The 72,089-nt window shown below is 35.7% G+C and overlaps 4 protein-coding genes across 23 annotated transcripts; 1 reads left to right on the top strand and 3 right to left on the bottom strand.

Moving 5' to 3' along the window:
- The first annotated feature begins 31,336 nt into the window (after window positions 1-31,336).
- LOC114459871 (lymphoid enhancer-binding factor 1-like) lies at window positions 31,337-33,769 on the top strand. The gene is made up of 7 exons (XM_028442017.1): window positions 31,337-31,461; window positions 31,914-32,037; window positions 32,780-32,845; window positions 32,920-33,068; window positions 33,206-33,350; window positions 33,433-33,540; window positions 33,631-33,769. Exons 2-7 carry the CDS (start codon window positions 31,927-31,929, stop codon window positions 33,682-33,684), a joined length of 633 nt encoding a protein of 210 aa, XP_028297818.1. The 5' UTR covers window positions 31,337-31,461; window positions 31,914-31,926; the 3' UTR covers window positions 33,685-33,769.
- Window positions 33,770-37,108: 3,339 nt separating this feature from the next.
- LOC114459879 (cilia- and flagella-associated protein 44-like) lies at window positions 37,109-50,372 on the bottom strand. 16 transcript variants are annotated; one of them, XM_028442040.1, is made up of 19 exons: window positions 50,267-50,372; window positions 49,358-49,446; window positions 49,073-49,175; window positions 48,774-48,990; window positions 46,476-46,590; window positions 45,451-45,615; window positions 44,415-44,564; window positions 44,292-44,339; window positions 43,423-43,522; window positions 41,539-41,633; window positions 41,213-41,416; window positions 40,508-40,531; window positions 40,325-40,435; window positions 40,071-40,223; window positions 39,761-39,973; window positions 39,313-39,455; window positions 38,202-38,485; window positions 37,653-37,772; window positions 37,128-37,296 (listed from the first exon to the last, which is right to left on the bottom strand). In XM_028442040.1, exons 4-19 carry the CDS (start codon window positions 48,905-48,907, stop codon window positions 37,259-37,261), a joined length of 2,097 nt encoding a protein of 698 aa, XP_028297841.1. In that variant the 5' UTR covers window positions 48,908-48,990; window positions 49,073-49,175; window positions 49,358-49,446; window positions 50,267-50,372; the 3' UTR covers window positions 37,128-37,258. The 16 variants fall into 16 exon arrangements, 15 of the variants coding, with proteins under 15 accessions (XP_028297835.1, XP_028297836.1, XP_028297841.1 ...); XM_028442029.1 differs by having other exon boundaries at window positions 49,358-49,499; window positions 50,267-50,364; XM_028442041.1 differs by having other exon boundaries at window positions 49,358-49,443; window positions 50,267-50,362.
- A 5,519-nt stretch (window positions 50,373-55,891) lies between these two features.
- LOC114459868 (forkhead box protein E1-like) lies at window positions 55,892-58,424 on the bottom strand. The gene is made up of 5 exons (XM_028442014.1): window positions 58,236-58,424; window positions 58,015-58,116; window positions 57,389-57,429; window positions 56,442-56,646; window positions 55,892-56,322 (listed from the first exon to the last, which is right to left on the bottom strand). The coding sequence occupies exons 1-5, from the start codon at window positions 58,422-58,424 to the stop codon at window positions 56,068-56,070; spliced, it is 792 nt and encodes a 263-aa protein (XP_028297815.1). The 3' UTR covers window positions 55,892-56,067.
- On the bottom strand, window positions 58,009-67,592 carry LOC114459869 (forkhead box protein J1-B-like). 5 transcript variants are annotated; one of them, XR_003673499.1, is made up of 7 exons: window positions 67,419-67,577; window positions 62,936-63,282; window positions 61,996-62,200; window positions 61,415-61,876; window positions 59,468-59,649; window positions 58,236-58,446; window positions 58,009-58,116 (listed from the first exon to the last, which is right to left on the bottom strand). XR_003673499.1 is itself a non-coding variant. In XM_028442015.1 (5 exons), exons 1-4 carry the CDS (start codon window positions 67,452-67,454, stop codon window positions 61,241-61,243), a joined length of 1,224 nt encoding a protein of 407 aa, XP_028297816.1. In that variant the 5' UTR covers window positions 67,455-67,531; the 3' UTR covers window positions 60,123-60,260; window positions 61,233-61,240. The 5 variants fall into 5 exon arrangements, 2 of the variants coding, with proteins under 2 accessions (XP_028297817.1, XP_028297816.1); XR_003673498.1 differs by having other exon boundaries at window positions 58,236-58,440; window positions 67,419-67,530; XR_003673500.1 differs by lacking the exon at window positions 67,419-67,577 and adding an exon at window positions 63,566-63,723 and having other exon boundaries at window positions 58,236-58,440.
- Between the last annotated feature and the right edge of the window lie 4,497 nt (window positions 67,593-72,089).

The raw sequence follows: 72,089 nt of genomic DNA, 5'->3' as shown, positions 1-72,089 counted from the left end.
TGGGCATCGTCTTGGTGGGCTGGTCCGGTCCGCTATGTTTTTTTTTTTTTTTTAGACAATATTGGTCTAAAATTGGCAGAAATGTGAGAACAATTTAAACTGGCGTGAATGTGGATACATTGGCAAAAATAAGCATGAAATATGGTGAAAAGAGGTTAACAGTAACAATAATGGGTCAACATATGTGACATTAAGTGTAAAAGTGGTGGAAAGGGTTTATCGGTGCAGAAAAGGCATTTCAATGTGATGGGGAAGTGGCAGAAATGGGAGTAATGTTGCAAAAATGCATTAAAAGGAGCAAAAATATGTCAAGAAAAAGTGATTAAAAAAGGTTAAAATATGGAAAGTTTGATGTAGCTGCAGAAAAAGGGTAAAAATAAGCCAAAATGGCCTCAAATTGTTTAAAAAAAAATGACTTAACTTGTGCAGATATATTAATCATACTCGGCACTTTTTCATGACTTACTTATGTTTGGCTTCCATTCAGCTACAATAACATGTACGTGCTGAATGATGTTAATCAAATGAGTCGTTAGCTGTTGATGAATAAAGCCGATGAGCTGTGGCAAACAAGACATCTCTGTAAGTGACAAAAGTATCTAAAACAGAGGTATAGCTGTGGCCTCACAGATCGATAAACCAATGATCAGCAAAAAAAAGATGGGAAAGGTTGAAACTGTTGCTCAAAACTTTGTTTTGATGTCCACTGTAAACATTTGGTTTATTGACATTGTTGGAAAAGTTTTGCACATTGCATTGTGGGATGTGGTATCCCGGCATAGACGAATGCATAGAAGGGTTTTTACTTGAAGTATCACTTTTGATTTATTTAGAATTTGATAGAAACTGCACTTTTTCTTTAATTTAATCCTGTAGACTGTTTTAACAGTGTGACTATTCCTTATGTTCAGTGTCCCTGTTGTGATATTCTGTATTATCTCAACTAAAAATAGCTCCATACTTTTATTTGTTGGTTTTCAAGTTGATTTCCTCAGTTTGGCTCTTGTGTGTGTGTGGCCTGTTATTTGAAGGTGATGAATCACTCTGTTATACATTTTATTTAAGTAAGCAGAGGAGTAAAGAGTACTGATATATCCTACTCAAATAGAAGTACTGATCGAAATTGTACAAGTACAAGTACATGTAAGTCATACATAATTAAAAAATCAAGTATAATTAAAAATAAGCTTAATTGAATTTTACAGTAAAGGTTACTTGTTACTTTCATCCCCACGTTTATTTTTGGTGATAAATCTTACCACGGTTCCCTTGCATACAGTAAACATCTCATGTATAAATTTAAAAAGGAAGAAACCTAATCTTGCACATTTGGAACTTAATTACTAAATACCTTCATCTAATGCTGTTTTGGCACAGTGCATTACATTTAATCTGGTTGGTCGGCTATGATGTGATGCATTTGATTGTTGTCTGGTCATTTCATTTTTTGTAGTTTCACAATGTCTGTTAATCACTTAAAAAGTACATGTACCATAAAAGCAACTCAATTCCAGTAACGTGAGTATTTGTAAATCTGTTACTTTCACCTTTAGTGGTTAGTGATGGTGGACGTATTATTTGCTTAAATACTTAACTTAAAAAGGGGTCGTTAGACATGTGTAGAAACAGGTGGTGTGTGTCTGTGAGTTCACATGTTTGTATTTTTAAATAAAAAACTTGAATACATAAGGTGCGTGTGTATGTGTGTTAGGGCTGAATGATTTTTGGAAAATAATCAAATTGCGATTTTTTTCGTCAATATTGCGATTTAATATGCAATTATTTTTCAATGAATACAAGCAATAAATCTGTTTCATAATAAACCACTTAATATTTATTTCAACTTTAAATAAATATAAAATATGCATTTTAAAGAACAGATTACAACAATAAAGCAAACAAATCTGTGGCTTTACCTCTTCAACATATTAAACTAACTTCACGTTTCATGTGGACTGCACTTTTTAAACACTCTCTGAACTTAACAGGACAGTCTATAAATAAATAAAATAAACAGATATAAAAAATAAATGAAGCTTACTAATATCCAGTCAGTAACATCACACATACTAAAGTGCAGGAAAATAAGGAGAACTAATAACAATTGGATGTTTTTTAGGTAAATCAACAAACTTAAAATAAATTATTACTAAAAAAACAAAAAAAAAAAAACACAGCCTTTGCAATTAGAAAATCACGTTTTATATCTCGATGTTATCGCAATTAATCGTTCAGCCTTAGATGAAACCCTTCTGCCAATGTTTTAGATAATCAGTCAAAAATGTTCAGCAGGCAAAAAAAGCCGTCTTTAAACAGTGCAAAGTTATACATGACCTCATGACTTGCATGTACTTTATGAAAGCTCAACGTTCAGAGGGTGATTTTTCTTGGTAATGCAACTTGTTATGTTACGTGTAAATGCATTTGATCATCATCTAACACGGGGTGTCAAACTCATTTTAGTTCAGGGGCAAAATACGGACCAGTTTAAGCTTCAGTGGGCCACAGAATTTAGGCTGGAAAAAAGCTAATTCAACATTAACCTGCCCTGGTTTGCACTTCCACGTATAAATGATGATAAAGTATGTGAGTATATCAGTCCCTGTAGGACATGCGCCTAAATTTACCTGATTTTGGGAATTTAGAGACATTTCATGGAGAATTTTGAGGAAGATTTGGAAAAATTGAGAGTTCTTTCAACAATTTCAGATTAAAATTTAGGGGTGCCCCGATATCGATATCGGATATCGGTCCAATGTCAGCCTGAAAACGAATATTGGATATCGGATTCAAATTTCAGAATTTTATTTATTTATTTTTTCAATTCCTTTTTTTATTTATTTTATTCAATTGTAGAATACTGTAGATAATATGTTAAATGTTAAAATGTATGTAACCAATTGGTTCATAATAAATGGGTCAGTTTTTCTCATCCCTACTGTTGCTGGCTATTGTTCTCTGTTTGAGTAACATCACTTGATCAAGCCTTTTTTTTCACATTTTACACTACAAAATAAGTAATAAAAGTATGTATAATTCGTGCTGATATCAAATTAATATCGGTATCAGCCGATACGCAAGGCTGCAATATCGGTATCATATCGAAAATGAAAAAGTTGTATCGGTACATCCCTATTAAAAATGACTGCTGTCGTGATAAAAGAACTGGAAAAATGACCTCTGCAAATTTTGTGGATTTTAATATAATTTTGTATTTGGAGCGACTGAGATATCAACAGCTGAATTTCATGTTTTTACAATTTTTTTTTTAACTTTCTTGAGCGGCCCAAATTTGTTGCTCTAAAGGGCCTGATTTGGCCCCCGGGCCTTGAGTTTGACACACTTAATTACATCATAATGTGCACAAAAATGGCTTTGCAGAGCCTCAAAACCAGAACCAGAGTTTTTTTATGATCCACTGGATTGTTCTGGATCTTTTGCTATTTTGCTGTGTCATGGAAACTTCACAAAACAATGCTTTAATCCAGTGTTAGTGCAGGTTGTTTGACCAGTCTGATGGGAGGGATATTTACACTGACTTTTGTCTCCTCTTGTAGAACCCATGCTCATTACGAGGATAGTTGAATTAACCCTTGTGCACTCCTTTAAATGTAAATACACTTCTACACCTTCTGCACACAAACTGTTCGTCTCATAAAAGTGTAATAAAAATGTACTCCATGATTTTTTTTTTACTTCCACTGCATCAGATCTTTTCAACTACTTCAGACCTATGCATAGATATAACATTTATTGTAATGTTCAAAGTTCAAACCCTTTGTAACATTTGTGATATGATACCGATATTGCAGCCTTGTGTATAGGCCGATACCGATAGTGATTCGATAGCATGAATCATACAGATGTTTTTTTTTTAAATTTCTTTTTTTTTTTTTTTTTTTTTCCCTCTCTTTTCTTCAATAAAAAAAAACAATAATGATTTATTTTGTGGTGTGGAATGTTAGAAAAGGCTTGATGAAGTGATGTTACTCAAACAGAGAACAATAGTCAGCAACAATAGATATGAGAAAAACTGACCCAATTATTATTAACCAATTGGTTACATAGATTTTAACCTTCAACATAATATCTACAGTATTCTACAATTGAATAAAATAAATTAAAAATAAAATAAAAATCAGAAAATCCGGAAATTTGAAGTCGATATCCGATATTCGTTTTCAAGCTAATATTGGACCGATATCCGATATCGGATTGGGACACCCCTAATTTTTGATGAAAATATTACAGCCTTGTGTCATTAATGGATAGCAAAATTGACCGTTTTAAAGAAAAAATGACACTTGTACAACTTGTATAATTTGCAAGATAAGAAATCCAGGCCTTCACTGAAAACTTTATGCATTGGTCTCTTATTTTGAAAGTAGAGGCTTAGCTCTATTAGGTATTAATTGAAAAAGCATTATGTCATGATTACAGTATATGAAAAATATGGTTACAATAGGAGTCATTGAAGCAAATTTGGTCACATGGTTACTAAGTGTCAGTGTGATGCATATCTTCTTTTCTATACACTTCATATACACAGGACTTTGGAATTAAGCAAAAAAAAACAATAGTAGAAATTTTTCATAAATCTAGCCCTAAAAATAAATGGAATATTCAGAGGCAAACAAATAAAAACACCTAAAATGTCACTTTTGGTCACAAAGATGCTCCAAGGGTTAAGACAATAATTATTAATGAAAATGGGAAAATGCTTTTATATAGCGCTGCAATTATAAGCAGTGACACTAACTATTGAGCTATTCAAAGACCACTGCAGAAGCACAAAATAACAGTGTTTAGGGCTCGTTCCAGCTTGATAGATCATATTAGGCAGTGGCTATCTGTACGGTTGCTACATTAATATACCAACATTCTATCCGTACGCAGCGCCCCTCATTGGCCAGTTTAGGTCACGTGACTAAGACTAATCCTAATCCTAACCCTAAAATGCTACGTACGTGTACTTCGGTAAACGTACCAAAAGACACTTTCATCATGTTAGATATCAGCTGTGTTGGTGCATGAAAACAGGCAGGCTTTGAAATATCCCACATGAGTTCAGTTCACTCATCATCTGTAAATCTGAAAAATAGTTATAAAATATATCTGGCAGAGCTAAGGAAGTTTTCTGATCTAAAATAAAAAAGTAAGCCTCATATGTTGAGATTAGGGCTGGGCGATATATATCGATATTCAAGCTGTTTCGACTTTTTTAATTTGGCGATATTGAAAATTACAATACCGTAAGGCTGGGTAAAAAAAATTGATTTTTACACGATTAATTGAACTAGTACAGTGCCCGTCTGAAGTATGCAATTATGTGGGAGCTTAAGTAGAGTTAATTATGGCCAAATGAATATATGTTTGAAGGTTGGATGTACAAAGAGGTGTACATACTCTGTACTCTGTAGTGTTATAAAGGGGTTTATTTGCGTGTGCGATTTCCCTGGTTTAATTCTATGAAATATAAACATGATAAATGTGTTTGTTGTTTTTTTTGTTTTTATTACTCACTTTTATATTTTTTTGTTTGGTGTATTTTTCTGTAATGTATGTTTTTTTTTGAATCATTATGTGTATTTGTGTATCTTTCTGTTGTGTTTTTGTGCATTTGTTGGTTTTTTATTACTAATTTTTATATTTTTTGTAATGTATGTTTTTTTGAAGTCATTATGTGTATTTTTTGTATCTTTCTGTTGTGTTTTTGTATAATTATAGTTTTTGTTGCCATTGTAGTGTGATTCTGTTGTCATTTTGTGTATTTTTTGTATAAATATTCGATTTTGTGTATTTTGAGTAATTTTCATATTTTTGTTGTTTGCTGTATTTTTCTGTAATGTATGTTTTTTGGAGTCATTTTGTGTGTTTTTTTTTATCTTTCAGTTGTCTTTTTGTGCATTTTTTTGTATAACTGTATTTGGTTGCCATTATAGAGTGATTCTGGAGTCATTTTGTGTACTTTATGTATGAATATTGTTTAGTTTTTGGTTTTATTTTACTCATTTAGCATATTTTTATTGTAAGTTTTATAAATACTGTGCGTGTTCCCGTGAAATGTTTGAGACGCTGATAACCAAACTCCATAGACATTGTAACTGAAACTGCGCAAAACAAAACGTAAAGCTCCAAACTACATGAGTGAGTAAGTAAATTAAAGTATTATCTACAATTCGGCTGTCTTTTTTTAAAAAACAAAAATCATTTTTTACCTTTGAACCGAGTGGTCAGAGCTTAGCTTCCATGCACGGCACCACAGAGAATCTGCAGTTTTCCAGATGGAGTTGGGAAACGTGTCTGCAAAAGACTCACCAGTGGATGACGTTTTCAAATGATCTATTCAGAGAACTCCCGTGTCTCGGTCTAAATTATCTTGTTCTCTATCGCTCGTGTGTTTACAGTTCATGTCCGCTTGGCTGTGTGCGCAGCGATTGGCTCTGGCCGCACACGTGACTCTTGCTCGGGTGAGGAGCTGTGCAGTGAAATAGATATAGATGGTGCGCTAGCGCCCCCTCACACCCTGTGGTCAAAAGCTGAATAGGTTTCATTTCGGGGCCGTCCAGAAGTGAAATAAAATTAAAATAAACATTTTGAAATGACCAAATTACTCCAAAATAGCAGATAGACACACTCGGGGTATTTGGAACCCGTTGACTAAGTTTCAGGTCGAACTCGCACCGCAACGGGGAGATATTTGCTCCACGCACACGCACACACACACACACACACACACACACACACACACACACACACACACACACACACGCACACACACAGGCTTGGGGAGTAATGGATTAAAAGTAACAGCGTTATGTAATCTGGATACAAAATAATGTAACTATAATCTGTTCCAGTACATTTAAAAACATGTAATCAGATTACCAGTATTTTTATTAAAAATGGGGATTACTTAGTGGGATTACTTCTTCAAAATAAACAGAATATACACCGTGCAACAGATGCACAGAGTGCGCACACATTGTGACACTTCGTAGCACTTCACCATAAACGTGAAACCAATACTTCCTGCCTAGCTGTTTACCATCATGACTCAGGAGTTTTCACTGCATGAAAATTCCTGAGTCATTGTTTGCTGTGACCACACCAAATAAAACATGGAAAGGTAAATTACAAAGATGAATCCAAAGTTAACTTCTGACACAAACTCTCTACACCATAGACTGTAAACACACATCTCCACTACGCATCCTCAAGTTGCCTTCACTGACTGCCAACGCTGTAGGAATTAGGAACATCTACAACGGACACATCCAACAAACAGCAGAGCTGTTACAATATAAAGCTATTATGGTAACAGCTAACTTATATGATATTGTGCAGTAACATAACAGCTGTATATGTGTTTGCTGTGTCTATCACTGCAGGATGCAGAATAACTGCATTTGTTTGTCTAAGAAATAATTTTCAACAAATTGAATTAAAGTCACTTCCTGTACATTACATGAAAGACATGCTGACATACCAAAAATAACTAATAATTAACTATGGAGCATGTTATTACGTAAAACATCTACTTTATAGCACTTTTTTCCTGTAATTTTTTAATTAATTTAAAACCAGGGAAACAGAAAAAACCAAAAACAGGAAAATATAAAAACCAAATGCAAAAAAAATGGTGTAATTCTGATTGGTTTTAAAATCAAAATAACAATGGTATCTAATGATATAATTTTGTTTGTTTGTCTTTTTTACAAAGTGCAGTTGATTCTATATCTATAAAATAAAAAATCTATGACTGCAGGTGACAGATAGAACACATTTTTGCGAAGATACGTCTTTTAAATTAACGCATGTCTCGAGATGCGTTCAAAGTCCCTGGAAAACCCAGAAATTTGTAAAATATCCCCACACAGCCCTGACACCACATGAAAACAAAAGAGGACATGTCTAAAACCGGATGTATGGTCACCGTACATGTCATCATTATTTAATAATGAATAGAAAAATTAAAAATGCAGTGTTGGGGATTTATTAAGTTTTATTATTATTAATATATGGACTTTTGGTATTGTTTACCATATTTGCATTGAAAAAGGAACCTTGGGATGAAATATTAATTGGAACATATTTTCAAATTAATATCAAAATAATAATGACTTGCTGGAACACATCTGTAACCTTTGCACACCCAGAAACACAATATATTATGACTGTAAATATCATGTCTGCTATTAAAATCTGTATATTACAATAATTAGCATATTAGCACACACTTAGCTATAATAGAGCTTTTCATCTGTAAACCCTTCTTAGAAACCAATGATCACACAATGTGTTGCCTGTTATCTCACGCTACGAGGTGACTATTGTTGGAATTGTCCCTGTATAAAAAAAGTTTCATTGAATTAAACTGTGACCTTTGACAAATAAACAGTGGTTGCAAATATCAAACTACTTATGTGTAACTATATTGTAGTCCAGTCATCACATTTATAAACTATCTTAGTCATCTAGGATCTGTGCACCCTCAGAAAATCAGCTGCTCACATTATTTTGACCTGAAATGATCTGATTTTCCACCGTTTGTAATTCTTCTCCAGTCTGCATTGACTCCTCCCACCAGAGCGTCATGTTTAAGGGAAGAAGAAAATGAAAATGGATGATTCATTATTCATTTTATTTATGAGTTAAAAAATGCAGCTATATTCTGAAAATGAAAAAAGCCTTTCTGTTAATGGATTTTAAATTTATTATAGTACAGATATACTTCCATAGTTTATGCAGTTGACGTAGCGTTCTTATTCTCTATTACAAGTTCATAGAGAAGCTGCAGTGTTTGCAACTGTCGTCACCTAAAAAAGGCAAACAAACAAAACAATAAATAATGTTACCATTATTATTTGGATTATTGAAATTAAAAATTTGAAATCAAAACCAATCAGAAATACACTGTTTTTATCTGTATTTGGTTTTTACGTTTCCCTGTTTCTTGAAATCATTGGTTGAAAAATAGGTGAATGTCAAGCAGCATTTGGTCAGGTCTGTTGTGTTTGTTTTTGTTTGCAATGCCTTTGAATAAGTTGTTTTGTGCCTGACTTGGCTAGCTATGCCACAAGTTTTCCCTCAGTGTCCGTAGGTCTCACATGTTAGATGGCACTTAAACTGAGACATGTTTGAATACTTTACATTGTAGTGTTGCACAAATGTTTGATCATTTTGTTTTTGCCTTCTTCACTTGACAAATCACAGCACTTTATACAGCAGCATATTATGTGTTTTGTTCATTGCTGTTGGTTTTGCTTTAAAAATGTCTTAAATTGTCTTAAATTTGACATAAAAAGTGTGCAGCAACCACTGTTTCTGGTGTACGGTTCATACTGTTAATAAATATTGATGGTACTCATACTCCTGGTTGTGATTCTGATAAGATGTTTATTCTAAGAACAAAAACTGGTTTAAAAATTTTGGTTTTAGTTTTAATATAGATTGAGGTTTATTTCAAGATGAGTCAACTTGTATCAACAAACAGCTTAATCATTTTTCATTAATACTGAGTCATTTTTTACTAAGATTAGTTGTTTTCTTCTTGTTCCGAAGCTTTCATTTGCATAAATTAAAAAAGCTAAAATTTTTTAACAAGAATTATTTGTTTATATTCAGTATATTTCACTTGTTATTGTGTTGTAGGAAGTTTGATTTCAAGTAATTTAATCTAATAATCATACATTTCTGCTAATTTTAACCCTTTAGAATACGTATCTTGCTAACCACGACATTAATTCTAATTAAATTCAGTACATCTACACGTCTGCTATATGTTGTCACCACTAAAATGTAGTATTTTTTTTCTAGATCATCACCAACTCAGGTTGATCCAGGTTAATTAAAACCATCCCATCTGAGCTGAGACATGAACTGATCCATTTATTCACACATTAGTTCTTCTAATGTCTTTAAACACTTTTATTGATACACAGACCTGGTCAGAGCAGGTTACACTCACAGTTAGGATCATGGAAAATAACATTTGCTCCATCTCAGTATCTAGTTTAGACTTTTCTTAGACCTTTGTCCTGGGTATGATGGGTTCACGAGGGGAACAGTACTCAGCCATGTTGGGAAGTCCAGAAATCACACAGCATTTCACCCAATCATTGTGGTCCATGCCAGAAAATACCACAGACCAAGTATTTGTAGTGTAGTCATAGCACTCAACAGTTTTTCCAGTCCGACAAGAGACAACAAAGATCTGCTTGTTCATCACTGCAATGTCAAAGTATCTGTGTCTGTGGACCATTTCAGGGACATCGTACCAGGTGTTGGTCACTGGGTCGTAAGCCTCAGCAGACCTCAGATCTCTGAACCCATCTCTGCCTCCAACTGCAAAAATGTGGCCCATATATGCAACGACCCCAAGGTCACACCGAGGTGTTCCCATAGGAGTGATCAGTGTCCACTGGTTGGTGTCTGGGTTGTAATACTCAGCAGTATTCAGTACTCTATTACTCCGTCCTCCACATATGTAAATCTTGTTGTTCAGTGTGGTGCAGCTGGCCCTGATCCTCTCTTCATTCATTGATGCAATGAACGTCCACTGGTTGATGTTGGGCTGGTAGCGTTCAGCAGTTCTTAGTGAGGTACCATCATCCCTGTAGCCTCCCATAGCGTAGATGCATCCCTTTAGCACGGTAACACTCACAAAGCTCCGTGACTCCTGCATTGGTGACATTTCCTGCCAAGTGTGTGTGACTAGGTTAAACCTCCACACTCTGTTGGAGGGGTCGGTCCATCTTAAAACACCACCCACAATGTAGAAGCATCTACCAAGGAAGACAGTGCTGTAGAATAGTAAGTGAGCCATGGTATCCTCCAGACTGGGATGAGTGTGAACTGTGATCCAGCTGTTAGTTCTGTAGTCAAAGGCCTCTATGGTCTTAGAATATATTCTAAACATCAGTAAGACGGCGTTTGGCAAGCGACGGCAAAACAAGGTGTTGTTGATCCCAGACTCAGAGCAGAGTAACGAAGGTTGAGACATGACTTTCAGGGTATCAGAGACCAAGAGGTGGGACTCAGGGTTTGTTTTTACCACATCATTGTTAAGCACATTGTCTGTGATGTAACTTTTGTCCATCAGCCCCAGTCGTACCTTTGGTAACAGAGTAGAAATGGCTCCCTGTCGTTCCTCAGGCATGTGGTTTATCCATCTTAAAATACTTTGATAAACTGTGATCTCCTGGGTCACAGTAAGGTCATCCTGATCCAGGATATCAGCCAGCTCCTGCTCCTTAAGCTGCAAAAACTCTTCACAGAGTGAAACCTCCTCAAAGTTCTCACAGATAAAGTGAAAGGCCTCATACTTCAGTTGAAACAAAATGGGAATATAATAGGCATTTGCAAACTGCCACAACCCAATGCAGTTTTCTTGGCAGAGATGATCCTTAATGACATCAAAGCATGTTTGTTCCAGACTCTTTACATTGAACTGATGCACTTCCATCATTAGATCAAAATTATTGCTGTTGTCAGAGATAGAATAAGTAAAGTCACTGAGTCCAAGGAGTTTGTGAAATGATCTGACAATGAAGATCATGTGAAGATGAAAGCATTTTAGAACTTCAAAGATGAAAGCATTTTAGAGCCTAAAGCTTTCATTTCTTCCAAACAGAATGTTACCATAGTTACCAGCAAAAGAGCTTTTGCTGAGTGTTGTTAAGTTGACAATTTGTTATATTCTTCAGTAATTTTGTTATATTTTAGTTTTAGTGCATGTAATATAGTTCACATACATAATATTGTTGTTTCATGTTTTCAGCATTTCTGATTGATGTTTTATAATAAAATACAAACATAGGTTTAATATTTGAGTCTCTGTTTCTCCAGTGATAGGCAGAGGTTCTGGACACTCGACTAACTAGGGCGTCTGTGCCCCAGCACGTTTGACACCTATAGTCTGGATTGTTTACCTATTCTCAGTGAAATTGTGCTGTTCCTGTACCTGGTTACAGAACACTTTGTTGGCATAGTACCGACCTTCCCTTCAAGACAATGATAGCAACACATAGTCTCTGATTTTCCAAGTTTGCAGAAAACGGGAAAACAAAAAAATAACTTCCTGAGAACTATTTACACAGTTTTGCCAGATTTTCCCAATAAAAGGGATGTTAAATGTTAAAGGTGATAAATATACTTCCTGCACTAAGTAACCTCACAAGTTCATTACTTTGCACTTGATCTGGTGTCATGTTGGTAACCACGGTGATGTGGTTGAGTGAGAGCGCACAGAGCTTCTCGATCAGCTTCTGAACGTGTGCACTGGGCCAGTGGTTTTCTTCTGTAATCAGCCATTGAATAGAGCAAGTTTTACACAAATCACCAGTTTCAGAGCAAAAAGCTGAGAAAAACAGGCTTTTTCTAAAAAGAATATCTCTCAGTGACTTTGAAGAAATTTCTTTTGCTTAATTGAAAATAATAACATCTGAACATTGGTATCCTTTGGCTTTTATTTATCAAAAAAACAACATTTGGCTCCAAAACTAAGCCCATTTATTGCAATTTAACCATGTAGTGTTAAAAAGTGCCAGTTAAGTCAACTAACTTACTACTAACAAATATTATATAATTTCTAGGGTGAGCCTATTTGCTATGGTAACCTAGAAACCTGTGTGTGTATGTGTTTGACAAACACTGGAATTATGTTTTTAGCAGCTGAGAAAATTAATTTATATCAGGCTTAATAAAGTATTTCTATTCTATATCAAAATATTGTGCTGCTGACATTATTAGAATTGTCACAGTGATGATCAGAGACCAGAGAGTGTTTAAAGTCCACAACACTTCAGAGCACAGGCACTGAGACGTACCACAATATTTAATGCTACAATTTCTCTAATTTAATCCCATTTTTCTCAAATGTAAAGCTTTTAAGGCCTTAGATTTGGCTACATCACATTTAATACTTTACCTTTTTAAGGATTTAAAGACCATCTACCCTGGTTTGTGTGTGCACGTGTGCAGTGCTTGATTCTGATCACACCACTTACGTCTCCTCCGCTGGCTGAGTACGAGGCTCCACAGGCTGCTGGGTGTAGCCGCTGTAGCAATCTGAAGCTAGAGTTGCTGCATCTATCGGACTATAACTGTTTGATTTACATAAATCTAAGATTACCTGATGGTCGTGTACTATTTTAGAGTAATTACGCTGCAGGTTCACTGATAAATTATTAGAACTGACTGAGTTATCTGCTGTTTTATATCCATGCTAACGCTAACCTCTGCAGCTGACAGACACACAGCCAAATACACATGCATATGTCAATATATCAAGGCTGGAAAACTTCTGCGTTCATTTTAATTTATAGTCCAGTTAATTTATGTATTTATTGATAAACGGCCCAGGTCTAAATTAGCGCTACATTACCTTGTTTCAGCGACACTTGTATAAACAGCATGTGGATGCTTTTGGTTCAGATGCTTCATCATTGAAGTCGTACTGCTGTGGTATGACAGGTATTGTTTACAGTAAACACATGATTGCACCTTGTTTTCTTCATTTTTGAGGATGTAATGATCCCAGACTTTAGACGTTCTCTGTCGTTTACTCTCCGCCATGGCGCTAAACTAAATGCAGAATGTTTGTCACGCATTTATGACGCACTAGCGGTGCGTGGTTCCTGCGCGTATAGTGCGCGTCATATAGGAATGAAACAATGCTTCGATGCATAATTTTTGCCTCGAGAAATTTTTGTAATCGAGTTACTCTATGAATCCTTTCAGCCCTAGTTCAAAGTGACCAAAAATGATGAAAAAGGTGGTGAAATGAGATTTTAAAAACCAGATTAATTGGTTGAAAGTTGCAAATTAGAGTGAGCAAAAACAGACAGAAAAAGTGGTAAAAAAGGGTTCAAAGAGTTAATATTGGAACAATTAGTTTAAACTGGTGAATTATGAGCATGACAAATGGTGAATGTGGTTCAATTGACAAAAATAATCATGAAATATGGTGAAAAGAGGTTAAGAGTGACAATAATGGGTCAACATATGTGACACACACTTGCCAACCTTGAGACCTCAAAATTAGGGAGATTTTCAAAAGAGCAGGGGGGGGTGGTAGTTTGCTTTTGAAAGAGAAAATGAAATAATTCAATTTCACAGTGTTCTTTTATTTGAAAAACACATTTAAAGTAAAGAACAAATTCCACAGTACCAGTGCAAATGGTAAATGGTGGTAGTAGTAGATTAAATAAAATAAATAACATTAAATTAAACAAAAAAGGCATACATTGCATAAATTATCCATCAAATAAATAAAAATGAAAATAATCAACAAAAGGAAAATTAAACATAGCCTATACAACAATGGCTATAACCATAACAAAAACTTCCCTACACATGGTTGTATTTGAAGGTGCAATGCTTCGCAGCCAGTAACACAGCTCTTGAAGGATCGTAGGTATGGGCAGGACCTTCAAAATTTAATTTGCAGGAAAGGAGTGCGTTAAGGGTTGAATTGTCCATCCTTGTTCTATTCTCTGTCACTATCTTTCTAACCATGCTGAACACCCTCTCTGATGATGCATTGCTGTGGGGCACGCACAAAAGTGCCTTCATCAAATGTACCAGAGTCTGGAATCTTCCATCTCTCCCGAGCATGGCCCAAAACCTGTCGATCCTTGCATCCTGAGGAAGATCTGCGTTGCAGCAGCCTTGTGCTTCTCTGACCGTTGATGACTCGTGATGTCCGTTCGGCCCGTGTCAAGTTTGACTTTCACACATTGCAGGCCGCATAACCCTTCCCTTTTGAGCTGTCCTGAATGAAGTTAAATTGTTTTTTCCAGTCATTTTGGAATTTGGAGCCATATTTCTTCTTCTTACATGCCGCTCTTCTTCCTCTTCTTATGCGGTGTAATCGTTATTATTGTCTGGCCGTAAATGACGCTCAGTGAAGGATGGTCCGCCCGGACATTGTCAGGGCAGAAATAGGGAGAAAATCGGGAGAATGGTGGCGATTTTCGAGAGGTACAATGAAATTTGTGATTCTCCCGGGAAAATCGGGAGGGTTGGCAAGTATGATGTGACATTAGGTGAAATCAGAGACTATGTGTTGCTATTATTGTCTTGAAGGGAAGGTCGGTACTATGCCAACAAAGTGTTCTGTAACCAGGTACAGGAACAGCACAATTTCACTGAGAATAGGTAAACAATCCAGACTATAGTGTCAAACGTGCTGGGGCACAGACGCCCTAGTTAGTCCAGTGTCCAGAACCTCTGCCTATCACTGGAGAAACAGAGACTCAAATATTAAACCTATGTTTGTATTTTATTATAAAACATCAATCAGAAATGCTGAAAACATGAAACAACAATATTATGTATGTGAAATATATTACATGCACTAAAACTAAAATATAACAAAATTACTGAAGAATATAACAAATTGTCAACTTAACAACACTCAGCAAAAGCTCTTTTGCTGGTAACTATGGTAACATTCTGTTTGGAAAAAAATGAAAGCTTTAGGCTCTAAAATGCTTTCATCTTTGAAGTTCTAAAATGCTTTCATCTTCACATGATCTTCATTGTCAGATCATTTCACAAACTCCTTGGACTCAGTGACTTTACTTATTCTATCTCTGACAACAGCAATAATTTTGATCTAATGATGGAAGTGCATCAGTTCAATGTAAAGAGTCTGGAAGAAACATGCTTTGATGTCATTAAGGATCATCTCTGCCAAGAAAACTGCATTGGGTTGTGGCAGTTTTCAAATGCCTATTATATTCCCATTTTGTTTCAACTGAAGAATGAGGCCTTTCACTTTATCTGTGAGAATTTTGAGGAGGTTTCACTCTGTGAAGAGTTTTTGCAGCTTAAGGAGCAGGAGCTGGCTGAAATCCTGGTTCAGGATGACCTTACTGTGACCCAGGAGATCACAGTTTATCAAAGTATTTTAAGATGGATAAACCACATGCCTGAGGAACGACAGGGAGCCATTTCTACTCTGTTACCAAAGGTACGACTGGGGCTGATGGACAAAAGTTACATCACAGACAATGTGCTTAACAATGATGTGGTAAAAACAAACCCTGAGTCCTACCTCTTGGTCTCTGATACCCTGAAAGTCATGTCTCAACCTTCGTTACTCTGCTCTGAGTCTGGGATCAACAACACCTTGTTTTGCCGTCGCTTGCCAAACGCTGTCTTACTGATGTTTAGAATATATTCTAAGACCATAGAGGCCTTTGACTACAGAACTAACAGCTGGATCACAGTTCACACTCATCCCAGTCTGGAGGATACCATGGCTCACTTACTATTCTACAGCACTGTCTTCCTTGGTAGATGCTTCTACATTGTGGGTGGTGTTTTAAGATGGACCGACCCCTCCAACAGAGTGTGGAGGTTTAACCTAGTCACACACACTTGGCAGGAAATGTCACCAATGCAGGAGTCACGGAGCTTTGTGAGTGTTACCGTGCTAAAGGGATGCATCTACGCTATGGGAGGCTACAGGGATGATGGTACCTCACTAAGAACTGCTGAACGCTACCAGCCCAACATCAACCAGTGGACGTTCATTGCATCAATGAATGAAGAGAGGATCAGGGCCAGCTGCACCACACTGAACAACAAGATTTACATATGTGGAGGACGGAGTAATAGAGTACTGAATACTGCTGAGTATTACAACCCAGACACCAACCAGTGGACACTGATCACTCCTATGGGAACACCTCGGTGTGACCTTGGGGTCGTTGCATATATGGGCCACATTTTTGCAGTTGGAGGCAGAGATGGGTTCAGAGATCTGAGGTCTGCTGAAGCTTACGACCCAGTGACCAACACCTGGTACGATGTCCCTGAAATGGTCCACAGACACAGATATTTTGACATTGCAGTGATGAACAAGCAGATCTTTGTTGTCTCTTGTCGGACTGGAAAAACTGTTGAGTGCTATGACTACACTACAAATACTTGGTCTGTGGTATTTTCTGGCATGGACCACAATGATTGGGTGAAATGCTGTGTGATTTCTGGACTTCCCAACATGGCTGAGTACTGTTCCCCTCGTGAACCCATCATACCCAGACAAAGGTCTAAGAAAAGTCTAAACTAAGATACTGAGATGGAGCAAATGTTATTTTCCATGATCCTAACTGTGAGTGTAACTGCTCTGACCAGGTCTGTGTATCAATAAAAGTGTTTAAAGACATTAGAAGAACTAATGTGTGAATAAATGGATCAGTTCATGTCTCAGCTCAGATGGGATGGTTTTAATTAACCTGGATCAACCTGAGTTGGTGATGATCTAGAAAAAAAATACTACATTTTAGTGGTGACAACATATAGCAGACGTGTAGATGTACTGAATTTCATTAGAATTAATGTCGTGGTTAGCAAGATACGTATTCTAAAGGGTTAAAATTAGCAGAAATGTATGATTATTAGATTAAATTACTTGAAATCAAACTTCCTACAACACAATAACAAGTGAAATATACTGAATATAAACAAATAATTCTTGTTAAAAAATTTTAGCTTTTTTAATTTATGCAAATGAAAGCTTCGGAACAAGAAGAAAACAACTAATCTAAGTAAAAAATGACTCAGTATTAATGAAAAATGATTCAGCTGTTTCTTGATACAAGTTGACTCATCTTGAAATAAACCTAAATCTATATTAAAACTAAAACCAAAATTTTTAAACCAGTTTTTGTTCTTAGAATAAACATCTTATCAGAATCACAACCAGGAGTATGAGTACCATCAATATTTATTAACAGTATGAACCGTACACCAGAAACAGTGGTTGCTGCACACTTTTTATGTCAAATTTAAGACAATTTAAGACATTTTTAAAGCAAAACCAACAGCAATGAACAAAACACATAATATGCTGCTGTATAAAGTGCTGTGATTTGTCAAGTGAAGAAGGCAAAAACAAAATGATCAAACATTTGTGCAACACTACAATGTAAAGTATTCAAACATGTCTCAGTTTAAGTGCCATCTAACATGTGAGACCTACGGACACTGAGGGAAAACTTGTGGCATAGCTAGCCAAGTCAGGCACAAAACAACTTATTCAAAGGCATTGCAAACAAAAACAAACACAACAGACCTGACCAAATGCTGCTTGACATTCACCTATTTTTCAACCAATGATTTCAAGAAACAGGGAAACGTAAAAACCAAATACAGATAAAAACAGTGTATTTCTGATTGGTTTTGATATCAAATTTTTAATTTCAATAATCCAAATAATAATGGTAACATTATTTATTGTTTTGTTTGTTTGCCTTTTTTAGGTGACGACAGTTGCAAACACTGCAGCTTCTCTATGAACTTGTAATAGAGAATAAGAACGCTACGTCAACTGCATAAACTATGGAAGTATATCTGTACTATAATAAATTTAAAATCCATTAACAGAAAGGCTTTTTTTCATTTTCAGAATATAGCTGCATTTTTTAACTCATAAATAAAATGAATAATGAATCATCCATTTTTCATTTTCTTCTTCCCTTAAACATGACGCTCTGGTGGGAGGAGTCAATGCAGACTGGAGAAGAATTACAAACGGTGGAAAATCAGATCATTTCAGGTCAAAATAATGTGAGCAGCTGATTTTATGAGGGTGCACAGATCCTAGATGACTAAGATAGTTTATAAATGTGATGACTGGACTACAATATTGTTACACATAAGTAGTTTGATATTTGCAACCACTGTTTATTTGTCAAAGGTCACAGTTTAATTCAATGAAACTTTTTTTATACAAGGTCAATTCCAACAATAGTCACCTCGTAGCGTGAGATAACAGGCAACACATTGTGTGATCATTGGTTTCTAAGAAGGGTTTACAGATGAAAAGCTCTATTATAGCTAAGTGTGTGCTAATATGCTAATTATTGTAATATACAGATTTTAATAGCAGACATGATATTTACAGTCATAATATATTGTGTTTCTGGGTGTGCAAAGGTTACAGATGTGTTCCAGCAAGTCATTATTATTTTGATATTAATTTGAAAATATGTTCCAATTAATATTTCATCCCAAGGTTCCTTTTTCAATGCAAATATGGTAAACAATACCAAAAGTCCATATATTAATAATAATAAAACTTAATAAATCCCCAACACTGCATTTTTAATTTTTCTATTCATTATTAAATAATGATGACATGTATGGTGACCATACGTCTGGTTTTAGACATGTCCTCTTTTGTTTTCATGTGGTGTCAGGGCTGTGTGGGGATATTTTACAAATTTCTGGGTTTTCCAGGGACTTTGAACGCATCTCGAGACATGCGTTAATTTAAAAGACGTACCTTCGCAAAAATGTGTTCTATCTGTCACCTGCAGTCATAGATTTTTTATTTTATAGATATAGAATCAACTGCACTTTGTAAAAAAGACAAACAAACAAAATTATATCATTAGATACCATTGTTATTTTGATTTTAAAACCAATCAGAATTACACCATTTTTTTTGCATTTGGTTTTTATATTTTCCTGTTTTTGGTTTTTTCTGTTTCCCTGGTTTTAAATTAATTAAAAAATTACAGGAAAAAAGTGCTATAAAGTAGATGTTTTACGTAATAACATGCTCCATAGTTAATTATTAGTTATTTTTGGTATGTCAGCATGTCTTTCATGTAATGTACAGGAAGTGACTTTAATTCAATTTGTTGAAAATTATTTCCGAGACAAACAAATGCAGTTATTCTGCATCCTGCAGTGATAGACACAGCAAACACATATACAGCTGTTATGTTACTGCACAATATCATATAAGTTAGCTGTTACCATAATAGCTTTATATTGTAACAGCTCTGCTGTTTGTTGGATGTGTCCGTTGTAGATGTTCCTAATTCCTACAGCGTTGGCAGTCAGTGAAGGCAACTTGAGGATGCGTAGTGGAGATGTGTGTTTACAGTGTATGGTGTAGAGAGTTTGTGTCAGAAGTTAACTTTGGATTCATCTTTGTAATTTACCTTTCCATGTTTTATTTGGTGTGGTCACAGCAAACAATGACTCAGGAATTTTCATGCAGTGAAAACTCCTGAGTCATGATGGTAAACAGCTAGGCAGGAAGTATTGGTTTCACGTTTATGGTGAAGTGCTACGAAGTGTCACAATGTGTGCGCACTCTGTGCATCTGTTGCACGGTGCATATTCTGTTTATTTTGAAGAAGTAATCCCACTAAGTAATCCCCATTTTTAATAAAAATACTGGTAATCTGATTACATGTTTTTAAATGTACTGTAACAGATTATAGTTACATTATTTTGTATCCAGATTACATAACGCTGTTACTTGTAATCCATTACTCCCCAAGCCTCTGTGTGTGTGTGTGTGTGTGTGTGTGTGTGTGTGTGTGTGTGTGTGTGTGTGTGTGTGTGTGTGCGTGCGTGCGTGCGTGTGGAGCAAATATCTCCCCGTTGCGGTGCGAGTTCGACCTGAAACTTAGTCAACGGGTTCCAAATACCCCGAGTGTGTGTATCTGCTATTTTGGAGTAATTTGGTCATTTCAAAATGTTTATTTTAATTTTATTTCACTTCTGGACGGCCCCGAAATGAAACCTATTCAGCTTTTGACCACAGGGTGTGAGGGGGCGCTAGCGCACCATCTATATCTATTTCACTGCACAGCTCCTCACCCGAGCAAGAGTCACGTGTGCGGCCAGAGCCAATCGCTGCGCACACAGCCAAGCGGACATGAACTGTAAACACACGAGCGATAGAGAACAAGATAATTTAGACCGAGACACGGGAGTTCTCTGAATAGACCATTTGAAAACGTCATCCACTGGTGAGTCTTTTGCAGACACGTTTCCCAACTCCATCTGGAAAACTGCGGATTGTCTGTGGTGCCGTGCATGGAAGCTAAGCTCTGACCACTTGGTTCAAAGGTAAAAAATGATTTTTGTTTTTTAAAAAAAGACAGCCGAATTGTAGATAATACTTTAATTTACTTACTCACTCATGTAGTTTGGAGCTTTACGTTTTGTTTTGCGCAGTTTCAGTTACAATGTCTATGGAGTTTGGTTATCAGCGTCTCAAACATTTCACGGGAACACGCACAGTATTTATAAAACTTACAATAAAAATATGCTAAATGAGTAAAATAAAACCAAAAACTAAACAATATTCATACATAAAGTACACAAAATGACTCCAGAATCACTCTATAATGGCAACCAAATACAGTTATACAAAAAAATGCACAAAAAGACAACTGAAAGATAAAAAAAAACACACAAAATGACTCCAAAAAACATACATTACAGAAAAATACAGCAAACAACAAAAATATGAAAATTACTCAAAATACACAAAATCGAATATTTATACAAAAAATACACAAAATGACAACAGAATCACACTACAATGGCAACAAAAACTATAATTATACAAAAACACAACAGAAAGATACAAAAAATACACATAATGACTTCAAAAAAACATACATTACAAAAAATATAAAAATTAGTAATAAAAAACCAACAAATGCACAAAAACACAACAGAAAGATACACAAATACACATAATGATTAAAAAAAAAAACATACATTACAGAAAAATACACCAAACAAAAAAATATAAAAGTGAGTAATAAAAACAAAAAAAACAACAAACACATTTATCATGTTTATATTTCATAGAATTAAACCAGGGAAATCGCACACGCAAATAAACCCCTTTATAACACTACAGAGTACAGAGTATGTACACCTCTTTGTACATCCAACCTTCAAACATATATTCATTTGGCCATAATTAACTCTACTTAAGCTCCCACATAATTGCATACTTCAGACGGGCACTGTACTAGTTCAATTAATCGTGTAAAAATCAATTTTTTTTGCCCAGCCTTACGGTATTGTAATTTTCAATATCGCCAAATTAAAAAAGTCGAAACAGCTTGAATATCGATATATATCGCCCAGCCCTAATCTCAACATATGAGGCTTACTTTTTTATTTTAGATCAGAAAACTTCCTTAGCTCTGCCAGATATATTTTATAACTATTTTTCAGATTTACAGATGATGAGTGAACTGAACTCATGTGGGATATTTCAAAGCCTGCCTGTTTTCATGCACCAACACAGCTAATATCTAACATGATGAAAGTGTCTTTTGGTACGTTTACCGAAGTACACGTACGTAGCATTTTAGGGTTAGGATTAGGATTAGTCTTAGTCACGTGACCTAAACTGGCCAATGAGGGGCGCTGCGTACGGATAGAATGTTGGTATATTGATGTAGCAACCGTACAGATAGCCACTGCCTAATATGATCTATCAAGCTGGAACGAGCCCTAAACACTGTTATTTTGTGCTTCTGCAGTGGTCTTTGAATAGCTCAATAGTTAGTGTCACTGCTTATAATTGCAGCGCTATATAAAAGCATTTTCCCATTTTCATTAATAATTATTGTCTTAACCCTTGGAGCATCTTTGTGACCAAAAGTGACATTTTAGGTGTTTTTATTTGTTTGCCTCTGAATATTCCATTTATTTTTAGGGCTAGATTTATGAAAAATTTCTACTATTGTTTTTTTTGCTTAATTCCAAAGTCCTGTGTATATGAAGTGTATAGAAAAGAAGATATGCATCACACTGACACTTAGTAACCATGTGACCAAATTTGCTTCAATGACTCCTATTGTAACCATATTTTTCATATACTGTAATCATGACATATCATAATGCTTTTTCAATTAATACCTAATAGAGCTAAGCCTCTACTTTCAAAATAAGAGACCAATGCATAAAGTTTTCAGTGAAGGCCTGGATTTCTTATCTTGCAAATTATACAAGTTGTACAAGTGTCATTTTTTCTTTAAAACGGTCCTTGTGCCAAAAATAATAATGCATTAAATTCAATTTTGCTATTCATTAATGACACAAGGCTGTAATATTTCATCAAAAATTAGGGGTGTCCCAATCCGATATCGGATATCGGTCCAATATTAGCTTGAAAACGAATATCGGATATCGACTTCAAATTTCCGGATTTTCTGATTTTTATTTTATTTTTAATTTATTTTATTCAATTGTAGAATACTGTAGATATTATGTTGAAGGTTAAAATCTATGTAACCAATTGGTTAATAATAATTGGGTCAGTTTTTCTCATATCTATTGTTGCTGACTATTGTTCTCTGTTTGAGTAACATCACTTCATCAAGCCTTTTCTAACATTCCACACCACAAAATAAATCATTATTGTTTTTTTTTTATTGAAGAAAAGAGAGGAAAAAAGGAAAAAAAAAAAAAAGAAATTTAAAAAAAAAACATCTGTATGATTCATGCTATCGAATCACTATCGGTATCGGCCTATACACAAGGCTGCAATATCGGTATCATATCACAAATGTTACAAAGGGTTTGAACTTTGAACATTACAATAAATGTTATATCTATGCATAGGTCTGAAGTAGTTGAAAAGATCTGATGCAGTGGAAGTAAAAAAAAATCATGGAGTACATTTTTATTACACTTTTATGAGACGAACAGTTTGTGTGCAGAAGGTGTAGAAGTGTATTTACATTTAAAGGAGTGCACAAGGGTTAATTCAACTATCCTCGTAATGAGCATGGGTTCTACAAGAGGAGAAAAAAGTCAGTGTAAATATCCCTCCCATCAGACTGGTCAAACAACCTGCACTAACACTGGATTAAAGCATTGTTTTGTGAAGTTTCCATGACACAGCAAAATAGCAAAAGATCCAGAACAATCCAGTGGATCATAAAAAAACTCTGGTTCTGGTTTTGAGGCTCTGCAAAGCCATTTTTGTGCACATTATGATGTAATTAAGTGTGTCAAACTCAAGGCCCGGGGGCCAAATCAGGCCCTTTAGAGCAACAAATTTGGGCCGCTCAAGAAAGTTAAAAAAAAAATTGTAAAAACATGAAATTCAGTTGTTGATATCTCAGTCGCTCCAAATACAAAATTATATTAAAATCCACAAAATTTGCAGAGGTCATTTTTCCAGTTCTTTTATCACGACAGCAGTCATTTTTAATAGGGATGTACCGATACAACTTTTTCATTTTCGATATGATACCGATATTGCAGCCTTGCGTATCGGCTGATACCGATATTAATTTGATATCAGCACGAATTATACATACTTTTATTACTTATTTTGTAGTGTAAAATGTTAAAAAAAAAAAGGCTTGATCAAGTGATGTTACTTAAACAGAGAACAATAGCCAGCAACAGTAGGGATGAGAAAAACTGACCCATTTATTATGAACCAATTGGTTACATACATTTTAACATTTAATATATTATCTACAGTATGCTAGGTCAACACACAACCTTCTGGAACTGCGAAGACTGAAAGTGCTTCAGGAAAACAAAAGCGACATGGTAGGCCAAAGCAACAACCTCACACACTGATAGTGGGAGACGTTTCTGTTAAAGATGCTCAGAAGATGTTTAGCAGCAACGTGAAAGTGATCTGCTTACCTAATGACACAGTATCAGACCTGGCTGACAAAATCTTGCATATCGTTGCAGATTACCCACATTTGAAAAATGTTGTGATTCATTTTGGGTTAAATGATTTAGCCAAGGAGGAGTCTGAGGTGTTAAAGCTGGATTTCACCCATCTGCTAAAAACTGTGAGCTGTATACAGCCTAAAGTGTTCATCAGTGGCCCGATACCTCCAGTCCGCAAAGGAGATCTGAAATTCTCAAGGATTTACTCTTTGAATAAATTTCTGTCTTCGGCTTGTGCTGCCCTTTCACTAAATTTTATAGAAAATTTTCCTATTTTTTGGGAACGTCGTCATCTTTTTAGAGCAGATGGACTGTGTCTAAACAAGGCTGGAGTAAAACTCTTCACATCCAACTTGTTTTACTTCACCAGTCACACTGCTATCAGTTCTGATAAAGACAGAGGACAACATGTACCATCGGAGAACAAAACAACAAGGAAAGAACATGGAGTCAATGAGCTTCCAGCAAGAAATAAAAATCGCCAAAATGAAGAGGTCAACCCAACCCCCGCATCTCAGGACCCACCTGCTTCACCCCAAAATTCACCTACTTCCACCTCATCCAGTTTCTCTCCTACCCCTGCCTTCTTGGATTTAACTGCCCAGATGAACGAGCTGGTTCTGGCTGGCACAAGACTAACACCCCACCCTTTACCCCACCATGGTCAATCTGCACCACCCATCCCTCCTCGAAGATACCAGGCTCAGGATCACTCTTCTCCTCAGGCCAGCTGTGTTCAACTTAGAGCGACACAGGCCTGATGTGTGCTGGGTCCAGACTGCAATAGCTCTATTTTTAGGAACAACCAGAAAAAGTCAGGGCCCTATGGAGTTAATGCAGCTTCTTTAATTCCTGTGGTGACAGGTAACACAGGTAAAATTGTGAAATTAAAGAAAAGCAAAAAGCTTTATAGAGATAAAAATTTGACTCCTATAACATGTCATCCAAAAAGTCCACCAGTGTCTCCAGTAAAGTCTTTAAAATTAGCTCTTCTTAATGTTAGATCTCTTGTTAACAAGTCACTAATAATTAATGATTTTATTTTGACACATCACTTGGACTTTTTATTTCTTAATGAAACATGGTTGAATGATGGTATCAGTAATACTATTCTCAATGAAAGTTCACCACAAGACTTTATTTATTTAAATAAGTGTCGTACTTGCAGGAAAGGTGGTGGAGTTGCTGCCATTTTTAAATCAATATTTCAGTGCAAAGAAATAACACTTGGTGATTTTATCTCCTTTGAATATATGTCATTCTTACTGAAGGGTGATTCAAGAGTTCTGTTTTTAGTCATTTATAGACCCCCAAAATATTCTGGAGAATTCATGGATGAGTTCGCTGAACTGCTGTCAGTTGTATGCACTGAATACAACTTTTTAATAATAACAGGTGACTTAAATATTCATGTAGACAATAACATGGACAATACTTCCAAAGAACTGTATGCTTTAATGGATACTTTTGGTCTTACACAACATGTGACTGGTCCGACACACACTCAAGGTCACACTTTGGATCTGGTTATCTCTAAAGGTGTTGATATCTCTGCTGTTGATGTAAGAGACTTAGCTCTATCTGATCATTTCTGTGTCTTTTTTGACCTAGAGACTGTAACATCTGTTCCCCCTAGTTATGTGTGTTTAAAGAAAAGGTACATAAATGAGAACACAAGTGCACAGTTTATGGAAGCCATAGCAATGACACCAACATTGAGTGCTGAGACAGTTGATGATCTTCTGGATGAGTATAATAGAAACGTCTGTAATGTCATAGATGTGGTGGCTCCAATCAAAACTAAGAGAAAACCAAACACACAGAAAACACCTTGGAGGAGGACTGAGATAATGCAGAATTTGAAATCTGACTGTAGAAGAGCTGAGCGTAAATGGAGATCAACAAAACTCCAAATTCATCTAGAACTATACAAAATAAGTCTGCGAAAATTCAATGATGGCTTGTTCAAAGCAAGGCAGCAATACTTTTCTGAAATTATTGCCAAAAATGTCAACAACTCTCGCACGTTGTTTTCTGTAATTGAAAAGCTCACAACCCCCCCAGATCAGATAGCCCCTGAATTACTGTCAGCTGGAAAATGCAATGAATTTGCTGTATATTTCAATGAAAAAATACAATCAATAAGGTCAAACATCAGAACAAACCAGCAAAATCACAAAAAGCTTGAACAGCTTCAACCACTGAGGGATGAGTCAATTACAATGTTAGAGTTTATTACAGTGAACCCAAAAACAATAGAGGAAACTGTTCAGCAGCTGAATCCATCAACGTGTTGCCTTGACACAATACCCTCAAACTTCTTTAAAACTGTTGTAAAGTCAATTGTCACTGATCTGTGTCAGATAATTAACTGCTCATTCCAATCAGGCACCGTACCAAAATCCCTGAAAGTAGCTGCTGTGAAACCCCTGTTAAAAAAGAGAACACTGGATGCCTCTATACTGGCTAACTATAGACCAATCAGCAACCTTCCATTCATGGCCAAGATCATTGAGAAGGTGGTCTTCAACCAACTGAGTCAATTCTTAACATTCAACAAAATATTTGATAAATTTCAGTCAGGTTTTTGTTCTCATCACAGCACTGAAACTGCTCTTATCAAAGTGATCAATGACATAAGGTTGAACACTGATTCAGGAAAAGTATCTGTTCTCATTCTGTTGGATCTAAGTGCTGCATTTGACACTGTAGATCATACAATTTTGTTGCACAGATTGCAAACATGGGTCGGACTAAATGGAAAAGTAATGCAATGGTTTAAGTCATACTTGGAGGAGCGAAGCTATTTTGTAAGCATTGGAAACTTTGAATCTGACAGATTACCAATGTCCTGTGGGGTTCCTCAGGGATCTGTTCTTGGACCCCTTCTGTTTAACCTTTACATGCTTCCTTTAGGACAAATTTTACAGAACTGTAAGGTTGATTATCAGAGCTATGCAGATGACACACAACTATATCTATCACTGAACCCAGATGACCATGGTCCCATTGAGGTGTTGTGTGACTGTTTAGAAAAAGTAAACTGCTGGATGAGTGAAAACTTCCTTCAACTAAACCATGACAAGACGGAGGTGATTGTCTTTGGTAACAAGGAAAAGAGGACTGCTGTCAGCAATTATCTTGAGTCTCGATCTTTAAAAGCTAAAGACCAAGTCAAAAACCTTGGTGTTCTGATTGACTCAGATCTTACATTCAGCAGTCAGATCAAATCTATCACAAAAACAGCCTTCTACCACCTAAAGAACATCTCCAGAGTGAAAGGTTTAATGGCTCAGAAAGATCAGGAGAAACTGGTCCATGCTTTTATATCCAGCAGACTGGACTATTGTAATGGTCTTCTGACAGGAATCCCCCAAAAGAGCATCAAACAGCTACAGCTGGTTCAGAACGCTGCAGCTCGGGTCTTAACCAGAACAAAGAGGTCAGAGCACATTACTCCAGTTTTAAAGTCTTTACACTGGCTCCCAGTCAGCCTCAGAATAGACTTTAAAGTTCTGCTGCTGGTGTATAAATCTGTGAATGGGTTTGGTCCAGAATACATCAGTGACATGTTGGTCAGGTATGAACCCAGCAGGTCTCTCAGATCTATGGACACAGGTCAGATAGTGGAGACAAGAGCTCACAGTAAACATGGTGATGCTGCTTTTAGTTGTTATGCTGCAAAGAAGTGGAACAAACTGCCAGCGGAGCTGAAGTCAGCATCCAATGTGAACATTTTTAAATCAAAGTTAAAGGCACTTTTTTTCTCTACTGCATATGATTGAGAGAGAGATTTTTTGTCATGTTGTTGATGTAATGATGATTTTACTGATGATTTTAATTGATTTTACTGATGATTTTAATTGTTCTTATTGATTTAAATGTTCTTATTGATTTTAAACAATTGAATGTTTTATCATGTAAAGCACATTGAGTTGCCTTGAGTATGAAATGCGCTATATAAATAAATTTGCCTTGCCTTGCCTTGCCTTGCTACAATTGAATAAAATAAATAAAAAAAGGAATTGAAAAAATAAATAAATAAAATTCTGAAATTTGAATCCGATATCCAATATTCGTTTTCAGGCTGACATTGGACCGATATCCGATATCGATATCGGGGCACCCCTAAATTTTAATCTGAAATTGTTGAAAGAACTCTCAATTTTTCCAAATCTTCCTCAAAATTCTCCATGAAATGTCTCTAAATTCCCAAAATCAGGTAAATTTAGGCGCATGTCCTACAGGGACTGATATACTCACATACTTTATCATCATTTATACGTGGAAGTGCAAACCAGGGCAGGTTAATGTTGAATTAGCTTTTTTCCAGCCTAAATTCTGTGGCCCACTGAAGCTTAAACTGGTCCGTATTTTGCCCCTGAACTAAAATGAGTTTGACACCCCGTGTTAGATGATGATCAAATGCATTTACACGTAACATAACAAGTTGCATTACCAAGAAAAATCACCCTCTGAACGTTGAGCTTTCATAAAGTACATGCAAGTCATGAGGTCATGTATAACTTTGCACTGTTTAAAGACGGCTTTTTTTGCCTGCTGAACATTTTTGACTGATTATCTAAAACATTGGCAGAAGGGTTTCATCTAAGGCTGAACGATTAATTGCGATAACATCGTGATATAAAATGTGATTTTCTAATTGCAAAGGCTGTGTTTTTTTTTAAATTTTTTTTAGTAATAATTTATTTTAAGTTTGTTGATTTACCTAAAAAACATCCAATTGGTTAAAGCAGATATTAGTTCTCCTTATTTTCACAGTATGTGTGATGTTACTGACTGGATATTAGTAAGCTTTATTTATTTTTTATATCTGTTTATTTTATGTATTTATAGACTGTCCTGTTAAGTTCAGAGAGTGTTTAAAAAGTGCAGTCCACATGAAACGTGAAGTTAGTTTAATATGTTGAAGAGGTAAAGCCACAGATTTGTTTGCTTTATTGTTGTCATCTGTTCTTTAAAATGCATATTTTATATTTATTTAAAGTTGAAATAAATATTAAGTGGTTTATTATGAAACAGATTTATTGCTTGTATTCATTGAAAAATAATTGCATATTAAATCGCAATATTGACGAAAAAAATCGCAATTTGATTATTTTCCAAAAATCATTCAGCCCTAACACACACACACACACACACCTTATGTATTTAAGTTTTTTTTTTAAAAAATACAAACATGTGAACTCACAGACACACACCACCTGTTTCTACACGTGTCTAACTACCCCTTTTTAAGTTAAGTATTTAAGCAAATAATACGTCCACCATCACTAACCACTAAAGGTGAAAGTAACAGATTTACAAATACTCACGTTACTGGAATTGAGTTGCTTTTATGGTACATGTACTTTTTAAGTGATTAACAGACATTGTGAAACTACAAAAAATGAAATGACCAGACAACAATCAAATGCATCACATCATAGCCGACCAACCAGATTAAACGTAATGCACTGTGCCAAAACAGCATTAGATGAAGGTATTTAGTAATTAAGTTCCAAATGTGCAAGATTAGGTTTCTTCCTTTTTAAATTCATACATGAGATGTTTACTGTATGCAAGGGAACCGTGGTAAGATTTATCACCAAAAATAAACGTGGGGATGAAAGTAACAATTAACCTTTACTGTAAAATTTAATTAAGCTTATTTTTAATTATACTTGATTTTTTAATTATGTATGACTTACATGTACTTGTACTTGTACAATTTCGATCAGTACTTCTATTTGAGTAGGATATATCAGTACTCTTTACTCCTCTGCTTACTTAAATAAAATGTATAACAGAGTGATTTATCACCTTCAAATAACAGGCCACACACACACAAGAGCCAAACTGAGGAAATCAACTTGAAAACCAACAAATAAAAGTATGGAGCTATTTTTAGTTGAGATAATACAGAATATCACAACAGGGACACTGAACATAAGGAATAGTCACACTGTTAAAACAGTCTATAGGAGTTTTACTAGTTACAACACAAAACCCAACAAATTAAAGAAAAAGTGCAGTTTCTATCAAATTCTAAATAAATCAAAAAGTGATACTTCAAGTAAAAACCCTTCTATGCATTCGTCTATGCCGGGATACCACATCCCACAATGCAATGCGCCAAACTTTTCCAACAATGTCAATAAACCAAATGTTTACAGTGGACATCAAAACAAAGTTTCGAGCAACACTTTCAACCTTTTCCATCTTTTTTTGCTGATCATTGGTTTATCGATCTGTGAGGCCACAGCTATACCTCTGTTTTAGATACTTTTGTCACTTACAGAGATGTCTTGTTTGCCACAGCTCATCGGCTTTATTCATCAACAGCTAACGACTCATTTGATTAACATCATTCAGCACGTACATGTTATTGTAGCTGAATGGAAGCCAAACATAAGTAAGTCATTAAAATGTGCCGAGTATGATTAAAATATCTGCACAAGTTATGTCATTTTTTTTAAACATTTTGAGGCCATTTTTCTGCAGCTACGTCAAACTTTCCATATTTTAACCTTTTATCACTTTTTCTTGACACATTTTTGCTCCTTTTAATGCATTTTTGCGAAATTACTCCCATTTCTGCCACTTCCCCATCACATTGAAATGCCTTTTCTGCACTGATAAACCCTTTTTTTTAATTATATTTGATATATTTTAGGGTAGGCACTGTACGTAGATGACCTGAGACTATTGAGTCACTTGTAACAGATCGTTATAGAAACCAAGTGTTCCATTTTTCTGTGCTCCATAGCAACCTGCACAAACAAACCAACTTGCCTTTGAAGTGCAGCTGACTTTCATCTCCAGCATAGAAAACCTTCATTCTTCAGTTATTTCAACAGAAATGAATCTCCCTTAATAGTCTCCATTGCTATTTGATTTTGAGAAAACTTTGTGTTTTATCTGCACCAAAAGTTTGCAAAACAGCTTTCAGACGACTTTTTCAAACAACTCAAAGTAAGAGAATTTAATGTGAGATTATGCTTCCAAACTTAATGTGACAGTGGCCTGCTTCTAATAGTTTCTACATAAACATCTTAGAAATGATCAATACAGAGAAATGCAATGTAACCATTATTGATATCATTGAGATGTCTTTCATGAGCAGCTGTTTAGCAGTCAACCATGTTATTATTGAACCTTGGTTAGTGTGTGAATTATTACACTGCAATAGATCCCAGTTAGTGTGTGTCAATGTTTCTGTTTGTATCATGTTTACTGTAAAGAAACTAAATATGAGCCAAATAAGAACACACTGCAGAGTTAGAGGCAGCATGTCACTGTTAGACATAATGGAACAGATACATTGAATAGTTTAGTTTAAGTTTAGTTGAAGGTCTCTGCAAGGTGTTGTTCCTGTGCATGAGCCTCAGCAGCTGATTTATTTCCTTTGCTTTGTTTCACATCAGCCCAAATATCAAGATGAAGTGGAATAAAGAGGACTGGAATCGTCTCCATTCTGAGGGTTCAGATGTGTTTAACAACCCCCCAAGTCAATCTTCTCCTGATGTTCAAAAGCCAGTTTCTAATGACGTAAGACATCACGATACACAAATTATGCTCTATATTCCTGTGTCATTGTTTTATCAGTGAATTTATATTGGTAGAAGTTAAAGGTATAAGAAAATGGTGAACGCACAATATGAAATGAAATATGATAAAGGGCTCACAATAACTAATACTCACAATAAAATATCAAAAATGAAAAAAAACAAACAAAAAACAAATAGATTTGTTGAAAAACAGAAGTTCCAAGGACAGTTTGGTCGGTCGCTGTTTCATCCCGACACGCAACCGACGGAGCATCTATCATGTAAACACTGCGTCTGAGTTACTAACAGTGCTTGTTTGTGATGCAAGATGGTGCCAAAACATCACATGATCTTGTTCTCTGCCAATAGTAAAAATCAATTGTAATAGTGGGTTTTTAACACATTGAGGGCAGTCACTCCGACATTTTACAACAAAATACGACAAATTGAAATACTTTGACTAAAATGTTGAGAGTTGTACCAGGATCAATCAACAACACTACTTAGTACCAAAATACATATGTATTCAGCAGAAAAAGTGCTTTTGGGGTGAGGTACTCTTTAAAGATGAGGCTTTGGTTCAATAGTTCTTTCTCTAACTTTGGATGATTGATGCCAATATTGTGGTTCTCTGCATGATTCATGTAAAATGCTTGTAAATATCACTGATCTAATGCTTACATTACCCTGTTACTAATACATGATGTCACTGATCTGCTCACTGATCCTCTTTCCTCCCTCAGATCCTGGAGGACATTTTTGATTTTGATTTCTTTGAAGAGCAAGAACGGCAGGAGTGTATTGAGGAGGTAAAAATCTTGACCCTTTCTGTTCTTCTGTAGAATTATCTACTTAATAATGTGACTGTGCCCAACACTTTCAGGACCAAACAGCCGTAATTTGTGGCCATTACGTGGTCCAACAGAATCATCTTGCCACAGTCCTTCATGATCACGCTTATGCTACCAAAAAACTTCAGGGCCAGACACACTTCACCCAAATTATGGACGCCTTGCCTGAAGCTGAGTACCGGTAAGCACAAAATCCAGGGACCATAAATGTCCCCCCTGTTCCTAATGTCGTCCACATGCAGGATGCACAATAAGTATGTCTTGTGACTGACTCGTGACCATGCTTTTACACTGTGTATTTGTGATTTGTTCTCTCAGAAGGAAGGAAAAGGTGACAGAAAAGCCGTATGTTAAAAAGCCCCTCAACGCTTTCATGCACTTCCTAAAAAAGAACAGGGCATCTGCGGAGGCGGAGTTGGGCACGAGGACGAGTGCTGTGGTGAATAAACACCTCGGTCAACGGGTAAGTTAATTTGTTCTTCCAGGAATCATCTGTGATCTTTAAACTCTGGTCCTAAGTGTGTGTGACTGATGCTTTTCTACAGTGGAAATTGTTGTCACCAGAACAAAGAGAAGTATATGTTGAAGAGGCCAGAGTGGATTCTCTCCTGCACTTATTTGCGAACCCCGACTGGAGTAATAAAATCAACTATGTAAGTCCACATACATGTTGACACAGCAACCTTAAAGATGACGGTGAAAGTGTTTTATCAGCTGACGAAAAGTTTTATGTTTGATTTTAGAGACACAAGAAAAAACGACTGTCGCCCAAAGTTCGTGAGGAGAAAAAGAAATAATCACCCCAGCATCCATCAGACAGGAATCAGAAAACATGGACACCACTCAACAACCCTACATTAATCACCATCAGCGGCACCAACAGCACCTACTGGACTTTCTCTCTCTTCTATTGTAAATCACACGTTTTGTAAATAAAATGTCAAATTAAATATTTAAGTTTTTTATTTAAAAATACAAACGTGAACTCACAGACACACACCACCTGTTTCTACACATGTCTAACTACCCCTTTTTAAGTTAAGTATTTAAGCAAATAATACGTCCACCATCACTAACCACTAAAGGTGAAAGTAACAGATTTACAAATACTCACGTTACTGGAATTGAGTTGCTTTTATGGTACATGTACTTTTTAAGTGATTAACAGACATTGTGAAACTACAAAAAATGAAATGACCAGACAACAATCAAATGCATCACATCATAGCCGACCAACCAGATTAAACGTAATGCACTGTGCCAAAACAGCATTAGATGAAGGTATTTAGTAATTAAGTTCCAAATGTGCAAGATTAGGTTTCTTCCTTTTTAAATTTATACATGAGATGTTTACTGTATGCAAGGGAACCGTGGTAAGATTTATCACCAAAAATAAACGTGGGGATGAAAGTAACAAGTAACCTTTACTGTAAAATTTAATTAAGCTTATTTTTAATTATACTTGATTTTTTAATTATGTATGACTTACATGTACTTGTACTTGTACAATTTCGATCAGTACTTCTATTTGAGTAGGATATATCAGTACTCTTTACTCCTCTGCTTACTTAAATAAAATGTATAACAGAGTGATTTATCACCTTCAAATAACAGGCCACACACACACAAGAGCCAAACTGAGGAAATCAACTTGAAAACCAACAAATAAAAGTATGGAGCTATTTTTAGTTGAGATAATACAGAATATCACAACAGGGACACTGAACATAAGGAATAGTCACACTGTTAAAACAGTCTACAGGAGTTTTACTAGTTACAACACAAAACCCAACAAATTAAAGAAAAAGTGCAGTTTCTATCAAATTCTAAATAAATCAAAAAGTGATACTTCAAGTAAAAACCCTTCTATGCATTCGTCTATGCCGGGATACCACATCCCACAATGCAATGCGCCAAACTTTTCCAACAATGTCAATAAACCAAATGTTTACAGTGGACATCAAAACAAAGTTTCGAGCAACACTTTCAACCTTTTCCATCTTTTTTTGCTGATCATTGGTTTATTGATCTGTGAGGCCACAGCTATACCTCTGTTTTAGATACTTTTGTCACTTACAGAGATGTCTTGTTTGCCACAGCTCATCGGCTTTATTCATCAACAGCTAACGACTCATTTGATTAACATCATTCAGCACGTACATGTTATTGTAGCTGAATGGAAGCCAAACATAAGTAAGTCATTAAAATGTGCCGAGTATGATTAAAATATCTGCACAAGTTAAGTCATTTTTTTTAAACAATTTGAGGCCATTTTGGCTTATTTTTACCCTTTTTCTGCAGCTACGTCAAACTTTCCATATTTTAACCTTTTTTAATCACTTTTTCTTGACATATTTTTGCTCCTTTTAATGCATTTTTGCAACATTACTCCCATTTCTGCCACTTCCCCATCACATTGAAATGCCTTTTCTGCACTGATAAACCCTTTCCACCACTTTTACACTTAATGTCACATATGTTGACCCATTATTGTTACTGTTAACCTCTTTTCACCATATTTCATGCTTATTTTTTGCCAATTTATCCACATTCACGCCAGTTTAAATTGTTCTCACATTTCTGCCAATTTTAAGCCAATATTGTCTAAAAAAAAAAAACATAGCGGACCGGACCAGCCCACCAAGACGATGCCCACCCATGTATATTAGGGCTGGTACATCACGATATGATACTGTCATTGCCCACGGTAACGATTATATCACGATACAGCGATATCATACATTATGATATCTGTCACTGAAGAAATTCAGAATTTATTGACTGCACTGAATCCATTTCACAGGAAATACAAAACATTGTATGAATGACAGACAAGTAAAAAAGTGTATACTGCACAGTGTCTCTTCTTAACACACACACGCACATGTGCAAGCGCAGGCGCACACACACACAAATCACCACCCCTGCACTAAGAAATGTTAAACGCTAAATAAACAGTTTTTTTTTTGCACCCGCACATATACCCCTTTATAACACTGCAGAGTATGCACACCTCTTTGTACATCCAACCTTCAAACACATACTCCTTTGGCCATAATTGACAACTCTACTTAAGCCTCCACTATATGAATACATACTTCCGACAGGCACTGTACAAGTAGTTGTAATGACGGTTTTTTCAAAAACTTATTTGACCATTGGAGGTTTGCTGTTGTGGGTAAGAGAAGAGGATGCTCTATTTAAGTCAAAATAACACATAGCATAGCATACAGCATTCCCCAGTGGCTTGTAATCCTCTGCTCTTCTCATCGTTGCCCTGCCCCCGCCCCCAACACACCTAAATATCAAAACATCAGTGACTTGCAGTCAGAGTAGGCAAAGAAGGCAGTGCCTACCCAAGGGTCAATTTGTTTTATTTATAATATATTTATAAATTATTTATTTTTCCATTTCCGATAGCCTACAATACCTATAAGTTTGAAAGTGTCCGCATTTTGAGTGTTTCATAGCCCAAATTACTAAACATCGCTATTTCCTGGAACGGCTGCAGTCTCACGCTGCTGTAAGGCAGGAGGAGGCCACGCCCTCTCCGAAAAGCACATTGCTGCTCTGCCTCTGTTGCCATAGCATGTTTTTATGTGTTTGCACATGCACAGTCAGTTCCCCAAGATGAAAACCATTGACGTAAAAAGGCAGCTCTCTATGCTGTCTATGGACGTAACCGTTCTATACTAAATGCTATACGTACGTTCACAGTGCATTAGTGAATTGATATCACGTGACCGCGGCTGCTACGTTCTCTAGCTAGTGGGCGGGATAACACTACAGGCAGGATGACAGCACTAGAGACAATAAAGAAACTTTCTTTTGAGGAAAAACGACAGCTTTTAAAAAAAATGGGAGACCAACACCTGAGTTACCAGACCTTCAGCAATGGTAAGGTCAGAAAATTGTATTGTATTGTATTTTTCACAGTGAATGGAAGGATTGCGCCGTGTTTCTGTGTTTCCAACACAATCAACGAATGTGCTGCCATGTCATGATATCTATCTTGTTGGGAGAGTATGGAGGCTATATTAAATATTTGTTTATGTTTCTTTAATGGTGTTTCACGATGTTGATTTTGTTAGATGGCTAAATGCTTCTTCATGTGGATCTTGTTGGGTTTTTTTCTTTCTTATTATGAATTTTATATTTTGAAAAATGCATTGAGATGACTTTGTTGGAAATTGCTTTATACAAATAAAGTTGAATTGAATTGAATTGACACTTGCCAGCAGAAACATATGAAATTGTCTTTGGTGGTCTCGATTTGCAACCCCCTGCCTACCCAACCCTACTGGTCACGGCATGTCACTGCAAAACATTTAGCTGAACAGTCTAAACACTGACCTGTAGGCTGCTGGGTCCTCAATGTCCAGAACCAGTGACTTGCTCTCTAGACCCACCTGTTAATTTAAATATCATGTAAGTGTCAACACATTTTAATTATGTTGGTTACATGAACATCAAGACTTTGCAAATGTTAACAGGTGTATTATAGAAACTCTCTGTGGTGACAATGTACAAAGTCTAAATAGCTGAGATTAAAAAAAAAAAGTCAGATATTTTGATGCACCGTAGGCTCAGTTTTGAATGTATCAAAAATCTGTGTGGATCAGTCTGAAGATGAGCTGTAGCAAGTTTAGACTTCATAATTTGCAATTGATTTAAAAGTAAAAACATTTCTTCAGTGCCATTTTGGTGAAAGTCGCAAATCTGTTGCACATATTGTTGATTTGTTGTGAATTTTCAACATTTTTACCTTTAGAGACTTGCTGTAGCACCACCTTTAGGACTATTGGCCTGATGTTGCAGCTGAGGCAATCTGACATGGGACTAGACCTTTGTGGAAAACATTGGTGATTGTTCGAGCACAGGAAGCATGATTTGCTTTAAGGAAGAAAAATAACATGCAGGATACAATAGGTTTTCACAAACTTAGGCTGCCGGCACCTAAAAACCTGCTTGGTCATTTAATTTATTTGATTCATTATTGAATCAACTAGAACGCATATGATCGATAGAAATGAGGAGAAATATTGTATATAAATAATCCATAAAAATGATGTGTATGCCTGCATGCACATGTGCACATCATCTGAAAGGGTAGAAAAAAAACTTGTTCTAGGTAAACATTGCGGTGCGTCATTTGTTGTCCTTCCAATTGTTATTCTTGTTACCAACATCATTTTTCTTTGTATTGTTAACAAAAAAATGCTGTGGCAGGTGTTTCAAGTAGCATATCCATCAAAAATACATAAGGCTTATTAATATGACCATTGCCATGCAGAATGCTAATTGAAAGGTATACTGACACTTGGTGAAGGAATCATGGCAGCCTTTCTCTGCAGGCTGCTCTGTAGCTCCTCTGGTGGACGCCTTGTAAAGGAAAATATGTTCCCGTCATCTCCAGCAGTTAAAACAAAGAGGTCGTCATGGCTGCAGCGGATGTGGTGCAGTTGTCCATTCTGATTATCATGGAGGCTGAGGACCCAGTAAGATTGCATGGAGGTGAGGCTGAGGTCACCTGGTTGCAGAGGGTAAACTCTGATGGAACCTGAATGCATGCCACAGAGCAGCAGCTCTCTGCTGGAGCTGTAAAACACCAGGAAGGACAAGTCAGGTATAAAGTGGAATTTTGAGGTATACTGGTAAACAACCTTCAATCGCACACACAATTAATCATCTGTCAAATCAGGGTTTTAACAAAGCTGCCTGATGTTTTAACTGTCAGAGGGGATTTTAAAAAGATACACATACTCATCTAATCAGTTAAAATGTCTATGAAGTTTCTCTTAACATGATTCTGATGTTGAGTGTAAATAAAAGTGGGACGATATTTCATGCGACAAGATATCACGGTATTAAAACGTCACAAAGTGTTACATTGAGTGGTATCTCTTGGGGGAGTCAGATTAAAAAATAAATCCACACGATCTCCTATACACCAGATTGTTATGATTAGTTTTTATTTTTCATTGAGTTAAAAAGTTCATACCCCGAGTATGTAAGTATTTTCAGGGTTAATTAAAGTGATATAAAACCATTATTATTTTATAGTTATTAGTCCAACTGCATTTTCATTGCCTTTTTTTCCTTTCAAAAAATATGGTATTGCATCGTTATAGTGAGCCCATTATCATCCATTGTATCGTATCCTGAACTCAGTGTATCATCCCGCTCCTAATAGTAAATTAAAGTCCAGTGTTAATATACAGGAAAGGGCTGGACTTGTGTCCAAAAACTCTGAACGATTTAATACAATAAAGCTATAAAATCTTGTTTTGTCATCCATCTGAAGTTAAACAAGATCCTCTAAAATATTGACAGATATTTGAACATGGACATCATTTTCAGCCTTTCAGCTCTGCAAACTGAATTTAAAATGAAAGAGTCAACTTGTTAGTTTGATCTCCGTCTACCTGAAGGTGATTGAGCAAATTGGGTCATTGTCTGCATTGTGGATTGGTAGAAAGTGAAAAGGTTCATCCTTTCGCTTTTCTGGTTCCTCGTCTTGATTCTCTGAGAACTTACAATGATACAAATAACCTGAGTCAAAGCCACCCTGTGCGACAAAGAAAAGAACAAAAAGATTCAGTGTCATAATAAAACTCCTCAATAATACTCATAGGTTATATTGGCTCATAAAAATGATATTATAACCATAATCATTTATAATAATTAACTCAAAAATCTGCCATTCTTTGTTGTGTTTAAACAGAAACAGTTAGCTAGTAGCAACAAAAAATGTACAGTACAGTGGTCTATGGAATATAGACCACAATAGAGAAGGGTGTTAGACATTCCTGAATATTTTTCATCAAATTTGATTCTTTGAGTCATTCCATAAAAATATGTGTCTATGAGTACCATGGAAAGCCAGAAATGGTCTGGCTCTGAATAGAAACCACAATAGAGAGGACTTGGAGGATCTGGAATGTAGATTGGTGGTAACTCTTCCTCCTTTTCTTCCTCTTCTTCTTCGTCTTCTTCTTGTTTAGCATCAAGCAAGGTTAAAAGCTCTTTTGCCTTTTTCTTCTTCTCCTCCTTTAAAGCTTGAAGTCTTAAAATGTCTTCCTGTCTCTGTAAAAGCAGCAACGCACATGACACAACTCATCTTCATTCAAAGGAGTTTTTGGTATTTTTAAAAACCTTTAAACAATGTCTTTGGGCTTCAGACCTTGATTCTAGATTTGATACTCTGGAACCTGAATGGCCTCCTGTGCAGCTCAGGCAGCAGGAAGGTTTTAAGTGGCTCCTGATCCTTGGGATTGGGACAATTCACTTCAACCACATGCCCACTCCAACACAGAATGAGCAGTCTGTTATTGCTCTGTGTTAAGACAATGAAGAGAAAATCGATTGAATAGTTGTTTTTTTCAGCAGACACAATCTTTGCAGCACTATATGGTGAGGATGTTGAATAAGACTTACATGGGATGCAGGAGACCACTCAAGTGCCTGCACTGGGCTGGGAACATGGATAAAGCCGATAGGAAGGTACTTTTCCCCAACAGAAAAGAAGAACACTGTTCCGTCTGCGCTCTGAGTAGTTACAAAAAAAGACTTAAGGTTACAAATGTTTTATTTATTCATTACTCGACTATTTAAACTCACCAAGCTACACTTGCTGAAATTGCACTGGAAAATAAAGAGGTTACAATGTTTACAATATAGTTTGTTATTGTTGTGTCATAGTGGTTTAAGTTCTTGTTAAAGACAGTTCACCTGTATAACAGTCATAATCAGAGGAACAAAAATCTGACATCTACGTTCATTATTTGAGACTCGGATTATATAAATTAAATATAGTACATGTTTTCAGACTTGGAGAACAAGGGATAAATCCACAAGGATAGGCAGTGTAGTGATATAATCAAAGGGCCGTGTATTCTAATGTTTAGCAATGTCACAAAGTTATGTTTTAATCTATTTTAGATATGCTTTCAGAGTAGTAAGATGTCTAAAGGTAGGATTGTTTACATCAGTGGTTCCCAAACTGGAGGATGTCATGAATGAATTAATTCATTTTATTGCATAATTGTGACCATTACCAGCCCTCTCTAAGGAAGGATAAGAAACACTTCATTAAAGGGAGAATATAAAAACAGAGGGCAGTGTTACACCTAAGTGAGGAGAAAGGGAAGAGGGAGTCAGCGTAGGAAAATGGTTCGGGGTGGGGAAGAACTGAGAACTGTCAGTTTTATTGTTGGACTTAAACTCATGATGTAACACCTGCTTATTTTTCATTATATCATATCATATACAGTATCATATCTACAGCAATATTCAATAAAACTGCACAACTAAACCTCTTCTTACCCCTGTAGCCAGGATCTCCCCATTACGCTCATAAGCCAGTGCAGTTACAGATTCACTGTGAGGTTTAAAGGCCTGTTTGAGGCGCAGTTTGCCATCTTCTTCACAGCTGCTTCTGGATACCGCATACAAACTCTGAGGTCTGTATAGCTCCAATAAACGAACGACTCCATCCTCAAAGCCAAGCAGACCACTGCTCGCTTTCACCTAACAGTTGAAACCAGAAAAGTATTGATGATGTCTAAGTTGTCAAGCTGGTTTTACTGTGAAAGGTGAATAAATAAAACTGAAATGTTTAAAAATGCAAATTTAGATGTCAGCAAATATACCCATGGTGGAGCCCAGCTGATGGTAGTCCCACTTTGGTTGAAGCAACTGGTGGTCAATTGTTTTTTTGCCAAGAAGTCAAAAACTTTGACTGAGCCTGAGAAGAGAAGCAGGATAGTGTTGAACCTATACAAGCAAAAAACTCAACTTCTATAACTTCTAATATCTAATACTAATGACTTAAAAATATCATCAAACTCAATCTAAACACTGAGGGCTGGTTTCACCTACTGAGGTTTCAATAAAACCTGAACTCAAATAATCTAATTATATTAATCATCACTAATCTAGTGTCTTCTTAAAGCAGAACCAAGTAACCTTTTCACCTTAATAAAACCTTCTCGTAGTTCCTGTGAGGGTAATACAAGTGTTTATGGGGTGATTGGGGGGTCTTTCATCTCTCCCTGCTGTCTCTGGCCAGAAAACCACACTTGCAACTTTCCCTGCCTCCGACCCGGTGGCAAGACGTACTGCTTTACGACAGCCCAGTACAAACTAATGCTAGATTATGACCAGCCCCGTGGCTGCACACGGTTGTCTACAAATTCACTTTTCTCAAACTTAAATCATGGTGGAGGCTGTCAAAAAAAGGCAGAGAAGATCTTTGTCTGAGCAATCACACACACTGTCGTCGCGGCAACAGGCACGCACACACACTCGCACGCCAGCCCTCCATCAGGCAGCACACACACAAATATTCATCCATCTATCCATCCATTTTCAGAGCCGCTTTGTCAGCACACAAACAAACACACCACACACATTGCCACACTCCCTTCCGTGTTACTCCCATTCATTTATTTTACTTGTCTCTCTTCCTCATACTGTTGACATGGTCACATGGGACTATGTGTGAAAGCACCCGTAGTGTCACTGTTGTATTAGGATTTTTCAGTGATCGATTGCTACCGTCTTGGGAGAGAAAAGCATGTAGCTGTGGCGTGGGGCAGGCGGCGGGGGGTGCAGAGTTTTTACGACAGTGGCATAACCAAAAGGAACCTTTAGGGGCAGCGCTAACTGCATGCTACTTAGTTCTGCTTTAAGACTTTATTCAAAATCTGGATGCTTCTTTGTTTGTCTAGTTCCAGACAACATAATACAGTTTTAGACTAATGAAATCATGGACTGGTCCGATCATGTTTTGATTAAGATTGTGCACATTATGCAAAAGGTGATTGTAAATGTGGAAATGATCGGAAAGGGGTTAAACATTTAGTTATACATTTCATCAGTTAACATATGTTTGTGTGGAACAGGAGTTTGACCTTTAATTTGGAATTGAGGGAAAAAGAGAGAAAAAACAGCAAATATGTAAAGACATCTAGACAATAGTTCAAGACTTTAGAATTGTACGTATTTGTGTTCATATAACACTTCTAATGACACTCAAAGTGCTTTACAGAAACCATAATTAATTCACACCAGTCATAAAGGTGGTGGTAAGCTACATTGTAGCCACAGCTGCCCTGGGGCAAACCACGCCTATTCATGCACAATTCATACCCATTCATACGAGGCCATGTGTGAAAAGTGCCTTGCCCAAGGACACATAAGCAATGACAGGGATAGAGCGGGATTTTCCCCCGAAATTAAATCGAGGGAGAAAGTCTGAGCAATATCTGCAACGATAATGCTAAACCAATAGTCGGAGCACAGACACGTTGATTAAACACCAGTTTTTACAATTTTTGTATAATTCTGTATAACCGGCCTCTGGCCAGGTTTAGTATAATTCTTTTTCGAGACCTGGATTATAGTAAAACTTCAAAAAAGGAGATTATGTTAAGGAGATTATAAGAATCTGAGACTATTCCATACTAATCCAAGGAAGAAAGCAATTTCTGTAAATGTCAAGTGTGTGTGTGCTTGTGTGTGTGCGTACTCACGGTCAGGAGCTGTCGTGGCCATGAGGTGTGATGTTTTACAAACATCCAGACCGTGGATTGACCCGGCATGGAAAGTAAACAGGCACTCTGGATCTGGAGTCTGCACATACAGATGTAACCACAGCCTTTGTTTCACTGTTTAGGACCCACCATCACTTCTTAATAGCAAGCCACAACACAAATGGAGTCATATTTTACTTCTCAAATTCATTTAAATAACATGTTTTGTTTGAACCTGTGATCATAAAATCACAGGCAGGTTTAAACAAAGATAAGGGGCCAGCCTAAACCCTGAAAAATATAAGGTGGTCAAATGTATTTGGCCCTATAGTGTGTCTCTGGCTGCCATTTGTATATGCAAGCTGAAAACTAGGGGAAAAATGTGGAGTAAAAAATACATTACAAAATTACCTTTTCATTTGAAAACCTATTTACTAATTAGTGAAAAGCAATGTTAGTTAGCGGGAAAAAAGTACTAAATTGTTGCCATGTGGTGATGCCTAAATAGACTGTACTCTAAGAAAAAGTTAGTAGTAATACCCTTCAAAATAAAAGCAATGGACTTTCACCCACAGGCAAATAGCCTACTTAGGACCTTTTACCTATTTATCCCTTTTTCTCATTATATATTTAATCGTTTTTAGTCATCTATCATTAAATATAATTCTAAGGACTGAAACTAAACTAAACTAACTCAAAATGTAATGTAAAAATGGTACAATGCTGTTACGCCTGGAAAGGCTCTACGACAGACTTCTGTGACCCACCCCAACAGTTGAGACACCAAAGCCAATAATTGTCGGAAATAAAAAAATAAACAAACATGTAAATGATCTGAAAATCAATTCAGGGAAACCATCTTCACTCACAGTGTTGGTGAAAGAAAGGTCCAGTTTCCAGATGGCTCCATTGGAATCCTGTAGGAACACACCGTACAGACTCTAGCGTTATGGTGCATTGTAGACACAAGTGTTGATGATTTTGCATCTGACCTGGGCAAACCAGATGAAGGAGTTGGGCAGGGGGCTCCTCACCACAGATGACAGGCAGACATTGTGTCCAACTACCAGCTCATTAATGGGTTCCATTTCTAACCTTCCACTGTGTGTGTCAGCCATGTTGATTTTCTCAATGTCCCAGCCCTGTGGCAGAGTTACATAGTAAGACATACACCTTACATACAAATAGAATAATGGTGTGGTTTCCACATGCAATAACAGATTTGTTCTTTTAAGGGTCAATTCAAAAATGAAATGAAAGCAGCTCCAAATGAAGAACTAATAATGAAGTTCCTTCATTAGTTCAAAAGTAATGAGAGACTTGTTCTTGTGATGTTGATGAGTCATACATTGACAATTATTAACACAATAGTGGTTTGTTGGCATCAGTTGAATAATGCTGTGTGAATGAAAGTGTCTGTAGGTGGTGACCCTGTGACACACTGGCATCCAGTACAGCAGAAATGGGCAACTTCTATTACAGCGGGGGCCACAAAAATATGATAGTTCGATCCGAGGGCCACATTATCCATATTAATGTCAGCGTTCATAATAACAACCAATCTGTTCATAAATAAAGGAATAAACAACAAGGTTTTTATGTATATTTGTTTGTTGTAATTTTTTGTCTTTTGTTTGTATTTTGTATATTTTTCTGTAATTTTGTGTATCTTTGTTGTTTTGTGTGTTTTAGGAATTCATTTTGTGTAGTTTTTTTTTATTTGAGTGTTTTTTTTTTATAGTCAATGTTTATGGAGTAATTTTTGGTATATTTGTTGTCCTTTTGTGTATTTTTTGGTCATTTATAGGTTTTTAGAGCAATTTTGTGAATTTCTGCTGTTTTGTGAGTTTTTCTATTGTCTTATGTGTTTTTGAAGTCATTTTGTGTGTTTACTTTAGGGGCCACACAATATTAGACAGATAGCCGCCTGTAGCCAATACTGTCTCCTGCCTTGTCAGCATGAATAAGCTGCATGTGATCCCCTATAAACCTGCTCAAAATAAAACACGTAGAGAAGATTAATCGTACCCTGATCACCCCATCAGAACCGAAAGTCATCAACAGTCCATCTTCTAAGGAAAAGGGCTGTGCTGTCCCCACATGACAGCTCTGCCGCTCTATTCGGCAGATCTCCACTTTGATGGCCTCTCTATCCCACAGCAGCAGGTTACCCCATTCTGTACCTGTTACCACCTAACCAGGAGAAGACTCAGTCAATTCAGAACCAAAAGCACTGGTGAAGTAAGAAACCAGTCAATTTGTTTGTCGTGAACCATTAAATGGGCCAGAATATTAATGGTATTAAAATCATCGGAGGAAAATGTAGTTAAAATCTGTCCTTAACATTTGCTTATTGGCCTTATGTTCAGTAAAAATATAATTGACCTGTCATTGGTTTGACAAAGTTGTAGCTATATATTTCATGTTTTTTCTGACTTAAGAGAAAGAATGTTTTGTCAGAAGTAGGGGGGGTTTAGTTGTTTTTAACATGGGGGGACAGGAGCGGAGAGTAGAAATATTTGCGTACTAATGGCACCAACAAATCAGAGCTGTTATGAATATACACAAACTTGACCAAAAACAAATTGTGACATCAAATTATTCACACAAATGACCTTTATCTGACTTCCAGAAGCTAGTACAGAGATAGTGAAAATTATAAAAAGCTGTCCCTGTGAATCCTTATTTTTCTGCTCCAAATGAAGTATTTAGCAGTGCATTTGTTTTTAATTTCTTTACTAAAATGCATGTGTCTTACACTACATCAGCAACAAGATGGTTTCTACAACTGATTTTACTGTACCAACCGGTGACAGAAGTCAGGCTCAGTTTAAATTGGTCACAAAGCCAGAACACATCTCTTTTCTCTAGCAGAACTTTATCCTAGTTTCCTAAACACATGAAGAAGCTGGTTGTAGGATCTGTATCAATTAGCAAATGCCACATTAGGATTGTCTTTGGCTACAAGCATGAAAGGAATCTGAGCTGAATGTCATCTCTGAACTGAGAAAGTTATAATGCCAGGTACTGCATAACTGGAGCAGGTGACCTACCTTTCTATCAGGAAGCTCCACGAATCCCTCTACGTCAGTGGCTGATGTTTCCCCAAAATATCCCATAACCCCTTGCAATTTGAGACCTGTGAATGTGGGAGAAATAGTCCAAAACCTAAACAGGATGCAAAAAGAAGAAATAAAATCACACAATGTCACATAAGGTCTTTTTTCACAACAAAAGTCTTCACTAACTAATGTTTTTTGAAGGAGGTAGAAAGCAGGATTTTTAAATCCTGGCCTGAGGAGTTTGTTGATTACTCTGATGACTTGAAATATGCATTTGTAATATTAATATTTTCTCATCCTCTAAAAAGTCTTTATCTTCATAATTATGACACTCCTGCCAAATAACATGAAGATACATGACAACCTGAGAAAATAACAAACATGAAAGAAATTCTTTATGTTTACACAATGCAATGATATCAGTAAACAAGTTCTTTACAGACAGACACCACTCTTTAAAGCTGGGGTATGTAGAATCGTGAGGCGCTCCACGCTCCCCTCCTAAACAAAACTTGCGCGCACGCGCACACTGTGGAACTCTTTGCGACTGTTTTCTCCATAGAGACGAGTAACAAATGTAGGAACTTCATCTTGTGTTATTGGAGAGTTTTCTGATGTTTTCGAGACATAAAAGCACGTATCACTCACTGCTGTGAGGACAGTAAGAGGGTCAGAGTCACAGCTGCTCCGCAAACACAAGCAGTCATTTCTCAGCTGATCAGAGCAGACACACTGCGTCCACACTGCAGATGAATTGGGTCTGTTATTTCCACCTTAGATCATTTTTAATAAGCTAAATATTCCGTCTGTTCTCACTCTCTCTGACTCGAGGCGGACTGCGCTGACTGAAAGCAGACCACTCGCAGTTCGCTGCACACACCGACCCTGTGGACTCTGTTCCTCCTGAACACGTTTTTGCCTTTATTCTGTTGCTTCTCCATCTCGGTCTTCCTTTTTCCTCTTGATTTGCCGTGTAACTGCTGTGCCAAAAGCCGGATAAGAGACTTCAGCTAGAATATAGAGCCATGGGACTGTCCCTACTCTCAGATCCAGAAAGCGCATCAACTTTTGAAGAGCAGCTTGAGCAGCCAATAATAATGCTTAAAACAGCTCATGAGATCACCCTGTTGGTAGAAACATCTCTGATTGGCTGAAGTCCAGCATCACACTCATGCATTTTTAAAGATCATTTACAGAGCCAGGAGATGGAGAAGAGATTCACTGTCCACTCAGAACACTGGATTACAATATGCAATACAATATATTAAAAATGATTATTGATTTTTTTACCAAATAAAACAAACAAAAAAAAAACTTACATACCCCAGCTTTAAGCAGTGTGGACTAGTAATAACGGTCACAAAAGCTTAAATGTTACACAATAACCTTGCCTGGGAATTGTTTGAAAAGATGATGCTCAATTCACGTGTTCCTTTGCAGATTAGTTGGTTTTAGAGCTATAATATAGTCTTTAAACTGAAAAACTAAAAAAGTTAGAAAAATACATTTACATACATTTTTTTTATGAAGCATAATTTTATTAACACGAGTATTTCTTTTTATGATTTGCTTTTATAATTTAAAAATGTCATCTTTTTCCCCCATACCTGTATATTTGCTGGAATTTACCAAATATTTATCAAACTATTTTTATATCTGTTTATTTATTTTAAAAACAATGTTTTTCCCTGACATTTTTCAAAGCAGTGATTTGTGGTGTTCAGTTTGTTAGTTTCAGTGGAATTTTATTGGATTGAAATGCCAAAGTTCAAACTCACTAACGTGTCCTGATTCAGTATATAATCCTTTTCATTTCAATAAAACAGCAGCTCAGGATTAAAAATAAATAAATACGAGATTAAACCGTCAGGGCTCTAATTATAATGAACAAGTTCAATATTTCTGTTATTGCATCCTTCCATTTCACCATAACAAGATGATATCAGTCAGATTGAGCTGTTTGTCATTCAAAGAAGTGCTTTGTTTCCCCAGGAACCTTGAAGCTTTGAACTAGTATTTATCATAAAAATGTGCTCTTTTTTATTTCAGTGAAGTACATAAAGCTTTATTCATATTTACATCTTAGTCGTTTACATAAAATACCTTCTTGTGAAGAAAAGCCACACCTGGAGCCACTGGTGCTCCTGCTGCACCTTCTGTACTTAGCCTGGAATCCATCCTAATCTCCTTGTATTATTATATCATGTTTAATACAGGCCATTACAAAAAGTAAGGAAGTGGGTGTGGCTTATCTCCAGGCTAGTCAGGGGTAATCATTGTGTTCCTTACTTGACGTGTCCAGTTCCTGATGAGGTGAGCAGTTCTGGGTTGTGTGGGGAGAATCTGACTCTATAGACTTCTTGTGAGGATGCCTTGCACCTCAGCATCACTTCCTCATGTCTCCAGTCCCACAGAGTCAGCATGTAATCTGGGGCTCCGCCCACACTGGCCAGTATGCTGCCATCCAGGTTAAAGTCCACAGAGCTGTACACTTGCTCTGTGCCTCCTGCACACATGGCAAATAAGAAAACAGCCTCCATCATCCAAAATGACAAAAATGCTTAATAGATATTATGTATCATGTTTACCTCTGAGGATGTGGTAGAGTCTCAATGAGGGATATTCATAGACGAGTATGAGAGGCTGGTTTCCCTTCTCAGCTATGACAAAGTACTCATTACTGGGATGAGCCTACACACAAACATACATAAAGATATACATGTGATTAATATTAGTCACAACAAAAGAAGCTGGTCAGAAAACTGGGGACAGAAGACTGGAAGTGGCCTACATTACAGGTACTTTGTTAAATATACATTTGTTGAGCAGAGTATGCATGATAACATCGTCAGTGTGTCAGGAGATCAGCTTACTGTGATAGCACCTATTCCTTCTCCGCTGCAGGAACGCAGGTATCTCTGCTCCTTGGTGTGAACTTGCAGCAGTACAAGCAGGTTTCCTGCTATAAACACTAGAGTTCTGTCATCCAGCAGCATCAGGTTTGATCTGCGCTCGCTGTCATAACCAAAGGAGTGACTGAGGGACGGATGGATGAGGACCATAACCTGGTAATGCACTGTTGACTACAGCCTCACTTTATACAGTTACACATACTTCTGCCAAACTTACAATTATGACTTCAATTATCCATGTTCAATTACAACTAAATTGATTATGTTGACCAGCATTTTTTCCAATTACAATTATTATTTTCCCCCTGAAATCAATTACAATTACATCCTAAATGACTAAAGTTCAATTACAACTAATCACACTTACTGAGCCTTTAATAAAACAAAAAGCCCATAAAACGTAACTGTACTGTTCTCACTACGTGTTGTATACGCCCAGTATGTTAACGCAGATAAACAGCAAGCCAAACTCGAATTTACGAGCCAGGTTCAGAGCGTCTTGCTCCCTTTATTCACAAAACCTTGTGACATGAAGACTCATGCTATTACGAGTGAAACTGCAATAAAGCAAAACACAAAATAAAATGTACACAATTAACCACTTGGTCTTCTTGCAAAAATATAAACATTTAAATCACTACTAAACCATTAAACAAATGCAATGTCATGTAGACATGCTTACAAGATGTAAAAAGTAACAATAATATTTCTGCTGTTCCATTATGTACCACAAGATGGCGTTTTTTGCATGGCAATACAATCTAATAGCAGTATTTTCAAGCCACAAAAACGAACTCTTTAAACACACATAAAGTATCTAAAAGTTATACAATCAGGTTACTTTAGCTCTTAAACAAAGTATATACTCACAGCCATTGCTTTCTGAAGTGTAGAAGAACTTTAAACCAGGAAGATGTAGCTGTATGTTCACATCTATCCACCATTACACTGCACACTGACGCTAGCTGGCAGGTTTATTACCCATGATACCTTGCAACTCTTACAAGCCTCTTCAAAATAAAATACACCTTTGGGTAATATTAATGTGCATTTGTGCTTTTAACATTACAAACTAAAACTGGAAGACAACAATTATAATCAACTATTTTTAAGAAACAAATTAAACTATTTATTAACCTGCAGGGCAGAACACTCCCCGTCTGGCATGATAATGCCACTACTTGAATACTTTACTCATTACTGGTCATTCTCAAGGAGAAGAATGACTTCAGAGATGGGCCGCAGAAAAGTCTTTGCGGTTCCCTGGGATGATATCCTCACCTCAATCTTGCGCACCTTACCATCACTGCTGGGGAATGTTGAGGTGATTATAGCCATTGGCCATGCATTTCGGGCAGCTTGTGATTGCTTCAGGAGCACAATATCTCCAGGTTGCAGGTTGCTGCAGGTCTTAAGCCACTTTCGTCTTGAGTGAAGGGTGCAGATGTATTCGTCTCTCCAGCGACTCCAAAATTCATTGGCGAGGGCTTGTACCTTTTTCCATTGACTTTTGACAAGTCTTTTCCAACGAACTCTCTTGGTGGAGGAAGAACAGGTGGTTTTTGTGTCAGAAGCATTGCAGGTGAAAGCAGAAATGGTGATGAGGGGTCAGATGAAACTGGGACCAGCGGTCTTGCATTGATTCTGGCCACCGCCAGAGATGGGCTATTTCCAAAAACATGAACACATGCGGTATTCTAGCACCTCTTGGCACAGATCATTGTCTTTGTGCCAAAGGAATCTTAGATAGTCTCTGTGATCAGGCTTCACAAGAAATCCATAAAACATCTGTTGGATGTCAGCTGTGATTGCGACGGGCTCTTTCCTAAACCGCAGCATTACACCAAGCAGAGTGTTGTTTAGGTCAGGACCTGTTAGTAGCACTGAATTAAGGGAAACACCTTGTTGTTGAGCACTCGAGTCGAATACAACGCGTATCTAACCAGGCTTCTGCGGGTGGTACACTCCGAAGATGGGCAGATACCAGGACTCTGTTTCTTCACTGATGGGGGGTGCAATTTCAGCATGGTTGTTTAGAAAAATCTCATCCTCAAAAGACATGGCACACTTGTTATCGCTTTTTGTACTTTCAAACACCTTGTTTCCGAAATCGTCCTCTCACGATGAAGGTCTAAGGCTGCATGAGGGCTGGCCATTCTTATGCTCCCCGCCGTGCCATAATTTTGCTTTAACACTGATGGCGTTATGGCAAGGAGTGAGAAGAGAAGGGCGTCCATTGTGCAGAATGTGGGTTTGGAACACACTTACAGTTGGTTTATGAGCTCTGTCGATACACGCTTCGCCTACAATTACCCAGCCTAAGTCCAAACGTTGAGCATAGGGCGCATTTTGTGGACCATTCACATACTCCCTTACTTTGTGCACTTGAATCATGTCGCGACCCTACAGGACTGTCATTCGAGCATCGAGATCCAGCTTTGGGATGAGAGGGGCGATGTGCATTAAGTGGCTATGTGCAAGCGCTACTTCTGGTGTAGGTATTTCGCTCCTGTTAACAGCTATCTCACTGCATTCGATTAGAGGTGGGAGGTTCAGAGATAAACCACCATTAACTGCCTCAACTTGGAATCCCACGGCCTCTCTGCCTATCATCTCTATTGTGCCTGCACATGTTTTCATGAGATAAGGTGTGAGACTGCCTTTTATGCCAAAATGCTTGAAGAATTCTGGACAAGCTAGCGATCGATTACTCTGATCATCGAGAATAGCATAAAGCTTGACAGAACGCTCTGGCTGATTTGGAGGGAAGACTCGAACTAGGCAAACCTTAGAGCAGGAGTGACGTGGGCGGCCCTCACCACAGATTTCTGTGCACCTCGCTGTCACTTCTGATAAACTGGTAGCTTGTGGTTCTGTATCAGCCTGGGGTGAGGCAGGAAGATAAGATGTTGGTGAACGTATAGACTGGGGCGAATTGGAATGCATTGCAGAACAGTGTCTGGCTGTGTGGGCAGGAGAGCAACACAGGAAGCAGCGTCTGTATTCTTTCAAAATGTTTCTTTTCAACAGAGGTTTTGCTCTGAATGATCTACATTTAGTGAGGGGATGCATCTTCTTGTGAATGGGTCAATAAGATGTTTGATCACTGTCCTTTGAGTTTGGGTCAGCAGCTGGGGCAACATCAGTTTTACGGACTGATACAGCTGTCTGTTGTGTGCTGTGTTTGAATGGAGCTCTCTCACCTTTATTCCATGGTTGGCTGTTGGATGGTAGAGCAAAACTTGGATCATTTCTAGCTGTTGCCTGCTCGCAGATGAAGTCCACAAAAGAGGAGAAAGGTGGGAACGTCACACCATAGTCTCTTTTGTCTCATATCTAGTCTCTTATCTATTTAGCAATAAACTTCATAATGTATATATATATATATATAAAATATAAGTAATTATGTATTTAACAATACACTTCATAATATATATGAATTTGCATATATATATATATACATACATGTATATTATGAAGTGTATTGTTAAATATATTTAATAATACATTATTATGAATAATATATTAATGGATGCATAAGGATTTATATGTAATTATATATATTTTTAATACACTTTATAATAAATGTGCATATATATGTACAAATATATTTTAAAATGTTATGAAATATATAATTACATATATTAGTATATATGTGGGTAATTATATTGTCATTTATTTTTCATTATATGGAAAGCGGCAATTCCTGATGTATTTTGCAATATACTGTAATATATTATTGTTTATATTTTATACATATATATATTATATATAATTAAATAAATATTTTTCACACAGTAATACATTGATAGCCAATATATAGAGAAATATATTTTCTTTGCATAAAGGGTTTATGATGCTCTACACAGTGTTTATTAACCATTTACAAAATATTATAAACATCTGATCCAACTTTACAATAACTATCCAGTTAATGATTGTAGACGCTTTATAAACCTATTATTAACCATTAGTAAAGTATTAATGATCTAAAACATGTTTTATAAAGCATTAGAAAGGGATTATTATCTTCAGGTCCAACTTTATAATAACATCCAATTAATAATAATATTAATTGATACTTCATAAAACATTTATAAACCATTAACTAATATCTGATCCATGTGTCTCTGTAATGTTTATATATGTTTGATAAACCATAATCAAGCTTTACTTTACACTTTATAAAGTAAATAAAATGTTATAATGTGTGCATCAATAAACTGTTAATATAACATCAATTATAGCATTACAAATCATTAAAAAACATGATTAACTATCATTTCATTGTTAAAATAAATTACTATGAACTAAATGTTAATTAACTATTTGCTGGTTTAAAAACACTGTCTTATAATTGAAGGGACATTTGTTTTACTTTTTTACTTACAGTAAAGTACATTTAGTAGCATGTACTTTTTTACTTTTACTCAAGTAAGGGAGCAACTTCAATACTTTTACTTTTACCAGAGTTATTTTTATTCAAGTATCTATACTTTTACTTGAGTACTGAAGACTAGTATTTTTGCCACCCTTGCAAAAAACACAAATTAGACCATTATGTGAGGTACTCATGCAGTGCCCTATCCTTTCACAGACCTGATCCATAATAAATCTTGCCATGATTACCTTGCATACAGTAAACATAAACTTAAAAAGGAAAAGATGAAATCTTGCAATTGTAACTTAATTTATTCTTACACAAAGGCATCTGTATGAAATAAATGTTCTGCCAAAATGAACAATTTTTTTTTTAAATTTATTAACACAAAATAATTCAATTCAAAATAATAATAAAAAAATATAACTACATTTATGAACTCTGAAACTAAGAAAAGAACCAGCATTCAATGCTGTTTTGGTGCCGTGCATTACCTTTAATCTGATTGGTCGACTATGGTGTGATGCATTTGATTGTTGTCTGGTCATTTCATTTTTTGTAGTTTTACAAAGTCTGTTGATCATTTTAAAATAAAAAAAAATACTCAGTAACTGTTGGCAGTAATGTAATAAATTCCTTTTTTTTTAAAACGTACTGTAAGTACAAGTCAAAACACTGATTTAGAAATATACTGAAAAAAGTACAAGTCCCCATAAAAAGCATTTCAATTACAATAACGTGAGTACTTTGTAATCAGTTATTTTCACCTCTGATTAAGTATTACTAGCTTTTAAATGAAATATGTTGTTAGAATTTGGACTGCCACATCACTATTATGTATTTAAACCAATATGTTCACATGTAAAGTCTTCCTTTCATTGATTATCATTCAGTGTTATTTAATCCCACATTTAAAAAAAAACATCAGCTTTAAATATAACTACTACAGTATAGTAGTGGGAGGAGCTTAAGTAGAGTTGTCAATTATGATCAATTCAATTCAATTCAATTCAACTTTATTTATTTAGCGCAAAATAAAAGAAAGTCATCTCAAAGCGCTGAACAAAAATATTGGGTGCCAAGTGTAAAAATGTAGTATAAAAGTTTTAGCTAACAAATTTTCATTATTTATCTCACTTTTCTCATATTTAGCACATTTTCCTACATTTAAGACAACATTTAACCACATATATAGAGGTAAAAAAAAAAACATTAAATCTAAATATATAAATCTAAATCTAAATGGTATATGTTATATCTAAATGTTAAATCTATATCTAAATTTTAAATCTAAATCTAAATGTTATATGTTATATCTAAATGTTAAATCTAAGTCTAAATGTTAAATCTTATATATAAATGTTAAATCTAAATGTTAAATCTAAATGTTTAAATCTAAATCTAAATGTTATATATCATATCTAAATGTTAAAAGTTAAATCAAAATGTTAAATATTAAATCAAAATGTTAAATCAAATTTTTGAATCTAAATCTAAATGTTAAATCTAAATCTAAATCTAAATCTAAATGTGGAACTTAAATGTTTCCCACATATGCGAATTGACCCCGCCCATTGTAACCTCAACCAATCCACAAGCAGAGACACACAAAACCGCTCCTACCCACCCACCAACATTTAACATTTAGATTTAACACAACATTTAGATTTAACACAACATTTAGATTTAACATTTAGATATGATATATAACATTTCGATTTAACTTTTAACATTTAGACTTAGATTTAACATTTAGATATAACATATAACATTCAGATTTAGATTTAAAATTTAGATTTAGATTTAACATTTAGATATAACATATACCATTTATATTTAGATTTATATATTTAGATTTAATGCTTTTTTTTTACCTCTATATATGTGATTAAATGTTGTGTTAAATGTTGGAAAATGTGCTAAATATGAAAAGTGAGATAAATAATGAAAATGTGTTAACTAAAACTTTTATACCACAATTTTACGCTTGGTACCTCATACAAAATATAAAGTCCAAAATAAAAAAGAAGAAAGAACCCAACAAGATCCACATGAACAAGCATTTAGCGACAGTGGGAAGAAAAAACTCCCTCTTTTTTATAGGAAGAAATCTCCAGCGGAACCAGGTTCAGAGGTGGCAGCCATCCGCTTCTACTGGTTGGGGTTAGTGAACAGAGGGACAAACAGAATATGATAAAAGGATAGTCCATCCAAGTGTTCCAGACTAGTTGAGCAGCGAAACATTGATCAGCCCAAAGTGTCCCAGATTAGTTGTGCCATGAGCCATCGATCAGGAACCGTTATCTCCAGCATCAAGACACCTGAAACAGAAAAGAAAGCAGAGGGCGAGGAAAAGGCACAGACTGCAGGAAAAAATAAATATATATATATATGTATATATATATATATATATAGATAATGAGAAAGATAATAAAGTCTTTGCCTCTGGGTTGATTTTCCAGAATCCTCCTCTGCCGGGCTCGTCTTTCTGTCGAGGGACCTTCTTGAACCTCTTGTTGAGGGACAAGGTGTGACGAATAGAGTTCTGTAACAAAGACACAATAAAAGCAATATTTATTACAAAACCATTGAGCAAATATGAGTAAGTGATGATAAATGAAGGGAGATGGATAGTCATAAATAATAAAAGTGGGTGTCACTTACCTGCCAGGTGGGCTCTGCGTGTCTGTAGTAGCAGAAGTTCTCTTTGATCCACTTATAGATGGTGGACAAAGTGACTTTGGGCTGTTCACTGGCCTGCATGGCCATGTAGATGAGAGAGGAGTGGGAATGAGGTGGTTTGGCTTTGGGGTTGGTCTTGTAGTCCACCTCCACCAGAGGGATGGGCTGCATCTGGATGTGAGGGTACCTGGGTTGGAGTCAATTACATTTTTCAGTTATAATTACATTTTCAATTACCCATTGTCAATTAACAATTCAATTATGATTACAATGACCAACATTTTTTCAAATTACATTTCAATTACAATTTTTTTAAACCTCAAAGTCAATTACAATTACATATTCAATTACTAAAGTTCATATACAATTAATCACTGACACTGTAATAAATAACCTAAAGAAAGTTAACCTTCATCTTGTGTTAGCTTTCTGTTAGCATCTCTTATGATAACTGGTCCTAAATCAGCTGAAAAATACACTAAAAACAAATATATATCATGTAATTTATTTCATATCTATTGGTTACCTTGTTAGGCTTCCTAATCAATGAAAATATAAGTTTTTTAATATTTTTGGTGTGTGTGTCTGAGCATTTTTTGTATCAGTATAACACTCAGTTTCATTTTTGTTTCAAATGATAAAATGTGAGAAAGCTTGAAATGAAACATGATTTAATAACTGTTAACTACATATGTGTAGAACTGAACATAGAACTGTAACATAGATCAATGCTTTAAATAATAATTGACAATTTTCATAGAATTTTTATGACAATTACAATTACAAAGTCAAGTATCTAAACTCAATAAAAAATGACTTATGATTATGACATGGCAACAGATTTTTAAAACTACAATTACAATTATGCCATATTTGTAATTAATCATCAATTAAGCAATTACAATTACAATTGGCCCCAACCCTGGTACCTGGAGAACAGGGGACCAACGGTGGAGTCACTGCCGAGGTACTGAGTATGTGTTTGAAGGTTGGATGTACAAAGAGGTGTACATACTCTGTACTCTGTAGTGTTATTAAGGGGTTTATGTGTGGGTGCAAAGTAAAATAGCATGTGCGATTTCCCTGGTTTATTTCTATGGGACATGCGCAAGATAAATGTATTTGTTGTTCTTTTTTACTCATTTTTATACATTTTTTGTTTGGTGTATTTTTCTGTAATGTTTGTTGGAGTCAATAAGTGTATTTTTGTATCTTTCTGTTGTCTTTTTGTAAATTTTTTTTTTTTTTTTTTCCATTGTCGTGTGATTCTGGAGTCATTTTGTGTATTTTTGTACAATTATTAAGTTTTGTGTGTTTTGAGTCATTTTCATATTTTTGTTGTCATTTGGTGTATTTTTCTGTAATATATTTTTTTGGAGTCATTGGAGCCTTTTTGTATATTTTTGTGCATTTCTGTTGTCGTTTTGTGTACTTTTTGTATAAATGTTTAGTTTTTTGTTTTTATTTACTATTTTTGTTATAAATACACACACGCACACACACAGACCTTTCTTGCATTATAGATAGATAATGAAAAAGATAATAAAGTCTTTGCCTCTGGGTTGATTTTCCAGAATCCTCCTCTGTCGGGCTCGTCTTTCTGTCGAGGGACCTTCTTGAACCTCTTGTTGAGGGACAAGGTGTGACGAATAGAGTTCTGTAACAAAGACACAATAAAAGCAATATTTATTACAAAACCATTGAGCAAATATGAGTAAGTGATGATAAATGAAGGGAGATGGATAGTCATAAATAATAAAAGTGGGTGTCACTTACCTGCCAGGTGGGCTCTGCGTGTCTGTAGTAGCAGAAGTTCTCTTTGATCCACTTATAGATGGTGGACAAAGTGACTTTGGGCTGTTCACTGGCCTGCATGGCCATGTAGATGAGAGAGGAGTGGGAATGAGGTGGTTTGGCTTTGGGGTTGGTCTTGTAGTCCACCTCCACCAGAGGGATGGGCTGCATCTGGATGTGAGGGTACCTGGGTTGGAGTCAATTACATTTTTCAGTTATAATTACATTTTCAATTACCCATTGTCAATTAACAATTCAATTATGATTACAATGACCAACATTTTTTCAAATTACATTTCAATTACAATTTTTTTAAACCTCAAAGTCAATTACAATTACATATTCAATCACTAAAGTTCATATACAATTAATCACTGACACTGTATTAAATAACCTAAATGAAGTTAACCTTCCTCTTGTGTTAGCTTTCTGTTAGCATCTCTTATGATAACTGGTCCTAAATCAGCTGTAAAATACACTAAAAACAAATATATATCATGTAATTTATTTCATATCTATTGGTTACCTTGTTAGGCTTCCTAATCAATGAAAATATAAGTTTTTTAATATTTTTGGTGTGTGTGTCTGAGCATTTTTTTTTTATCAGTATAACACTCAGTTTCATTTTTGTTCAAATGATAAAATGTGAGAAAGCTTGAAATGAAACATGATTTAATAACTGTTAACTACATATGTGTAGAACTGAACTTAGAACTCTAACATGGATCCATGTGTTCAATTATAATTGTCGTTTTGTGTACTTTTTGTATAAATGTTTAGTTTTTTGTTTTGATTTACTATTTTTGTTATAAATACACACACACACACACACACACACACACACACACACACACACACACACACACACACACACACACACACAGACCTTTCTTGCATTATAGATTGATAATAAAAAAGATAATAAAGTCTGTGTCCTCAGTCTGTCCTTCATTGTATCATTTTTCAGGGCGAGCTGTGTTGGTTTGATATTATTATCCTTAACTTTCAGTGAAAAAGTAATAAAAAAGAATTTTCAGTCCCAGGGAGCAAAATATATGATGAAAACGAATATATAAACAAAGTTCACAAAAATGTATAGCAAAAGACAAATGAAAATACTGAACAAAATATGAATTAAAAATCAAAAAAAAAATACAAATTTAAAACTAATTTCCACATATAATACAATATATACATATTACAAAGATTCTTACGTGGTTTGTTATAGGACAGTCAGTGTTGTTGGTGGTGGATGGTCATAGGTAGATGTGAAGAAGCCCTCACTCAGACCAAAGCCTTGATCCAGGGTTTGGGGTACGGTCTCTGTCCCCACTGTGACCTCCACCAATGGCTGCACCTCTCCTACCTCTGACTGCTCAGAGAATAACAGGTCCATGTAGCCGCAGGACCAAGATCAAGCAGTGTCTCTGTAGACCTTGTGGTCCCTCTACTGTCCGTAGGCGACAGGGTCTTCTGTTCAGGACTCATATCTTCATTAACAGAAGAAGTGCTTGCAGTGTCCTGATAGCCCTGAAAACGTTTCTTGCGTCTGGAAAGTCTGTTGACACACATGTCTGAGTGATCTGGGTTGATTTTCCAGAATCCTCCTCTGCCGGGCTCGTCTTTCTGTCGAGGGACCTTCTTGAACCTCTTGTTGAGGGACAAGGTGTGACGAATAGAGTTCTGTAACAAAGACACAATAAAAGCAATATTTATTACAAAACCATTGATTAAATATGAGTAAGTGATGATAAATGAAGGGAGATGGATAGTCATAAATAATAAAAGTGGGTGTCACTTACCTGCCAGGTGGGCTCTGCGTGTCTGTAGTAGCAGAAGTTCTCTTTGATCCACTTATAGATGGTGGACAAAGTGACTTTGGGCTGTTCACTGGCCTGCATGGCCATGTAGATGAGAGAGGAGTGGGAATGAGGTGGTTTGGCTTTGGGGTTGGTCTTGTAGTCCACCTCCACCAGAGGGATGGGCTGCATCTGGATGTGAGGGTACCTGGGTTGGAGTCAATTACATTTTTCAGTTATAATTACATTTTCAATTACCCATTGTCAATTAACAATTCAATTATGATCACAATGACCAAATTTTTTTCAAATTAAATTTCAATTACAATTTTTTGAAACCTCAAAGTCAATTACAATTACATATTCAATTACTAAAGTTCATATACAATTAATCACTGACACTAACCTTCCTCTTGTGTTAGCTTTCTGTTAGCATCTCTTATGATAACTGGTCCTAAATCAGCTGTAAAATACACTAAGAACAAATATATATATCATGTAATTTATTTCATATCTATTGGTTACCTTGTTAGGCTTCCTAATCAATGAAAATATATGTTTTTTATTATTTTTGGTGTGTGTGTCTGAGCATTTTTGATATCAGTATAACACTCAGTTTCATTTTTGTTTCAAATGATAAAATGTGAGAAAGCTTGAAATGAAACATGATTTAATAACTGTTAACTACATATGTGTAGAACTGAACTTAGAACTCTAACATGGATCCATGTGTTCAATTATAATTGTCGTTTTGTGTACTTTTTGTATAAATGTTTAGTTTTTTGTTTTGATTTACTATTTTAGTTATAAATACACACACACACACACACACACACACACACACACACAAACCTTTCTTGCATTATAGATAAATAATAAAAAAGATAATAAAGTCTGTGTCCTCAGTCTGTCCTTCATTGTATCATTTTTCAGGGCGAGCTGTGTTGGTTTGATATTATTATCCTTAACTTTCAGTGAAAAAGTAAAAAAAAAGAATTTTCAGTCCCAGGGAACAAGATATATGATGAAAACGAATATATAAACAAAGTTCACAAAAATGTATAGCAAAAGACAAATGAAAATACTGAACAAAATATGAATAAAAAATCAAAAAAGAAATACAAATTTAAAACATATATCCACATATAATACAATATATACATATTACAAAGATTCTTACGTGGTTTGTTATAGGACAGTCAGTGTTGTTGGTGGTGGATGGTCATAGGTAGATGTGAAGAAGCCCTCACTCAGACCAAAGCCTTGATCCAGGGCTTGGGGTACGGTCTCTGTCCCCACTGTGACCTCCACCAATGGCTGCACCTCTCCTACCTCTGACTGCTCAGAGAATAACAGGTCCATGTAGCCATAGGACAGCTGGTGGTTCATGGTATCTTCTCCTCCTCCCCACCACCTTTCCTGCTCTCCTGTTGGTTGCTGCTTCCCTTCCATCTCATATTCCTGGACCCTAACAGCAGAGGTGAGGTCCAAATCCTCCAAGGTGTTACAATTCCCACCGAAAACTTCAAGACACGCTGCTGCAAGAATGTCAAGATCAAGCAGTGTCTCTGTAGACCTCGTGGTCCCTCTACTGTCCGTAGGCGACAGGGTCTTCTGTTCAGGACTCATATCTTCATTAACAGAAGAAGTGCTTGCAGTGTCCTGATAGCCCTGAAAACGTTTCTTGCGTCTGGAAAGTCTCTTGACACACATGTCTGAGTGATCTGGGTTGATTTGCCAGAATCCTCCTCTGCCGGGCTCGTCTTTCTGTCGAGGGACCTTCTTGAACCTCTTGTTGAGGGACAAGGTGTGACGAATAGAGTTCTGTAACAAAGACACAATAAAAGCAAGATTTATTACAAAACCATTGAGCAAATATGAGTAAGTGATGATAAATGAAGGGAGATGGATAGTCATAAATAATAAAAGTGGGTGTCACTTACCTGCCAGGTGGGCTCTGCGTGTCTGTAGTAGCAGAAGTTCTCTTTGATCCACTTATAGATGGTGGACAAAGTGACTTTGGGCTGTTCACTGGCCTGCATGGCCATGTAGATGAGAGAGGAGTGGGAATGAGGTGGTTTGGCTTTGGGGTTGGTCTTGTAGTCCACCTCCACCAGAGGGATGGGCTGCATCTGGATGTGAGGGTCCCTGGGTTGGAGTCAATTACATTTTTCAGTTATAATTACATTTTCAATTACCCATTGTCAATTAACAATTCAATTATGATTAAAATGACCAGCATTTTTTCAAATTACATTTCAATAACAATTTTTTTTAAACCTCAAAGTCAATTACAATTACATATTCAATTACTAAAGTTCATATACAATTAATCACTGACACTGTAATAAATAACCTAAATGAAGTTAACCTTCCTCTTGTGTTAGCTTTCTGTTAGCATCTCTTATGATAACTGGTCCTAAATCAGCTGTAAAATACACTAAAAACAAATATTTATCATGTAATTTATTTCATATCTATTGGTTACCTTGTTAGGCTTCCTAATCAATGAAAATATAGGTTTTTTAATATTTTTGGTGTGTGTGTCTGAGCATTTTTTATATCAGTATAACACTCAGTTTCATTTTTGTTCAAATGATAAAATGTGAGAAAGCTTGAAATGAAACATGATTTAATAACTGTTAACTACATATGTGTAGAACTGAACTTAGAACTCTAACATGGATCCATGTGTTCAATTATAATTGACAATTTTTATAGGATTTTTATGGCAATTACAATTACAAAGTCAAGTATCTAAACTCAATAAAAAATGACTTATGATTACAACATTAAAACTACAATTACAATTATAATTACGCCATAATTGTAATTAATCATCCATTAAGCAATTGCAATTATAATTGACCCCAACCCTGGTACCTGGAGAACAGGGGACCAACGGTCGAGTCACTGCCGAGGTACTGAGGCATCCCGGTGGCTGCGGTGTGTCCTGCGGCGGGGCTGGACGGAGAGTCGGTGTCAAAGCTTTCATGGAAGAGCTGCTCCTGGGAGGAGGGACACCCGGGGCCACTGGGCCGCTCCGGGTCTGCACTGAGGATGGAGACGTTCTGGAGCCAGTTGAGGCTGGTCAGGCAGTCATCAAGGGGGGCAGGTCCGGACCCTTGGACCTCATCCTTCGGGTACATCTCCAACCTGTCCACCTTAAACCTTTTGGCTTTAGACTTTGTCAAGACCGGTTTCCTGGTTTGAGACTGAAGATGTTCAAACTGGCATGAAAAATGAAAGAGTGGAAAAATCAACAATAAATAAATACATAAAAAATATCAGTTCAAATCTAAAAACGTTAAGTCACACTGGATTATAACTACATTTTCAATATTATAAAACAAATATTTTCATTTAAATGTTCACTAGATTCAGGAAATGATCTGAATAAATAACTATATTTGCAATATTACAAATCCAGCAGTATTTCCTAACTTGATTCAGGAATATCGCTGAATGTATGATTAAAGTTTGTAATATTACTAAAAAGCTTTGGTCACAAACCTTGGTCACTGCTGACCTCTGCTGGTCAATGTTTACGGGCTGGTTTTAAGGATATTAGACCTCCTTTAGTTCTATGTGTGAGTCTTTAGTGCTGTCACTGTTGTTGATCCTGCTGCAAAACTCACACTGCGGTTAATTCTGATATTTTTCAAATTATAACCTGCGTTACCATGACTACCTGTAAACAACTGCCACTAGTGGAAATTCAAAAAATGCATAATTATGAGCGGGGCTCCTGTAGCACTTTTAGATTAAAAAAAAGGTTTTTGGGGTTAAATAATCTTGTATCTATGGAAGTCATTAGCATTGTTGCTAAAGATGAATAAATGAAGGCAAGACTTGCAATAAACTAATTAGTCATTAGTTCAACTCTATTATAACCAGGTGATCTGGTTAGGTTTAGTTAGTTAGTTAATAATTAATGAGTTATAAAAATTACAAGAATTAGTTTCAACTTTATAATATTCATTAACATATATTTAAATGCTTTATAAAGCAATTGTTAAAGTTTTATAATCATCAATTTAACTTTATAATAACCATTCAACTAATGTTTATGATGCTCTACACAGTGTTTATTAACCATTTACAAAGTATTATAAACATATGTTCCAACTTTACAATAACTATCCAGATAATGATTGTAAACGTTTATAAACCTATTATTAACCATTAGTAAAGTATTAATTATATAAAACATGTTTTATAAAGCATTAGTAAGGGATTATAATCTTCAGTTCCAACTTTATAATAACATCCAAATAATAATAATAATAATAATTATTATAATAGATACTTCATAAAACATTTATAAACCATTAACTAATATCTGATCCATGTGTCTCTGTAACCGGCGTTACCATGACTACCTGTAAACAACTGCCACTAGTGGAAATTCAAAAAATGCATGATTATGAGCGGGGCTCCTGTAGCACTTTTAGATTAAAAAAAAGGTTTTTGGGTTAAAAAATCACCAGGTAACCAGGTGATCTGGGTTAGGGTTAGTTAGTTAGTTAATAATTAATGAGTTATAAATATTACAAGAATTAATTGCAAGTTTATAATATTCATTAACATATATTTAAATAATTTTTAAAGCAATTGTTTAAGTTTTACAATAATCAATTTAACTTTATAATGACCATTCAACTAATGTTTATGATGCTCTACACAGTGTTTATTAACCATTTATTTGCAGTATTACAAACAATCAAAGTAATACATGTAATATATTTTTTTATGTATTTATTTATTTACTGATTTTTTTTTTTTTTTAATTAATTATTTCATGATTTAATTTATAAAATAAAGGTCCTTCCTGCTTCTTAGTTCACATTCCTTACCAGTGATGGCGGAAATGCACCTACAGTTGTTTGCTAACCTTCAATAAACCAAAGAAGAAGAAGAAGTCTGAAGTGAGCTGCTGTGACCAGCAGAGGGCGCTCTATGATTGGCTGCTCGGTCACATGACCGTCAGGAGGAAAGACAACAGGAAGTGTTTTCCTCCATCATGGTGTGAATGTGTTTGCAGTGGTTTTGTTCTTTGTATCTAAGGAAAGGACGTTTTGGACTTAACACATTATGCATTTTTGTGTTTAACTGTGAGCGTGTACTTCAATGTTTTATGTAATGTATTAATAAGGGTAGTTTGCTATGGTTTAAAGATAAGTTGGTGTCAGTCTGACACTGTTGGGCTGCAGTTTGACTATTGGTGGAACATACATTTCAACATAAAGTCCTTCAATGGAAACCAGTTATCTGCTTCTGCTTTCTGCTTAGTTGTTGAAGTAAAAACACTAGTTTTAAAATGGTGTGACTTCAGGACCCAGTGACCACCTTCTTAAAACTACACTCAAATTAAGGAAACGTATAAATCTTTAAATATATTTCATTTAAAGATGGATTAGTCTGAACCTGAAACATTTCCCTTCTTCTAATTCAACAAAAACAAATTAAAAAGTCAATTTTCACTATAAGGGGTGTTAAAAAATAAAATAAAAAATGAATTCACGATATATCGCAATTTTTTGGGTGCCGATTTTTTATTTTTTGGGGGGCAGTATTTAGTTAATATTTCTGTATATTTCAGTGATTTCAATGCTTTCAATGTGTTGCAAAGGTTATTTGATGCACATGATTTTATGATGGCATTGTGTAATGCCTGCAATATTTATGTTTGCACAGGCATTTTATTTTCATTTAATCTGTTCAGATCAGTGTTTAAATTGACACAATACGAAAGATTATGTTTTCATATTTTTGTGCACTTCATTTTATGATGGCAGTGTGTAACACTGCATTTTCTTTTTTTCAGTGAAAATGTGCAAAAACACTAATAATAAATAATGAATAGGATGTTGTGAAGCAAATAGTTTTGAACTGATTTGTCCTCAGAATGATCAATATCTTCTGATGAACATATACAGCAACTTGATTTTTCTTCTTTATGTTTAACTTTGATAATAACTGGGTGTGGGGGGGGTGGGGGGGACTAAACATGAAACAGCAGTATGCAGACTAATTTAAAAAGTATTTGTATTTCCATTTGTGGGGTGGTTTTGTGGAATGATTTTGATGACACAATTAAACTAAGTAGAAATATAATACTTTAAAAAGAAATTACAAAAAATCTATCTTTAAAAAGTACAGCAATGAAGGCGAATGTAAATCTGACAGATGTTGATAGGGCCTGTTCATTTGTTTGTTTTTTGTTGTGTTTTTCTCAATAGCTCGATCGGAGTATTTATTTATATTTTTAATTTAGTTTATTTTATTAGATTTTGCGTTAGTTAATGGTGAAGAATGGGGGTAGGACTTGACTAGCCTATGGCTTCTTCCTTTCCCTTGTCGAACAAATCAAATGTGTATTATGATTGGTATATTTGCTTTTGTTTTCATCCATTTTCGTTTTGTGTTCGTTCAAAATGAATAAATACATTTCTGCTTAATATTGGTTTTCTTTTTCAAATTATTATTAATTTTGTTTCCTCACAGGAGTTGAAAACCAACATTGTCTTAACAAAAAATGCTAAAAATATTTATTTATTTATTTTTTATACTGAAATAATAATAAATTACGTGAAAAAAAAAAAATTTGGCGGGGTGGGGGATGGAATTTGTAAAAAAAAAAAATAATAATAATAATATTTTGTAGTGCCCTGTGCAAGTCCTTAATGATCTAAAACATGTTTTATAAAACATTAGTAAGGGATTATAATCTTCAGTTCCAACTTTATAATAACATCCAAATAATAATAATAATAATAATAGATACTTCATAAAACATTTATAAACCATTAACTAATATCTGATCCAAGTGTCTCTGTAATGTTTATAGATGTTTTATAAACCATAATCAAGGTTTTCTTTACACTTTATAAAGTAAATAAAATGTTATAATCGGTGCATCAATAAATTGTTAATATAACATCAATTATAGCATTACAAATCATTAAAAAACATTATTAACTATATTTCATTGTTTGTTAACAGAAATTAACTATTAACTAAATGTTAATTAACTATTTATTTACCATTATTTACTGTTTATAGATGATGGGTATTCTCAATATAACAATTAAAAACATATTCTAATTGAGTTTTATTGTCAGAGTTTTCTTGGAAACTGTAAAACTAACAACACATTGGTTTTGATGATTGTTTTAATTGACTTTAACATTTTAAAACACAGCATGGTATAACAATGAACCCACAGTTGTAGAACTCCATCACTTCAGTACATCTGGCCAATGCTTCATTAAGAAACTCAATAAATATATAATAAATCCATTTGTTCACAAATATATTAAATAGGTGAACTGGAGAAGGTGAGTGTAGAACAATAAGATGTTACTGGAAGCTTTGTCTCCTCTTCATCACTCTTTGGCATCAGTGACTCCTCCTCCTGTGATGGAGAAGGTGGCTTTGTTTTCTGGCATGTTGGGACTTTTCACAAACAGAGAGAGAATCATTTAGGAAAAATTATATTAGAGTTTCACTTTGGAAAACTTAGTCTTGGTCCATTTACAGGTGCTGGTCATATAATTAGAATATCATGAAAAGGTTGATTTATTTCAGTAGTTATATTCAAAAAGTAAAAGATGTATTTTGTATACATTCATTTTACACAGGCTGACATATTTCAAGTGTTTATTTCTTTTAATGTTGATGATAATAACTGACAACTAATGAAAACCTCAAATATAGTATCTCAGAAATGTAGAATATTGTGGAGAGATTCAATATTGAAGACACCTGGTGCTCCATTCTAATCAGCTAATTCACTCAAAACACCTGCAAAGACCTTTAAATGGTCTCCAGTCTAGTTCTGTACGCTACACAATCATGGAGAAGACTGCTGACCTGACAGTTGTCTAAAAGACAACCATTGACACTTTGCACAAGGAGGACAAGACACAAAAGGTCATTGTTAAAGAGGATGGCTGTTCACAGAGCTCTGTGTCTAAGCACATTAATAGAGGTGAAGGGAAGGAAAAGATGTGTTAGAAAAAAGTCTACAAGCAATAGTGATAACCACGCCCTGGAGAGGATTGTGTAACAAAACCCATTCAAAAATGTGGGGGAGATTCACAAAAAGTGGACTGTAGCTGGAGTCAGAGCTTCAAGAACCACCACGTACAGACGTATGCAAGACATGGGTTTCATCTGTCGCATTCTTTGTGTCAAGTCACTCTTGAACAAGAGACGGCGTCAGAAGCGTCTCGTCTGGGCTAAAGACAAAAAGGACTGGACTGCTGCTGAGTGGTCCAAAGTTATGTTCTCTGATGAAAGTACATTTTGCATGTCCTTTGGAAATCAAGGTCCCAGAGTCTGGAGGAAGAGAGGAGAGGCACAGAATCCATGTTGGTTAAGGGGAGCAGGTGGTGAGTGTATACAATCCAGAGGACTTTAAGCAACATGGGGGTTTATATCAAGTCATACAAACCTCAACAGCACACTTTTCAGAAAAGGGAAACATCCAAATGAGAAGTGTGACTTCTGTGGTGAAGAAGAAACCATAAACCAGGGGTGTCAAACACATTTTGGCTCAGGGAACAAATCCAGTGCAGTTTGAGCTCAAGTGGGCCACAGATTAATTGGAAAAAAAGTGCAATTTTAACACTAATGTGCCGTAGTTTTCACTTCCATGTATAACTGATAATAATAGTTTGAAAGGTGCTGAAAATATCCAAGCAACAAGTGACGGATATCAGTCCCTGCAAGATCAACACTTCAAAAATCCTTGGTTTTGTGACCATTAAAATATATATATATATATATATATATATATAATTTAGAAGAGTTTTGTTGGTAAATGCTGGAATTCAAAAACATTGAGAGTTATTTCCACAATTTACAATAAAATAAGACTGATATTTTCACAAAACAGCCATGTTTGCACCTGCAATTATTGTGTCACTTGAATAACTTGAAGGGACAAAAATAGCGACAACTAAAATATCTTATTTATATATAGAGACAATATGGATATAGTCAACAAAGAAATTTATGAAAAATAACACTGGATAATGGATTAAGGACATATTACAATGGGATTCTAGAGACAATTATTTGCAGTACTTACAAACAATCAAAAGTAATAAATATAATCTAGTTTGTATGTATGTATTTATTTACTGATGAATTTATTTTTAATATTAATTATTTGATGATTTAATTTATCAAATAAAGGTCCTTCCTGCTTCTTAGTTCACATTCCTTACCAGTGATGGCGGAAATGCACCTACAGTTGTTTGCTAACCGCCAATAAACCAAAGAAGAAGAAGAAGAAGAAGAAGAAGAAGAAGAAGAAGAAGAAGAAGAAGAAGACTGAAGTGAGCTGCTGTGACCAGCAGAGGGCGCTCTATGATTGGCTGCTCGGTCACATGACCGTCAGGAGGAAAGACAACAGGAAGTGTTTTCCACCATCATGGTGTGAATGTTTTTTTTTTTTTTAATTATTATTGAACAATTTCAAAATTACAAACACTCGATGAGGATAAAATCTCAGCTTGTTACAGCTTCAGAAGCAAGAACAGAATGAAAACAAACATTTCAGTAAAAGGGAGAACAAGGCAAGAAGCTTAAAATTAAAAATGATAAAATACAATAGTAATCAGAGCTTAGACACAGAGGAGATCATGGCCAAACTCAGCAGCATATGGGCAGTCAGTAAACAAATGCACATAAACACATCCACATATAAACATATACGTACCTACATCTTGAACACACACACACGCTCCCCAAGTCAAAACAACAGTTTTTTTGCAAAGTCAGAATAAAGCTTCTGTACAAATGTACTATTCTGAAGTTTCTCCAGGGCTGTAAAAAAACAGTTTGAACTCGTTGGTAAATCCAGAAAATGAGGGCTTGTGTTTTCTCCACTTTGCACAATGAATATGGTTTTTCCCCAGTAGTTAAATAATATTGACAATATCTGAAATGGAAGAATCTAAATTTTCCATGTAGTAAACAATATGTTGTATTTCAAAGTTTGGAAAATCAGTTATTTTTAGTGAAATCCAATTATTAATATTTGACCAAAAAGATTGAGAGACAGGACACATAAAAATTAAATGTTCTAAAGTTTCATCAACATTATGACAGAAGGAGCATAACTCTACCTCAAAATTAAATCTTTTTTTAAGAAAATTTGACACAGGATATATATTATTTAGGATTTTGAAATGGGTTTCATTAACTTTAGGTAAAATAAGCCACTTAGTATATTTAGAATAGGCTTTTTTTTAAGGTAGTGGGGTTCCTCAGGTTAGGGCTCTGCTGTAACCCCCTGCAATACCCATGGAATATTTTACATTTTAGAACGTAACTAAAAAACTTATTGTTACAATATTTTTCCAACAAATTATATTCTCAAATTAAAAGATTTGGTAACATAGGTAATGATTTGTTGTATATTAGATAGTTGTGTATCAACTGGACTAATGATAAAGGAATTGATTTACTTATTTTGTTAAATTCTCTTTGAGAGCAATTTAAATCATATTTTCCTATGAAATCTGCATAACTCAAAAACGAACCATTATTATCCATCAAGTCGGTCACAAAAACTATGTCATGTTCAAACCAATTATTGATAAAAACTGATTTCCTGCTAATAGTAATTACTCTGTTGTTCCATATAGTCAAATTGTGAGGGGAAAAGTTGTGGGAAAATACCATCTTCAAAAAAATAAGAGCTTGTTTATGGAAATCGGACAACTTTGTAGGAATTCTGTTCACGTCAAAGTTACACTTCAAAACAAAATCCAAGCCTCCTATTTGCTGAAATAAAGATCTTGGAATGTGAAACCACATAGAGTTTGGTTGGGAAAGACAAGATTTGATCCAGTTCAGTCTGAAGGTGCCAATCATAGACTAAAATCTGGGGCTTTAATACCACCACTATCATACTCCTTAACAAGTTGTGACCTTCTAATGTAGTGTGTTTTATTCCTCCATAAGAACTGATAAATAACAGAGTTAGCTTTATTAATGTTTCATGAGGAAATATATAATGAATGACAGGGAAAAATCAATTTGGAAATACCTTCTGCTTTAGATAGAGTGATTCTACCAAAGATAGTTAGGTCTCTGGTTAGCCAATGGCTTAATGATCTCTTCACATCTACTATACGATTTGTAATGTTAGTGTCTTCCCTTTTTACTATATTTTTAGAAATCAACAATCCTAAATACTTGACTTCCGTCTCAACTCTAATTGAGGCAATATCTAATCTCTTAGAGTACACGTGCTAACAATTTATAGTCATTACATAAAAGAGTAATCGGCCTCCAATTGTCAAGTGATAATTTATCCTTATTGGGTTTTGGGATTAAGGTGATTATTCCATGTTTCATAGTAGAAGACAGGTGTCCAGTTGAAATACATTCTTGAAAGGCCTTAAAGAGCATTTCTCTGATATCGTTCCAGAAAAAGGAATAAAATTCCACAGTTAAACCATCAATACCTGGTGACTTTCCTTTTGGCATTTGCTTCATTGCTATATTTAACTCTTCAATTGTAAGATCATCCTCCATATGCTGCATAAAGTCTGCGTCAATTGCTTTTCTTTTCTCCCTAATTTCCTCAAAAAACTATTTGCAATCATCCCCAGCAAATTTGGATCCATACAGATCACTATAAAATGTTCTTATTTCCTCATTTACCTGTTGTTGATTATCAATACTTATCTTGTTAACAAGTAGCTTAGGAATTTTCTTTTTTATTTGTCTTTGCTTTTCCAGACTAAAGAAATGAGATGAATTTTGTTCACCTTCTTCAACCCAACAAGCTCTAGAGCAAACAAATGCTCCTTTGGCTTTATCCAAGTATAGAGGATCAAGTTGGTTATGCAAGTCATTTAATATAACTTGTTCATCTAAAGATAACTCCAGTTTATGACATAGTTTATTGATATCATTTATAATGTCCTGTTGTTTTTGTTTCTTAGCTTTAGAAATGTATTTACTTCTGCTAATGGCTGTTTCTCTAATTTGGAATTTAAACCAATACCGACCG

This window comes from Gouania willdenowi, unplaced genomic scaffold (assembly GCF_900634775.1).
Source record: "Gouania willdenowi unplaced genomic scaffold, fGouWil2.1 scaffold_370_arrow_ctg1, whole genome shotgun sequence".
NCBI classification, from domain to species: domain Eukaryota; kingdom Metazoa; phylum Chordata; class Actinopteri; order Blenniiformes; family Gobiesocidae; genus Gouania; species Gouania willdenowi.
The sequence above is the reverse complement of the archived record's forward strand: the minus strand, read 5'-3'. Positions and strand labels throughout refer to the sequence as shown.

Coding starts and splice junctions, on each gene's coding strand:
- LOC114459879 (XM_028442028.1), bottom strand. CDS start 50,340: ATGGTGGATAGATGTGAACATACAGCTACATCTTCCTGGTTTAAAGTT. Junction 45,616..46,475: donor TGGAGCTTCCTGATAGAAAG/GTAGGTCACCTG, acceptor TCTCCTGGTTAG/GTGGTAACAGGTACAGAATG. Junction 44,565..45,450: donor GTTCTGATGGGGTGATCAGG/GTACGATTAATC, acceptor ACTCTGCCACAG/GGCTGGGACATTGAGAAAAT.
- LOC114459871 (XM_028442017.1), top strand. CDS start 31,927: ATGAAGTGGAATAAAGAGGACTGGAATCGTCTCCATTCTGAGGGTTCA. Junction 32,846..32,919: donor GGCAGGAGTGTATTGAGGAG/GTAAAAATCTTG, acceptor CAACACTTTCAG/GACCAAACAGCCGTAATTTG. Junction 33,069..33,205: donor TTGCCTGAAGCTGAGTACCG/GTAAGCACAAAA, acceptor TTGTTCTCTCAG/AAGGAAGGAAAAGGTGACAG.
- LOC114459868 (XM_028442014.1), bottom strand. CDS start 58,424: ATGCAGCCCATCCCTCTGGTGGAGGTGGACTACAAGACCAACCCCAAA. Junction 58,117..58,235: donor ACGCAGAGCCCACCTGGCAG/GTAAGTGACACC, acceptor TCTTTGTTACAG/AACTCTATTCGTCACACCTT. Junction 56,647..57,388: donor GTTGGTCCCCTGTTCTCCAG/GTACCAGGGTTG, acceptor ACTCCAACCCAG/GTACCCTCACATCCAGATGC.
- LOC114459869 (XM_028442015.1), bottom strand. CDS start 67,454: ATGCCAAAGAGTGATGAAGAGGAGACAAAGCTTCCA. Junction 63,283..67,418: donor AAGAGGAGACAAAGCTTCCA/GTAACATCTTAT, acceptor TTTTCATGCCAG/TTTGAACATCTTCAGTCTCA. Junction 61,877..61,995: donor ACGCAGAGCCCACCTGGCAG/GTAAGTGACACC, acceptor TCTTTGTTACAG/AACTCTATTCGTCACACCTT.